Below are 72089 nucleotides of genomic sequence, written 5' to 3'. Positions count from 1 at the left end.
CAATTTTTAAAATTGAATTCTTTGAACTTTGGCATGGAATTTAAATTGGTTATGGCTTTGTTTTTATAGAAAATTTATTAATACTGAAAAAGGGAGTATAAACATATAAAGGAAAACCAAATGACCATAAGTATGTTTGGACACCATGGATCACAAGAAGCCATCTTGTTTGCAAAAATCCTTTTTCTGGTTTTCAGACTATTGCTCCCACACTAAATTCTAATCATGGAAGTCTTTTCAGAGAAGAAACTGCACAGCACTTGACCACATGCTTGATGCATGAAGCTAATGAATGCCAGTTTCCTGAGATATGTCTTCTATCTTGAATTTGTACAAAGCTTTGGCATAATGAACACAGATTAGACTAGTAATTATTCTGAAATTATAGTTCTTGGGTTTGAAAAATAAAAATACTATTGAGACAGGCTGCAAAGTCTTTTTTTAAAATCCATTGACACAGTCTTTCTCTTTCCTCAAAATGAGCTTCAGAAACTGTTCATTGCCTACCAATCTGTTACGTGTCTTGAAGTATTTTAATAAGGAAAGTAAACTAAAACATATAGGTCTATATTATTTCTACCAAGTAAACATTAAGTAGCCTTTGTTTTTTAGGGCTACCCTATTTTGACCTTCTGCAAATTTCATACAAGTTCAGCTTATCCAAAAATTAGCTGTAAGAAAAATATCTGATTCTTCTATAGAAGAGAAATAAGAATTACTATACTAGCAGTTGCCACTGGTTTTTGCTAATTAAAAGAAAAAAATTACAAGGGAACATACAGTTTTTGACCTTCATTAGACTCCCTTTTCGCAACAATTTAAAAGTTTTCAAAATTTTCCTTCCTTGGTATTTAGAAAACAAAACAAAACAAAACAAAACAACAAAAAAAATTATAAAAACCCCACCTCTTTAAAGCAAACAAGGGAGGATAGATAATACTATGGAGGAAGGGCTATAGTCACATACAATGATTAACAAATGGGCTTTAAAGGACACAGGGCTATGATTTCACAGAAAATTGAAAAGTGCAAAAGATTATGAATCTATAAAAATTCCATTTTATTTTTTCCCTATATTGTCCCCAGTCAATACTGGTTTCTGCTGTTGCAGAAATTAAAGTAATTTTTTATTTTTGCAATGTTATAAATATACCATATACTTAGGAACCAAATTTGCAGAGTAGTTCCTTTAGATTTCCTTATGGAGGAAAAAAATCCAACAACAAACTAACAACCACCCCCTCTTCCAAAATCCCCACCCTCTTGTTTTCATAAATAGGCTAAAGGTAGTGAAAAAGTCTTACTTCTTGGCATCTTTATTTCTTTTAAGAATATCAGAGTGATAATGCAACAATCACCAGAATTTACTTATCAAGCTTCTTGAGACCTCCTGCTATGTAAAGCAATCCTTTAAAATAGAGTAACATCTCAGCAACCCTATATTGAAATCCCTCTTTCAATGCATTTTTATTCCTATAAACACACTGCATCCTAAAACTGAAACCATAACACAAGTCTAGAGCAGTCCTGAAAGACAGGACAAGATTATTGTCAGCTCACACCAATAATTAACTGCGTGCCAAAATGTTCCCTAGCCCTGACATCCACTGATGCGGAACTGTCCAAGTCTGTTACATTCTCCTCCTTTCTGAAACATCATGGCCACAGCCAGGCTGGCAATTGGAAATGGTCCCTCATCTGTGTGAATACCCATTCTTAAACCTGGGAAATGACTGGGAGATTGAAAGCTGCTCTGCCAAAACCATGAGAGGGAGCACAGCTTAAGAGAAGAGCTGAATTCCAGTGCCTAGGAAAATTCTGTTACCACATAATTTACTAGTACTTTATAATTGTAACGTGCAATGACTAGCAAGTCCTTGAGAAATACTTAGACACAGGCAAGAGAGTGGTAATATTTAGGCTTTTACACATACAGACTGATGATGGACATTCATATTAAGAAATGCTTCCTGTAAGGCATCAAAACCAACTGTCTCAGGGTAGTTATAACACCATATTTAACAAACACAGCTCTTTTGTGCTAAACACCCGTGACAGGGTGATTTCCTTCTCTGTACGTGAAACTTTAACAATATGGGAGAAAAAAGGATGCACTCATTTTGCATAACATCAGTTAACCAAGATAGATTATTATATTTGTCTTTTAAGCCTAATTAGAAAATGAGATTGCTTTCACCATGGTCAGTGAAAATTTCATCAGGACTGGTGCTCATACTCAAGAAGAGAAGTGCTGTGGCATCAGCAGCTGAAGTCCATCTGAAATTTTGCTGCCTGCCAAAATGGGAATCAGTTTGGATACTTCATTTGTACCAGCACTAGCCTCTGCTTGGTGGAGCAGCAGCCACAGTGTGAAATGATGTTGTGAAAAAAATAACATAAAATATTAACCACCACTAGATAATTAATCTGACATAGTTGATTGCACGTTCTGGAGCCATTAAATTCTGGCACAGGAAGGATGTCAAGATCATGACTTTTATATCTTAAAGATACTTATAAAATCTCCTCTGATCTTATTTTCACTTCGGTCTTCTCTAAATGTCATATTTTCAAAACTCCATTTTAGCTAAATAATATAAGCAATTTTAAACAAATTATATAATTTTATTGACATTTGACCAATTAAAGTACATTTGTAATCAATGTTGAGAAAAGAGCTTTAAGTAAAATATCTCCAACTAATACTTTTTTAATCCTTGATCTTAAAATATTTACTACATAAATGACAAGCAGGGTCAAAGCAAATTGCACTTTATAAACTCAAGTTTAAGACATCAAACAAGAATTCATAAACCCAATATAAATGAAAATGCTTAACTTCAGTTTGCTCCATCCCTGCTCTACCCTATGGAGATAAGAAGGGAAGACTGCAATTTTAATTGGTCCAATAAAGTCAGCTTGTGTTATGGTAAAGGAACATAAAAGCAAGATCAAAGCCAGCCTGCCTAACGGGCCTGTCAATACCAACACTGAGGCAGCAGCAGCAGCCCCTGCAGCAGAGCAGTCAGCACCAGGAATGCAGGTTGCCATACGCAAGGCAATCTTTAGGCACTTCTGTTTATTGGTTTGCTAAGACCTTCCTCAGCTCAAGTTACATCAATGTTAAGCACTCTGTACAGACATAGGAAAAAGCAGAATCTATGGTAAGAGTAGAGAGAAAAACAAATATCTTTCCTTGTGTGTAAATGTTGAAATGGAGCTTCCAGCTTTCTTTGCCATAAATTCTTCCTTTCATTTTTTAATCAAGTTCTGAAGAATTTTATTACACTTAGTGCTATCTGCTGGTTCTGTCTTGTTTTACAATGATTTATAAGTGAAATTTAAAAACAAAGTAAGATGGCAATATATCCCTGGCAGGTAAGTAGGAAAAGGAGTGTATTTGAACACCACAAATGTTTCCTTCATTCTGAAATAAAGAGAAAGGTTTGTACATGATGTACCTCTTCATGTCTTTCAGTGACGTCACCTCCTTATTGCCTAAATCTTGTTTCTAACAAATTTGGCTCTGAACTTGGAAGTAGACCTGCCTGTAAACTGCAGAGGTACTCTGGATCAGCTCTGGAAATCTCCGTGCTGCAGGAGTCTCTGCATGCACATACCTAAAGAATTTGTAGAATCCCTGTACCCAAAGCATGGCAGCACCTCATGACACTGATACAGAAGTACTGCAGTTTTCATTTTACTGGTGGACAAAATATTTTCACAGAAGATACTTTCTCCTAGGTCAGGGAGGAGTTCTGCAATAGCAAAACTAAAGAAAAACTAAACTGGAAACATCTCAGATGAGCAATTTTGCTAATGAATTTATAAAAATGGCTGAACCTTGTGTGCACTCAGCACAGATTAGCTTCTTGGAACCTGTCTTCCATATGAAAAAACTAAGTCCAGCTTGAGATATGAGGAATGCAGCCAGGCTCCTAAGGCTTTGTCTCTATTGGTGAATAAAGCCAGGCCAGAAACCAGCCTCAAACACTAGACCCATTGTTGTCCTCATCAATGCATTATAGCCTTGCTCCTACATCTGTTTTGGACTACACAAAGCTGCTTCCTATATGATATATCTTCTCCCAAGAGAACTAGTCCTGAACATCTACACTGACCAGACCAATCCACAGCTGTCTTTGACTGAACATTTAGACAAAGCCTTAGTGACCAGTTCCAGCTTAATAAACAGCTTTCCATTCTGTAACATAATTAGGACACAATTTTGAGGATTGTCTCCTCCCTGTCCTAAAGACCCCAAATACAACAAATGTTTGATTTTATTATAAGCCCCTTCAGTATTAACAGAGTCTCCTTGAATACTTCTCACCCACAAATATATACAATTCTATGCTGCAAAATACATTTAGTTCTTTTCCCTGAAGAAAAATTTAACAGTCACATTCCAAAGCTCTTCTTATATGGTTTCAGCAAGCATGGCCCATGCTTGATTGCTCTTCAAGTGTCTGCTGTAAACAGTTGCAGCATGATTAGCAAGGAGCCCTTTCCACTCCCCAATCCAGAAGAGATGCTACAGGTCCTGCAAAGCTGCAGCCTACAGGTATACTATCCCCACATCCCATTTCCTTACAAACCAAAGCTGTGCTCTCAGTCTTGGTAGGAGCAAGAGCAAATTCTATTCAAAGGACAATCTGGGTAATTGGTAGGTTAGGACTTCAGCCTGCACCAAAGCATGCAATAGAAAAGAAGAGCGAATGCAGCCTTATAAAGCTCAAAATATAGAAAAGTCTGGTAAAGCAACCACAAGGAGAAGCAATAAGCTCTTAATTTGTGTGAGAAGCTAGGTCTTATTTGTAGCATACATATTATTGTCTGTTTCAGAGACAGTTTATGCAGTGCCCTCAGAGCTCCAGATTAGCTCCTTTTAGAATAAAAAAGACTGTGCTTGGTCTGACATCACTGCCTTTTTTTTTTAAATTATTTTAATGATTACAGTTGGAGCCAAGCCTCCATCATAACACAACAATGACATCAAATGAGAACAATAAGAAAAATCCAGAAGAGTGAGTAAAGCATACAAATATCTTTCTGGTTTGTTTTGAAGTGACACCATTATTCAATCACTGAAAATCTAAAAGGTGAAACTACCAAAAAGCTAGAACAACAGAACAGGCACAGTGTTCAGAATTACCAAATGCAGGTCAAAAAAAAAAAAAAAAAACCCAAAAAAAAAAACCCCCAAAAACTACCCCCCAAAAAAAAAAAAAAGTGGAGCAAAGGGAACTAACAACAGATGAATGTAAAGCAAAACCAAACCTCATGAATAAGTTGTTCCAGTGTGCAGAGTCCTAAGTGCTTGAGCCAGCTTCAGCTAAAGTACACAAACAGAGCAGTCATTGGAGTTCTTCAACAGTCAAGTCACTTGGAAAAACACAAGCAGTTATAAATCAAACAAGCCACGTACTTGTGGGCATATTTCACATAGAGAGTGCATTGAGATAGACCTGCAAGGACATGATTACAATAGCCAAGAAACTGAGCTTTTTTTTTTTTTTTTAATGTTTGGAAAGCACCTAGAACTTTTCAATTGCTACCCAAAAAAAAGTAGTTACAATAATAACAGCAAACGTGTAAAGACTGAAAATGAATGTCAAGATAAAAACAAGAGAAAAAAAAAGTAGGATTAGCAGATATGAGGCACTGGTCATGGCACATAAGTATGTAATGCTGGAACACACTCAAAATCAAATCAAATTTTTATTTCTACTAGGCTGTTACATTGGTACATAAATATGGAACGAACAGTGACAGGTTCATTTCCACTTCTGGGTTGTGAGTGTTGATAGCTGTATGGTTCTGATGGATAACTGCAGATATAGGATAAGAAAGCAGGGAAAAATAATTACTACAAGATATCACATGGTAGTGCCCAGAACAGTATATTAACCTGAAGGGAAAACTTGGCAGGACACATTCATTTAACTATGAAAACAAGGCAGATATCAGCAAACTCTGCTATTGTGGTACTGCTTAGAAAAAAAGGCTATACTATTATGATTAAATTCAAAACCAGAGGGACAAAGATGACAAATGAAAGAGCTACAGGTATTAAAAAGATAATATAATTATTCAAAGTTTTGTTAAACTATTGTCTCCATTGTCTATAAAGATATTGATTCTTCCCAGGCACAGGGAAGAATGAATGAAAACCCTCCAGGAATCTAAAAGTGAGAAAAGTGCTGTTCTGAATTACAAATGCCCTTCCTACCTACCCACCTGAGCTCTGCTTCTGACCACAGCCTAACCTAAAGGGCTGCAAATTAATACATGTAGAGGCAACTTTCATTCCAGGATGAAACAGAAGTCTTACCTACTTTGTTACAAAACATTATACTCCTATCACTTACAATTTTGCACAACAATGTGGCATTTACAACACTCACATCACAGATGGGAAATGTGTGTCTAACTCCTTGTTCAGACTAAGAGGATTTAAACCTTCATGTTTCCAAGGCACCTGCACCTGCACCTGCACACGCTCTATCTTGTCCTTAGTCATCCACTGAAATTAGGAGTTGAAATCCTGTCATATTTAATTTAGTAAAAGCATTTCAACTGAATTCTAGCAGCCAGGGCATCACCCAAATTGGCTGCACCTTAGAAGTCACAAAGAAAAAAAAATGGAAGCTTCAGCCAAAGCAATGCAACAAAGCTAATTTAATTCTTCAATTAAAACTAAAATCCTCTGATCTATATTATATCATGCAGGGAGATGCCACCAAACTGGAGTATGGAACCTTCAGTTTGTTCAGAATGTTTTCTTCCTAGGGCTGAACTGTGGAGGTTACGCATCAAGATTTTAGAAGAAATCATGCCAAAACTATCATTAAAGTGCCTTACTTAATAACCCTCATTCATGCCCATTCCTCCAGATCACAATGCTCTATCAAATCACCAACTTTGATCACTGAACTCCATTGCTTATTCCTATCAAAGCATGACATATATAGCATGGTAGGCAAAAAAATTCCCAGTACTTTTCTCCTTTGTCATTCATATTTTAATCTGTTTATGAAACAGTAACTGTGGTCTATGAGTCACAATAGCAACACAAAAATCCATGCCATCAACACTTCCAGATATGCCATTTCACAAAACCACTGCTTTAGAAATCTGAATAGGCAATACTTGGCAAATGCTTGGACAGCTAGGGGGAAAATTGGTGTGTTCTAGAAAGCGTTGTCTGTAATTCAAAGAAAGAAGCTTGGATATTTGTGTTTGAAAAAAGTGAGCCTTTGTTGCAATGTGATGTTTCCAGCAAGAATGGGTGCAATGTTTTAGAGTCCATTTTCTCTTCTCATTCTGGAGATTTCCACAAAAGTTGAAGACTTCAATCTGACTCCACCAGAAAAGGCTAGTTTCTGAATTACAGCCAGAAAACTCACAGGAGTTTGCCAAAAAAATAGAAAATTATCTTTATAGTCCAAATATAACAGAAACTATGAGGTAAGTTCTGATAAATCCTATTACATGATCTCAAGTGAACTCTGGGTAATATGTAGAGGTTATGCTTGTGCTTGTTTTTTGTAAGAAATTATTTGTAGTAAATATCGTTTATGTGAATGAGTTTCTTTACTATGACCAAAGCATACAATAGCAGTGATGTTACTACACTGTTCCTTTTACTCTTACCCTTCCAATCTTTTCTTTATCCATGAAAACAGCATACACTTTATTTCTGTTTCCCTTAACAAAACCCAGGCTTAACCCCAATTGTTGTCATGTGCCTTCATTTCAGTTGGTACTGATTTTGTTTTTCTTGGATCCAACAATATCTAGGCATACTGAAACATAGCTTATTTCATGTCAAAATATAATGTTCTACACATACTAGCTGATCGGGAGTTGCTTTCTCTAAACACTGAAAAGATTTCCTCTTGTTGTTTCAGGATACTTCTAAAATGTGTCTCTGAGCTTAGGGCTAGAGTTTGATTAATGCATGATTTCCTCTTTAAAATTAGAAACAGGAATCATGAGTGATGGTTAATAATTTTCATTTGCTCTTCTGCTCTGTTTTCCAAGCAGTCTAATTAAGGCCTGGTTCCCAAGCTTGATTAGGCTTCTTTTACATCTGACTGCAGTTTGCAGATAGTGCTTCCAGGCAGGAACTCATGCTTATTTGCAGTAAATGGAAACAATCTGGGAAGGAACAAGAAGATTGTTTTGGGTTGTTTTCTTTCCCCCTCCTTTAATTAGAGAAATTGTAACGTCTCTTGCCGGAATCAACAACATCATTTAACTATAAATGTCAGAAGTGGAGACACAGTAATGAGGACCCAAGTCACATTTGCTGAACGGCATGTTGCAGTCATGCCATTAGAAACAACTGTTTTGCACTTTTACCATGTCTGTGCGATTGCAGGGCACTCAGTCTGTGCTGTCTGAATTTCACATGTACCATGGAAGCTGTAAAAGGTCTGTACAAACATCCAAGTTAGTCATTAGTTCTCTGACCTGGTGCCTCCTGAGGGTACTGAGCACTGCTGCATCCTAACAGTGGGGAAGGTGTCTCTCCTGCTAACAGCTATCCCAACAGCAACTCCTAAAACAAGTTCCTGTGTTAGTTACTACCATGTGATACATGAGGCTATATGTAGTATACAAGTGTGTTTCAATTACTGCAGAGTCCTCAGGGACAGTTTCTCCTCCCTACTGCCACTGTAAAGTGACAGGATGTATCCATTTGCTGATTCCAGGGACTTGTCCTTTTTCTCCGCAGTGCCATGGTTCTCAGTCGGGTGATCCCTCCCATCAACCAGTCTTCTCAGAAAGTGGAGTCTCTTTGTTCCCTGCATTTCTCTGACTCCATCACGGTGTAATGCTCCCGGTACTTTTTAAAAGCTGTTTGCCATTAATGGTGTATGAAATATGTCAGGACCTCTACCATGATTTTAGTTACACGTACCTTATTCTGACACAGACATCATTTCTATATTCTTGTTAATCCTGTGTGAGGTTGTTTTATTGTGTTTTTAATGTAGCATTTTAAAACAGGTGCTATAAGTTGACTCAGTGAAAAAGAGTTAATATAAATACATTTTTTCCCCTAAAGGTACATGTTTAAAGGATAAATGCACTTTAAAATAGTTCTATTGGTCACTATGCATTAAAGGTATTATTAGCAATGGAAAAGCCCACAATTTGCAGATGTTAGATGTGTGATTCAGCATCTCTTACAACTAGTTACAGTTTTATGCTGTAAATCTAATGAGATTTTGACAGAAATTAAATTAAGCACTGTCAGTATTAAGTGGATCTAGATTATACAAACAGTGTCCATATATGTTACCTAAAGGGTTTGTTTGTACAGAAAGATCTAGACGATATTCTTTCTACTGATAGAAGCAGTCTGGGACAGATTCTGAGGCATCACATCACAGAGGCAGCTCAATTCATGCCAGCTTCTACAGTCTTCTACAACATGAAGTGTAGAGCCAACTAAAATGAGCTTTTAGAACCCTTATTTTAGATACATAGCTTCAGCTTCAAAATAATTTGACTGACCACTTTCCCTGTACTACCATATTACTATTATACATAGTTCTAATGAAAGACAGGGGAAAGCCTTAGGTTTTCCAGTTTTGCCCTGAGGCTGCTGGTAAGAGTAGTCTTGGACTACTCTCCAGTAGTCCTGGAAAGAGGAAAACCAAGACCCTGTTTCCCATGCAGTTTGTGCATTTGATTCAGCAGGACATGCCATAAGCCAGGACACAGGACAATACTGACTGAAGAAGCAAACTCTCCTTTCTTCTTTACAGGACACAGACTAAGCTACTTCTTGGTTTTCATCTCCCATTATCTGAACTGAACTCAGGGCTGATGAATGGTGAAGGTTTAAGTGTATCTAAGAGATTAAGCCTCTTCTTGACTTCAGTGAATAAATGAAGTATGAATTACTCAGTTGGGCACCTAGTTTTCTCTCCCAGGTGAAGATCATACTCAGGGATTGTTCCTTTCTCTAGGACAAAGAAGAACAGAATAGAATAGAATAGAATAGAATAGAATAGAATAGAACATCCTGAGGTGGAAGGGATCCACAACAATCATTGAAGTCCAGCTCCTGGCCCTGCACAGGACCACATGTTACTACATTTCTAAGAGCCTCTAAAGCTTACATACTGTTTGTGAGAGAGAAATAGGTGCCTGAAATCCACCAAAGTTGTATGTTCAACAGAATTCAGACATGCCACCAAATATCTCTAAATGCAGACTGGCTATGAAATATCACTATTACCCTAAACTCAATTTCCTTTTTCTTTTTTTTTATATTTTTTTGTTTAACTTCTCTTTTAACAAATAAATACATACTGTTTAAATTTATTTCTATTAAAAGTACAATAAAATATGTTTTTATAGATATAAAAACCATAGAGCTATTTCACTGTACTTTTGCATAAAAGAACAAATTTTATTACGTCTTCATATTTATCAACTTATTTTGGTTAAAGAACAACATGACTACCATGACAGGGCTATATTTTAGAGAGGAGAACAAATGAAATAGGAAATTAAGTTCTTCTTGTACTGGAAGGGGAAATTAAATGAAAAAGCAGTTGTTAAACATTTTGGATGACTTGCTGAAAGATTAATAAATTATGTTATTGTGTTCAGAACTTACATTTGCCATCTTAATTTCTAAGTGGTTTTCCAGTTAAAACTTTGGGGTGTGTTTGGAGAAAGTAATCCATCTGACTTTTGAATGACTCAAACACTAAGCAGCAAAGGTATTACAGGCTTTGTCAGTACACATCACACACTTCAGTCTTCTCTCCAGCAGACACAAATTCAAGATTATATTTTATGCTTTGTTATTAATCTACTTCATTCTCTTTACCTCACTAAGCCATAAGTCGGAAATGCTTGTTATATATGAAAGAAGACTATGTTCCTAGTTATTTTTGGTCCTTTGATATGCAAGGACTTATTCATTTAAACTAAGTATTGTATCATAGACCTTGGAACATCAGTTAGGATTGGTACTGGGGTGAGGCTGGTAATTTTGCTTCTTATTAAAGTTACCCAACACTTCTCATTATAAAGCCTGTTTTCAGCTGCATATCTCTTTGCCAAACCTTAAATGTTTGGGCTGAAATTTTCCATGCCAGGTGTCTGCCTGAGGCAGAAATATTTCAGGAAGTTTCATCCAAAATGGTACAGCTGTTTCTGAGAATAAGGTTAAAGAAAATTTGTTCTTTAGTAATGTTGAAAAAATACTGGCAACCTTTTCCTGGAGAAGTCCAAGTGTTTTTATGCAGAAAGTAAATTTTGAAGTTTGGGGTGACAGGAAAATGGAGAGGGGGAAGCTGACTTTCTGTCGGTGATGTATGTCTGCACAGAAACTTTTGCATTTAAATATTTCAAGAGTCAGCCTTTTTAACATATTTAGCAGGAAGCTGTAGGCTCAGTGTCTTGGACTCTAATCTCTGCTGAAGTACCTTTACTTGTTTCTCATTCACACTTTCTATGACTCAAAGCAGCCAAAAGGAAACATTACAGAAAGAGACTTATGAAGCACTTAGGCTACGTGAAGCAGAGCTTAAACTCAGGCATTATGGTTCCATGACCACAATGGAGGGAGTCCTCACTGGGTATGACACAGTTCCTCATTACACTTTCTGCTCATCCAAATGTACTTTTCTGAGGGAAGAAAACTAGAACCGAGGGAAGAAATCTAGAGTGGCAGGGGACAGCGTGAGTCTCCCTGGTGACTGTTTCTTCCATCCATGCAAGATGTGGACACAGGAAGGGGCACTGAAAAAATTTTGTTGCTGGTAACTTGGACATGGAAAGCAGGAGCAGCTGGGGCTGTCTGTGGACACCCAGGTACACACTGCCAGGCCACAGGGTGAGGAAAACAGACCTGCCATGGAGCCTGAGAGGGGATGTGGAGGTATGGAAAGAATATGAAGACTGGAAGCCATGCAAAAAGCAAGGTAAGGAGAACTACAGGAGATATGTGGCAACATTGGGAGGCATAGGGTGAGGGGAAAAAAAAAAAAAAAAAGGAAAGGAAACAGAATAGGATAAAAGCAGGGAAAGAAGCTTGCTGAAGGAAAGGAGTTAGCGGGAGAGCAGGAAGACTCCTCCTGAACATGGACAACAGAAGAGGTGGGTGATGGAGATTGAGTATAGAGACAGGCCTGGAGCAATGGCAGTCTTGGACTAGATGTCAAAAGCAGGAAAGAGAGTGGCACACAGGCGTGGCAAAGGGCACCAAACTCAGAAGGATGGGATAGAAAGAGCTGCAACTGCTCAGCAGTATTGTTTTTTTCTGAAGGAAATCCAGGTCCTGCCTGCAGATGGACTGATGGCTACTGCATGTGACAGTAAAATTCAAAGAGACAGGATATAAACTAAAGTACATACACAACCAATCTACTTAATTATTACTAATTACATTCCCTGAGAGTTTTGGTCTCAATGCCATTCTTCCATACCACTCCCAGTTTAGGGCTAGCACAAGCCACATATTGCTCTCAGTTGTTGCAATATATGAAGGCAACCTCCACAGAGGTAAAAGAATATTTGGTTATATGGGCACAAATTGTGCCATGCACACACCCAGAACCAGAGGATGGGCCTTGGTTCGCATTATTTACTAATATAGACATTGCCTAAAGCTATAACTGTACTGCTGAATGAAAAAGGGCCAGGGAATGACTCAAGTACTGAACTGCTGATTGCTCATGCAGATTAAGAGTTAGCTCACTTACAGCCTCTTTTTGGACCACTAAGCCCAGGAAATGTCTACTTCAGAGTGGTCTTTGGTAGCATGAATTTGAGCAACTTTGTGTCACTTTGTCTAGGGCACAAATCAGCAAGCTCTTTTACTCAGTGCTTCTCAAAATGAGTCCACTGTCAAAAAATAAAATGAAATTTAAAAAAAAAGGGGGAGAGATAGAGATGAGCACAACTGAAGTTTGCATGACTGTCAGGATGTACCAAGTAAAAATAATTACTGTGTTACAGATCCAATATTATGGTCCTGTTTTGACTAAAGAATTTGGTTTAATAAGGGAAAGGCTTATGAAAATAAGTAAAAACAAAGGCAATCCTAAGTGTACATTTTACCAGACAAAACTCAGACTCTATTTTTGCTAGAAATAGAGGAAATCACTGCATGTATCAACAGGTATTGTGCAGTGAGAAAGTATCCTTTCAGCCCTTGACAGCAAACCACAGGTGACATATTGTCCCAGGTTTTGTAAATTGTGACCTTAAATTATAGCTAAGGATATCAACACCTGCTTAGCTGCTCTTGTATTAAATCCAGGTAAAAGCTGTCAGAACTTCATTGCAGTGTAGGCAGGCCTATGCAGGAACCTAGGAGTGGCCTGTGCAGGCTTTTATGATATATTAAATCAGTGTGGAAAACGTTCAGCCCACACTCCACTTTTTGCCCACTGATATGAAGTATGTTTGGCAGATCAAAGCTAATATTAGGGATGAATACCGATGGATTTTTTAGTAGATTGGATCTCACAGACCTGGCGAAAAAATATATACCGTGTTCCTGAAAGCACAGGTACAGAAAAAAATGCCAGAGGGCATAGAGGAAATGATACATGTCAATACAAATAACTATCACTCTGGGTGAAATTCCAGTCCATGAACTTCATTAATTTGGTGGTAGCTTGCCAGACTGCAAATCCCACCAACAGAAATGTAATAAGCAGTAAAACACAGAATTCAGTCACCCTCTGCTGAGCTTCTCTTCTTCTTTGTTTCCACTATTTCTTTAAGCCACAGTTAACCTATATAACTTTATCCTCATCCTGAACTGTTATCATTAAGTCTCACCTTATACCATAAGGATCATGGACAAAATGCACAACTTTTTGAAGATTTCAGCAATGTTACAAAAAGAAAAAAAAAATGCTACATTTAATACAGCTACCAGCCAAGATCAATCATTCAAATATGTAAGTATGAAGCTATACACATTGTGATTCATGAAAGCCACACCAAACCTAGAATAACCTCTGAAACATATGTGTATCTATTTAAAATTTGGTGCAAGATAAGGTTCCCCACTGATCATCTCAGGGGGATGATACATACTGACAGGTGGTAGAGTAAAAGGAAGGTCATGGAGGTTGAGAAAATAAATACATAAATGTTGTTTAGATGATATGTAAAGAGTCAGCTGGTTGCTCACTTGGTTTCCATGGCTTGCAGTAGCAAGACAAGCAGGCTAAAAACCACAGCACTAAATACACACATATATCACAGTAATAATAGAAGTGTTTGAAAGTTTACTTTGCCATAGCCTTAAAATAGATTATTTAAAATAGATTAAATCTATAACTTACCAAATATTTCCAGTAACCAGGTTCTGGCTGCTAAGACTTTCAAAGGAAAAATATGAATATTCTCAAGAAAAAACAACACAATGAAAGTTTCATGAAATACGAACTTTTAAAAATCAGGCCCTTTGCCAAAGAGAAAAAGGACCTTGTGGTTCATCAGGTTTGTTTTCTTGCTGTTGCAGACATCCATATCATAGGATACCCTTCATGAAGTTATGAAGTTGCATTTCAAGAATGTTGGGCTGTTTGTTTATTCATTCACCTCTGCAGCTTCAGTATTCTAGCAGTTAAAAAACTTCTGATTTGCACATATTTCTGGTTATTTTACATGCATCTAGTTTTCATATTAACATTGGCCCTCATCATAGCTTTTTGCCTTTCTGGTATTAAGCCTTTAACACATTTAGAGACAGTAATGAAATCCTAATCCCAATCTCCATTTCAGTGAGTTAAATACCATGTCTATTCAGTTTCCTATCAGAAACTGCATTTCCCCACCTCTCTTGCCTTTCCTGTCTCCTTGTTTCAGCTTAACACATTTCTAAACATATGGATGCTCAAAACTGTAAGTAATGTGAAGGAGATACCACAAAAACCCCATCTGAGTCTGTATCTCTGATATAGTCTATGTATCATATGCCTTTTCCAGTGCTGGATCACATTGCTGTGATTAATTAGCACATCCTGCCTTCCCTCTCGGGGAGACATCTTGCCGGTGATAACAGGAATTATTAGAATCCTTTTCCTTCAGGTTTGTCAGTCTGTCAGCTCTGCCTGTATCATTTAACTGTGTTGCCCATGGCTCATTTTTTAACATACACACTTTATCAACAAAGCACAAATTAAAAGATTAAATAAAACCGCTCTCAAGCGTGATATTCCTTGTACTTCTTGAGGTATCTTTGTAAATATTTTTTTTCCCTTTTCAGCACTACAGGTTTAATTTCCTTAACTGATCCCTCCCTAAATTCTTAACTTTACTGCTTAATCTCTGACAGTTTAACCACATCCTCCCTAACTTAGTCCACATATTACTGTTCTTATTCCTCTTCCCTGTTTCTTTTCATGCACATTCCTGTTCTCTTGCATTCCTTTATCCATAGACATGTACCTAAATTAGGTGTTGATTTTCTGCAATTCTATTTCAGCCTTTTTTCATAATTTTGCAATATCCAGTTATCGATTCAAATATTTTACCCCAAGTTATTAATACTGAACAGTCACAGAATCACAGAACATCCTGAACTGAAAGAGACCCACAAGGATCCTCAAAGTCCAGCTCCTGAACCTGCACCAGACAGCCCCAGGAATCACACCACGTTTTTGACAGTATTCTTCAAACACTTCTTGCACTCTGTCAGCTTGGGACTGTGACCATTTCCCTGAGAAGCCTGTTCCAGAGCTCAACCATTCTCTGGGTGAAGAATACTGATATCCAACCTAAACCTCCCCCGACACAAATTTGTGCCCTTCCCATGGGTCCTGTCACTGGTCATGAGGAAGAAGGGATAGGTGCCTCCCCTCATCACCATGAGATTCCCCCCACAGCCCCCTCTCCTCCAGGTTGAGCAAACCATGTGCCCTCAGCTCCTCTTCATACAGCTTCTCCTTCACCATCCTAATGGATCTTCTTTCAATGATGTCTTAAAAGTTAATATCCTTGTCCATGTTATTCTTTGTGAGATGACCACCCTCATCAAGAAACTGGCCAATGTAATCACTGGACCTTCTTTTGCTATAACATTTTTTTTAAAGCTATTTTTATTGTCCCCCACAATACTGGCCAGCTTCAACTTTAATTGAGCTCTGGCCACATGAATTTTCTCTGCACAGATGCGAACAAAAACTAGCCTTTTTTTTCCTTGGTCATCATTACTGTGATATTACAATAGGAAAGTAACAGGAATGTGAAAAGTTTGTCATTTTCTGAGCTAGATACAGAGCTGGAGATCGTGAAAATAATGAAAAATGTATAATTTCACCCTATTCCATACTTGACTGCAGAAACTAGAATGCCTTAGCTATGCTGTCTCTAAACTATTCGGTATCATCTAGACCTTTGTTTTGGGTTTGGGTTGTTTGTTTTTTTTTCTTTTCTAATTTGGGGATTTATTTATTTACATATTTATTTATTGTTGGCTGTTTGGCTTTTGGCAATGTCTAGCTGGCAAATATTGTCATTCTATTGGCATTTCACCTGCTTAGATTTCATTTGTGCAACAACACAGAGAGCTATGCTACTCTGGAGAGGTAACCACCATTTTTTCTAAGGGCTACAGAAACACTCAACCATACTACATTTCAGTGGTAAACACAGCTGTAATCACTCTATTCTTTATCTAAGAAACAGGAATGTAGAACGAAATATAAAGTTATTAATACAGGATTAATTGTAAAAAATGGTACAAAGCAATGCAACTTAATAATAAAGCAAAACAACCCCTAAAGAATACATTTAATCATTTCTATATCTTCCAGTTTATGTGTGATCAGACTTATTTTCAAACTGGGCAAAAACATTCTTTGAGTTCAATCCCATATGCCAAATTTCAGTCCAGAATGATTTTTTTACAACTGAGTTATAAATCCCTGAAAATAGGGGAGAATAATGGAAATACTGACTACAATATCATAAATAAAAGCCTTCCTCTGAAGGATTTCCAAGATTTCCAGTTCATAATAAGTTTAATGTTTCAATTGAGACTTACACCAAACTTCAAATAATGACACACTACAAATTTGTACTCTAAGCAGTCCAAATAAAGTAAATTTATTCATGATGTATTACTGGTAACTGTTTATGTCCCAGAAGTGAAAAACACCAAGCTCAAAGGCAGCATGATAGCCTATATCCTGTAAAACCACACATTTATTTCCAAACCTTCACTACAGCCGGAACTCAACCAATGCCATACTCTTACCAGTAAAAATGTCTCTATTGTAAAATAAACAGTATATTTTTTGTATCACTGGGGATTTTTTGTGTGTGCATTTTGCATTTAATTTTTCTCCCATAAGATAATTTTGTATAAATGTATTCTTTTCTTCCCTTAGCTTTAACCCACAGAAACAGCTGTTCGATTTGTGTTTTCCTGTGTTTAAAGGACTGTACATACTCAACAAATACAGTCATCATGTGGGAGAATTTGTGTACTTGTTTCTGTTCTGGAACTGCTCTTTTCTCTCAGATTAAGTAGGGTACATGATCTACTCACTAGTCATAGTTTTCTGAAATTTTTAATTTTCATCCACTATTGCAAGGCAGGCCTTAATAATTAACATGCAGATGCCTCTAGTTGTATTGATTTTCTGTAGAATAGGGGTTAAATTTCTCTCTTTTTTTGTAACATCTAAACCAATATTGTAGTGATGCTACACTGTTAGTCATCTACAATTTGGTACTATTCACATTATGCCCTGCTACTCTTACAAGTATCATACTATATGTGGTCCAACTAAAGTAAAAGTAATATGAAGTATTTGCAGCTTTGGACTTGAAAACAAGAACTCTGAACTATTCTGCATTTGGCAAGACAGTGCTTAAATTTGTCTGTTGTAACAATAAGGCTGCTTTAAGGTGTCAGTAGAAAAAAGGCAGACTACAGCCCAGTTCCCCATACTGAATAGAAGTATTAAAGTTGGAAAAGCTCTCTAAGACCATCAAATCCCACTGTAAACCAGCACCACCATGCTCACCTCTAAGCTATTCACCAAATACCACAGCTACACATTTTTTTAACACTTCCACCACTTTTCTGAGTATGCAGTTCAAATGCCTAACCACCTTTCATTGAAAAAGCTTTTTCTAATATCCAGTCTAAACTTCCCCTGACACAGCTTGAGGCCATTTCCTCTTGTCTTGTCACTTCTTTCTCCTTCTTCAAACACTCACCATGGAAAGAAAGCTAGTTAATTCTGAACATCTGTCCTTTACTACTGACAGGACAGGAAACCCAGAGCAACAAGATTCTAATCATGAGCACTTCAACTAAATATCTAAAAAAGGTGGAGTGACCTTGAGCTCACTGAGCTCAAGTGGGTGATTAGAGAGGCACTAGAGCAGCTTCCGAGGAGTGTCCCAACATTAAGAAGGTATTTCAACTCAGTGGTTAGTCAAACCGTGCTGGAATGCCAGCTGCCCCATTAACTTCTCATTACTCTATCTTTTTCTATTTCCATTTCAAGTCCTCAAAAACATTCATACTGTCATGACTGTATGTCATTGTGAGAAAGCTGACTATCCTTATGCTGAAAGGTGTTTCACAAACAGCATATTTGGAAACCAAATTAAGTGGTCTGAATAGAAATCCAATGTACTTGGAGTCAGCTGGAGATTCCTTTTTTCCATGTCTTCTTTCAGCATTTCAAAATTAAATGCAACCACTTTTCCCTTGAGATGTACAATGATTCTTTATTGTTATTCATTGCCTTTTTTCAGGACCTTCAAGTAGTTTAAAAACATCAGCATTTTCTAACATTCTTGAGGTATGCAGGTAGGATTTTCAGAACTCTGGCAGATATTTTTCATGTTTATCGCTAGAGGAGATGACCAAATCAAAAACCCTATGTTTTTGACTTGGTCATCTGTCTTAGGCCATCACCAATATTGCAGAACAACAGAACAGGATATCTGTGCCTCAACTGTCACATTTGCAGCTCGGTTTATTAAGGAGCACATACCTTCATTGCAATTTAATCTAGTACTCTGTACAGCAAACCATAGGACTGACACACGGCTCATATCCTATCCTTCCTTACCTCCTGTTGGGGAAACAATTCTTTGAAAAGAGATAGCAAAGGCATCTGGGTGTTGAAATGTTTTAAACTACAACGGCTAAATCTGCCAGTACGTAATCTCTCAGTGCCTACATTGAGTGTGGTGGGGTTTGGATTAGCCCCTAAATAAGGAAACTACAGTACATTTATTTCATCTGTCTGAGGTCACACAGAAGCTGAAGTAAAACAAAGGAAGAATTGCCAGAATAAGAAATAGCAAAGGTAGTAGTTAAGCAACCATTTGCTTTCCAGCTATATGAAGAAAGCATTTCTGAAGCAGTGTAATATTCTTACTGACATGGTTAAACTTTTTTTTTTTTTAATACACACAAAGGTAAACTTTGCCCCTTAGTTAGTAGAATCACTAACAATGTCATTGAGTTAACCACACATATATATCCCTTTTTTTCAGACACAGAGAAGTTATGTGCAGCAAGGAAAGGGTAAAAATCACAGCTGTTTTTGACCAAAGCTTAAACTTCTAACTGAAAGCTGAAACACTGAAACCTACCCTTTCACAAAGATTTATCTTCTGCAACAAAAGCAAAATTCCCCACTATGCCCTTCCCCAGTCATTAATAGAGTAAACATACTTTATTTTATTTCTGCTAAAATATTTGCATTCAAAATATACTCATTTTATTCTAAATTAAGTCATATGCTGATGGTGATTAAAAAATGTTCTTCCTCCAGGACTGAAATAGATGAAAGCAAATGTTCATGTATATAAATGACTGTAGAATTGCTTTTTCTCCAGCTGATCATTTCTTCCTATGTAGATCTGATGTTCTGCTTCTGAGAATATAACTTATTAACAACACTAAAGGGAAAAAAAAAAAGATATCTTTCAGCAAGAGCCTCCTCTTTGCCAAACATCTCAGGGTTTGTCTCCAAGGACTTTAAAAGAAAGGAAAGAATGAAGAACGGAAACCATAAAGCATGCATTACTTCTATCATCTAATTGCTGAATGAATAGCACAGTTGTTTAGTCTGATTGCACTAAGCTAGTTATCCACTGCAAGCCTCATTGACAAAAAGGGAATCTACACAAATTATAGGGAAATTCAAGCACTAAAGGAATGTTTTGGTTCAGAGGTTTGCAGTGACTATTGGCTTTGGTTCCTGGCATAGTTTGCCTTTGCCATATGAACTCTGTTGGGTTGGGTCAGCCCAAAGCTTTCCAAAAAGCCTGAGAAGAGGACAGACTTCCTTGTCATCTGTATCCCATAAATAAATTAAAGTGATGTTCTCCAGTTAGAGTTTGTTTCTTGGCAGGCTAATCTGCAATCAGAGAAAGAAAAGCTCTTCATTTGTGGACTCTAACTAAAGGAAGGAAGTTTTTGGATGTGTATTCACCAGAGACCAAAATATTAAAAAGTGGAAGAGGAAAAACATATGTTGCAGTCCCCCAGAAAATAAGTGGATAAAAAATTTGCATTAGAAACATGCCCTCAGTTGACGATGTTCTAAAACAAAGTATTCCTTTAAAAGAAGCAAGCAAAATAGTTTTACCACTACCACATTATTACAGCTTAAGAACAGGTTTTTCAGGCACTTTTTTTTCCAAATTTATACCCTCTGTACAGAAATAGCAAAAAAATGAAGCAAGCTTAATATGCCAGGTTCCAGTGGGCTTGCATTCCCCCTCTTAGCATATTGCAAAATGTATGTACGCAGAATGACAGGGATATGGATCACACTTCCCTGCTATTTTTATGACATCACAACCAAGAAGTAATTACAGCACATATGAGCAGTGATATGAGCATATTCAGCACACTTTTCTGAATACTCTATTTCAGTCAGGAAAGACATTGCAGTTCTGCAGTTCACAGCAGCTACACTTCTCCTCTTGCAGCCTACTGCAAAAGTCCATCAGACTCTCTTTCCATGTAACTACCAGCACTCAGGCTCCTCTCTCACATTCTCAGACTATGTCTTTCAAATTGTCTTGTGCTTCTTGTGTAACTGAGGTGAAGTGAACTTTCTATAGCTGTTAATTCTTTATTAGTTAAATAGCTAATGAAATAGCTATTAATAGCTATGAAACATTATACTCACCAAAATAAACAAATCTCCTTTTTTTTTCTTTTTTTTTTCTTTGCACTGAATGATTACAAAATAAAATTAAAGTAGGAACATGGTAAGAGGATGCAGATAGAGACAGCATTTTTTCTAAATGGACTTCTGGGATTCTCTGATATTTGTAGAAAGCATTAACACTCTGCTCCCAGGTCACACACCTGGCTCTGGAGACACCCTGTACCTGGAACAGCTGGTGTAGGATCCCATTCTCTATTGTCCAAACTAGTGACACCTGTGTTATGGACACTACAAAGTGACAGGTGAGACAGGGACTTCACTAAATGAGTCACACAAAACAAGTATCGAAATGCTTAATGATTATCATCTAGTAATGCCAAAAAATCTTCTTCTATCATGACTTCCTGGGTCTGGAAAATGAGTATAAGCTTTGCCAATGAAAGACTTGTTTAGCTGCAGCTCCAGAATAGCCACAGCAGCCACATCAACAAGGCATTTTAAATACCAGCAAGCTTTGAGAGCTGTTTCTCTTGACATCTCTATCAACCACTGTAACATACCTCTAGGGATAAGTATTATTTGAATATTAGCTGAATCGTATTTGGAAATGTTTTATCATCTCAAATTTGGAGCCTCTTTAAACTACATTATAAAATGCATTAAAGAAAACTGAGAATTAAATTAAATCAAATTTAGATCCTATTAAATTCAAGTTAATGGAAAATGCACTACTGGCTTTACACAGATTCCAACAAGACCGCAGATGTCTCATTTTCTTTCCAAACTCTATTGTTAAAATTTAGTTTCTCTTTATTCCCGCAAACCAGAAATAACAATCAAAGTAAAATGATTATAACCAGGAACTGACTTTATGAACACAATGAATATCCAGCTACAGAATTTTACTTTCGTATGTTTCCATTCGCTGGTTTTTGCAGGTATATTCATGTCAGTTCTCCTCTCTATATCCAGTTGAGACAACTCTAATTTAAATATTTATATTCACCAGAATCTTTCTATGTAAATTGTTTGTCTTTGAAATTACCTTGTTCATTCAAAGAGAATTTCAATAGATAGGAAAGCATGGCTGTGAAGGGTCAGGTATGGAAATTGAAAGCAATTAGTTGTAGGTTCTGCCTTTCCAGACCACCAAGCGCATATTCTGCACTTAACGAGGAAGAATTAATAATTAATCTTAAGTTTTTGGCAAGATACAATCTAGGCAAGAACTTAATGCATTTGAACCACTGCTCCCCATCTTGGAACAGGAAATTGGATTTCTGTTTCTCTCTGGCTGACACTGTGGAGTCAATAATATTTCTCAGAGAACTCAAACAAGTGCTGGTGATGATGTTTTCAAGAGAAGGGTCTGATGCAGACACTCATGATTAGGATATATCTCCTGTACTGCATGACATCATTTCCTCATGTGTATATTCTAACAGTTGCCTGACTTCATCCCTCAGCAGTTTGAGATTAGCAGCTTCTTTACTATGCCCTGGCTCATAATCCCAAAGGTTTGGGGCTGAAAGAAAGCATGTTTTCTGAAGGATTTTCTGTGCCTCTTACAGAAGCTCTGAATAACATTTTGTACTGTCTTCATGAAAGGCTGCTTTGGGATATATTTCTCAGTCTCAAAATCACTGGACCCTGCTAAAACCATTTTGCTTAAAATATTCTACCAAATACTGAACCACAGTGTTTGACTGAAGGTTAGTTTTACCTTCCCATGGTGAAAGTAAGAAACACAATACTTTGCATCCACAGTGGCAGTAGAATTACTAGTGCCTTATCCCTGGCAACCTGCCTCCCAAAAGACAAGAGAGACAGAAAACTGCATGTCTATGGAAGGAGTGAGAGGTAGAGTTCTGGGGAATTCCATCATCTCTTTTGTTCTGCTGATAGGTCCTCTGGGATGGCTCCATCTCCTGAATCTCCTTCCTCCTCAACCTCCTGTTTATATGAATGTGCTACACAGGAATTAAGAAGGGAAAAAAAAATCACATTATGATTAGCAATGAAAGGTTTCTAGGTTTCCACATAGTGGCAGGGATCACCATTGCCTCAGCGCTTCATTTTCTGTGCCAGTCTGACTCTGCTGTAGTGCTCAGCTTCAGGTTTTTCCTAACTAAGTTCTCATTCGCATTTTAATGGTGAATAAAATCCTTCTCAGAGTAACCAAAATAGACCAGTAGCACAACCATGACAGCAGAAGAAACACCACTTCAGTCTCTATTACGTCACATAATGAAAAAACCCCATTTTTTACATAGACTAAACGTCACACAAAAACTCACTTTGGTAGAGTACTAGGAATATCCCTTTCACGTGATTTTACACACAAATATCCTTTCCAGTAAACCCTTTTGCTGTTCAAATCCATCTGAAAAGCCTGAGTTATTACTGTATAGTATAACATGTTTTGCAATACACCATATTTTGTAGAATACCATATTTCTCACATTTTTTTGTATAAAAAGGAACAATTACACAGTATGTACAGTATTATATACAATTTTTGCAGAACAAGGTTTCTAATTGCTATCTGAGCTACAGAAAGGAATAAACCACTGACAGTTTTGGTAGTTAGTTAAGTGCTAGTCAAATTTATGAACTCTGAGATACAGAATTAAAAATCAATACATTAAACTTGATCCTTTCCAAATCTTCGGAGAGCTTTTCCTTCTAGTTCTGTGTGAAAATTAAAGAGAAGATCTTATTAAGTTAAACATATCTTTTACCTAATTATATTAATTCATATATGTTATTAAGATACCTTGTCTTTTTGTTGAGGCCTATGACCAAAAAACCCCAAAAGCATCACTTGAAACAACCAAAGAGGTGGGAATTTCCTCACAGCAGTTAAAGACCTAATTTTGACAGTCCATTCCTAAAGAGCAATGTGACTTGGGCATGCAAACTAATCTCTGTCATCTCCATTTTTTGACATGTTTAGTGTTATCCACTTCCAGACTCCTTTGAGACTTACAAACAAGAAAAGGTGTAGCATGTATGTTAATTATAATTATTTATCTAATTTAAATAAAATCACAAAATGAAAAATTCAAGTCTTTTGGTTTTTCTAGTTAGTGCTTGTATTTCAACCTGAAATTATCCATGGGCACATTTGTCCAAGATGCTACCTCCTATTTTGCACATGAAAATGACTCCATGATGATAGATCAGCTATCTTTCCTGTCCTAAATATGAAGAATTGCATTTATCCAACTGATTCACCTCTCAGTTTTAAGTTTGGGAGTAACAAAGCCAATATAAACTTAGTTCACAGTTCAGTAATTAATCGTTTGGAAACAATTCATTGTAAATAGTTTCATATTTATAGCTACTATGAAACAATGAAGATAACATCTGAGAAGGCTCCAAGTAAAGCAGGAAGACGCTGCAAAGGATGTGCCATTGTCATTATTAATAAAGCTTCTGTCTGACTGCAGGACAAGGTGAGAGATTAGTATCAGCTGTGTCCCTGGAGGGACGAGACAATGCAGGGCTGTAGTGAGAAGAGTAACACACCCTTCTGAGACAATGTACGTGAAGGATGAACCGTCTCCATGGTTCATTCAGTTCCATTTGCACAAATGTCATGGCAAAAAATACCTTCACTATTTGTTTATAAAAAACCTTGCACAGCAGGTCTATAATTTTGTATGGATTCCCAGAACAGATCTTTTAGCCAAAATGTATTTATTCAGTTTCAGAAAAAATCCTTCTTTTCCTTGTACATTAACACCACAAGCTTGCATTGTGACTTTGTTAATGAAGGTAAAAATGCTCTTTTATGCAGACATACTGCACAATAAATTCTGAGTAACTTGCAGTCCCTTCAGAAAACATCCACAACTGCATTAAAGAATGTTCTTATAGGACAAAACAACAATAAATAAACCAAAAATAGCAAGGCTGATGAGTATCTTTTCCTGATTTTCCAAAAATGGGAAGATTTAGTGAATCTAAACCGGATAACAAAACCATTACTATTTCTGAGAATAAACTGCAGTCTAGCCCCAATATGTAGAAGCGGAAATTGCTATTGCTGTGAGTATACATTTTTTTACTCTTTGTATAAACAAGCCTTAAAGAGAGACAGGATGTGAGCACACCCATCCTCTGGTGAGTGCACTAAATCATCATGCAATTTTTTTGTTCTAGATCAATAAATCTCAAATTCTCTAGACAAATAAATACAATAGGGAGGCTAGGAATGAGCTCTTAGGGGTGGCAGTTTCTTAATCCAACACAGTACAGCCAAACCAGAAAAACTCACTGTTTTTTCAGTTGTTTCTCCAAGGTCACCCATGCTCTGTCTACTGTGTCAAAACAAGAAGAGATCTCTGGTTTTATTGGCACTAACTTGCGCCCAGATTGCTAGAGTGCCATCCTTTCTATAGCACATGTATCTTGGAAAGGTTTGCATAGTTAGGAAAAGAGCCAAAGAACTAGTGCAGACAATCACGGGTTAATTTAAGATAGGATTGTTGAGGAATAACTGCTCTGAATAAGTAATAATAATGATTACAAACAAAAAAGGAATTAATCATTTGATGTGTGCTTTGTCTATAAATACCAATCCAATAAAGCCATGTTTCAAAGGCTAAAACAAGATAGATTTATCATTCAGTCTTTACAACCCTCTCACAAAAGCCTATAATTTGCTGAAATATAAATATTTACACATAAATATATAGATACACGTATTGACTTGCAACAAAGCATTCAGTTCTTCAACTTTGTGTTTGGCAATCCTTTGTTTGGCTGAAAAGAAATAATGTTTGTTCTTCTGAGAGTGCATGCAAAAGATAAGGTATGGTACAAAAACTGACAACATCCATATGAGAAAAAGATTTGAAAGGACAATATTTTAAAAAGAGCATATGGAAATATGCTGTTTGTACACACTATAATGTGTATCACAGTGTACATCTTTTGAGTTTTTCCATTGCAAGGTACCTTTTCTTCCCATTTGACATATCTAACTTCTAATTTAGAGAAAACATAGTTATCAACATCTTGCATGACATTCAAACAAGAATTACTATATTAAAATTGTTGATTAGTGTAGCAGGGGCTGTCTCATATGACAGAATACAAAAAATACTAGTATCTTGTCTTACTCTGCTCTCCTATTCTTGTGTCTCCTTCTCCTTAAATTATCAGTTATTATCATTAATCATCTTGCCTTCACTATGTTTCCAAAGTCCCCGTTCCTGTGGTTCATCCTTCCTACTGCACATTCATTCTTCCTGCCTCCAAATTAATTTCCCCCTCTTCTTTCGCACTTCTCCAAGCCATCCCAAACTCCCTCCTCCCTACACACCATCACAGCCCAGTCAGCTCTTTAATCCCTTCTTTCCCAACCTTCAGCCTTTAATTGACCTTCCTATAGGAACTGTTGCCAGACACCACTTCCCCTTCCCTCTCCTCCTCTGCCTCTTTTGCTGGTCAATCCGGGTGGGAGAGGAGGAGCAGGAGATGACAACGGGAGACAGCCTGTCTCCCTGCCAGGTGGCCGTGGCCATGTGGAGACACGGGGCTGTGTGGTAGTGGTGGTGTGGGCTGAAAATCTGCTGAACACATGAGAAGCTGGGAATGCTTGAGAAAGGAGGAGATCCAGAAGGGGACCAAATGTAGACATCATCAGTGCACACCATTTGGCAAACCCATAGATGCTAAAAATTGAAAAGCAGGGGGAGGAAGCTAAGTTCATTCTAAGTCATCTTGTGCAAAATATGTGTCAATCACTGCCTTATTCTAAATCACTACCTGATCCTAACAGTAGCATTTTGGAGCTTTGCACTTAGGTCTCCATACTCCAAGAGAACCCAGGCCTATGAAATAAGCATATTCTTACAATAATATATATACTTTTACTTTAATACATTGTGGTTAGCTCTTTAAATTTCTAAAAAGGTTTTTACCTACCTGTCACTGAAAATTACACTGTGTCCTTTTCCTCTAACTGGCCTAACAGGCCTGAGAGGACTGAAAGTCGGTTTTCAGGTTTATTTATTATGCTTTTTGATGAGAGGTGGTTTGAAATGAAATAACTTCTGACAAGCTCTTTCCTTTTCATTTGTTCTTATTTGGTGAGGGTGAGGGAGGCGGGGGGCGGGGGGGGGTGTGTGAAATCTGCATCATTAGATTTTGTTTTGACAGTAAAAACTCTTTCCCCAAATGAGAAAGAAGGATGATGGAAATTAAGATTAGTCTCACATGTGTGGACAGACCATACAGTTATCAAAAATTACTCCATATGCAGAAGTAACATATCAATGACCTAATTTGTTAACTGGCACCAAGTCAAACCTCGGAGCCACCCAAGGTAGGAAAAAATATAACCAGCTTGCTGATTCTTAGCCAACCTTGCTTTGTTTTTCTTTCATTCAGAGGAAAGTCCTTTCAAAAGCACTTCATTTCTCTGCTACATGTATTCATATTCTCTTTTGATATTCATTCAGTTGCATAGCAAAGAATTTTATGCTCAGCCATAGCAAAACGTGTATAGACAAGCTCAGCAGGACTTTTCATGTTGTGCTGTCAACACTGCACAATGCCAGCCCTTTTTAAAATATAAACTTCATGCAGAAAAAAGTTCAGACTTTCAGATCAATTGATAGCTCATGATATCAACTGAATTAGAGCCTTTGCATTACATTATAAGGTTGATGGCTTGCAGAAACACGCAGAAACACACTGATTCTGGGGTTGGAGGTATCATGAATACAAATGTGTGAAATATATGAATTTCTATCAATTATTAATCCTAGAGCTATGATTTTGAGATTTTCTTATATATTTTAATTAAATACTCCTGAACATCTCACATACTTCTCCTTAGGTAGGTAATTGTTTGACACAGATGATTAATTTAGTAAAATATAGATACAAAAAAAATTCTCGAGTGTGAAATCCTGAAGGATGATTTGCTGCATAGCACCTTTGTCAAACAAAGGGTTTACTTCTCAACATACCTTAAATATTTTCTGAAAGCAAAATACTCAAAACGAAAATAATACATAATTTTACCAAAGCGTAACTCTTTTACACAAAAGAATAGATCACTCCTCCCACTTACACTAAAGCTAGAGATTTGCCATGACGTTCAAAAGAGCTTTGGTGGATTGTTGGTGAATATATTTGTGATTGCTGTGTGCTTGCTACTGAAGCGCATTTGCAGCTCCAAAATATTCCTCATAATATTTACTGTGCAGCATGTGCTCACAAGTGTTAGTAAGAACACTTTTACTGCTATCACAGGTACAAATTAATTCCTGATTACCATCTAAGTACAAAAATGAAAAGGAACTATGCACATTAGATAACATAACATAACATTTGAAAAGTTCAGTAGAAAATACAAAGAATGGTAAACTGCAAAAAAAAGCAGCTGAACCTTAGACTAAGAATGACTGTAAGAGACAGGTTAAGTCCTACAGCCATAGGATACCAAAAAGAAACAGATGCAGCTCAAAGACCAGTTTGAAGGGACTGAGTAGCCTTATCCTCTCCGTAGTGGACAGATTTTCCTTCCTTTCTGAAGGAAAATATGTGTAATTTCAAACCAAGAAGTTCTGAAATTCTGAAGAAAGGCATTTTCCTAAAACATTGTAAGGGTGGTTATATCTGTGAATACTTTCCACTGTATATCCCACTGCCATGCATGACTACACAAACAGGAAATTGCTGAGTGCTACCATGTGTACTTCTCCTTTCCCTAAAGAACTATGGAAACCATCCCGTCCATTACATAGACTCCATATCAATATTTATGTTTCTCACATTAATACATAGTTTTCTTATGCCAATGCATCATTTTAAGGTCACTGATTGCAAAAGCTTACTAGGCCACTTTCCAGACCTTCACAAACCATAATCATCAAAGATGTGTTTCTTATCTTTCTTTAAAAGGAAATAAAATAATCTTAAATTTTGAGATGTATGATCTCCCTCTATATCAAATTTATTTGATTAAAAATAACTGGATGCTGTAAAATTCCTACCTCTTAAGTTGAAAATCTTAATTATTGCATTTTATGTTGCTAATAGACATTAGTATAAGGCAAGATATTCAAACATATTTTACACTTTTTTTTCTGTACATGCTTGTGCTGGCTAAGCCCTGCTAGTGGAAAATCATACAGACATGAAAAAGATGTATGAAAAGGAACTCAACTCTGTTCTTTTTGGTCTTTTTTTTTTGTGTTGAGTTCAGATAAAAATTTCAAGCAATGACAAAAACAAACAAAATCAAAGCATAGGTAATACTAAAACCCCCACAAACCCAACAAAACAAAACAAGAACAGAAAACACAAACCACAAACCACAGACAATAATTTCTATAAAACAGATAAAAGAGAAGATCACAGACATTTGGAACTTTGGATTTGCCAAATGGAGGAAATAGGGCAGATGGAGATTTGGACAGGCTAGATTTTGAAGCTGACGTTTGATGAGGTGAAGTCACTGAGAAACATAGTTATCATGAAAAGTCTCATAATATCACATGCTAACCCAAACCCAATAGCTTTACTGATAAATAAAACAGGGCCAGAGACCAAAACAAAATGTGACTGGTTTTGGAGGCAGTCCCTGGAACAAATTAGACCCAGAACTCCGCCACATATTGACTCAGAAACAGTTGTTTGGAGAGATCCTCCCAGAGCCTGGGACTGAGCCAATAGTTAAGCAGTGCCTACAATTAAGAATCCAAAACTCTACTTATTTTCCCTCCCTTCTTTTATTTAGTATACAATGACAATTTGTAGCATCTACCTAAATATTGCTAATGGTGGGAAGTGGTTATAATATCATATCATCCCTAGGATAGATACAATGGAGTAGAATGAAGGATTTCTTTGAGATTTGAAGGCCTAGAGGACAGTGCTATGTTATAGACAGTTTCAGCTGTCATTTCTGTTGGTTGCTGTTGACACAGCAAATGATGCAGTATGGCTATGCACTTAAAGTCGCTTTCCTGGAGCCTTCTAGCCAAACCTTGTGCATGTTAGTTTCCCATTTCATCTGGACAAGCACCACATTTGTCTACTTCAGTTTTGAAAAAGTTCCACCAGCCACATTAGCAAGGTATTGGAGGATATTTATAGAAGCATAATTAGATAGTCTCTCATTTCCTTCCTTCTCTCCTGCTTCTCTGATTGCCCATGCCAACAAAGTAAAGAAAGCATTTTCACAATGATTTTAGATTGCAAACAGACAGGACTAAAGACCTTTCCCTAATGCTCTCCATATATAGTCCCTAAACCAAAACCTTCTTATTCCTGTTCAGTTCAAGACCTTTTCATAACTAGGTCTTAATCCTTCCTTGCTGGCTTGATGCCCTGGGGTAGGGATCTAGAAGTTCATGTAGGATGTCGGGCTTTTGTTAGATGGAACAGCTTTCCTAAATTGAAGATTTAAAGTGGAGGCTCTGCCATGTCACTGAGAGATCCATCTTGTGCAACACAAAGGCACTAGTTTTGAAACAATGCCATAGGAATAGCATCTTGTGCCAGACACTACATTTATTCAGGGTTACTTGAGCAGAAGTAATGAGAAGCATTAAAGCAAAGTTTACATAATGAAATGCAATATCAAACACTCTATGTACATTAGTGAGGAGAGTAGAGATTGAGTTGTTTTGAACAAAACTTAGTCTGCTTCTTGAGAATAGAAAATTACTAGCAGAATGCAAATTACTCTCTCCCCAATTTTAATGTTATTTTTGACCTAATATAAATATGTTTGATTATGGCTCATTTTGACAAAATGACAAAAATCTCTTCTAAAATGTTTGCTATATTCTTTTCAGTAACTCTTACTCAGCAACCTGATCTTAGAGAGGCCTGTAAAATATACATAGCCATTCCATATGATGAGGAAGAAAAAAAAGATGAAATAAAAATGCATATCATCCACAGAGCAGAGTATAAACAGAAGTCAACAATACAAGATAGCAAAATTAGATAGCATTTTTAGAAAATTATATTCTGATTAACACCCTATACAGAGAACAAGGCTGAACACCTTTGTCTCCTTAGGGAACATGCTTTGCATGGAAATGGGCTCAGATCTCCCTTAAACAAAGTGCTTTTAAACTACGTCATGACTTCTGGTGAGGAATTCATGCCTGAAGGGAGTCAATGCCAGCAAATTCACATCAAAGAATCTGGAGGGCAAAAAGCAGAATTCACAGCCTCTGTGACCTATATGCACTTTCTAAGGAAGACCCCATAACCCACCTATGTAAAGAGCTACCCCAGGAATCACAAACCTGCTTCCCACAAAGCTTGCTTGAACCAGGGAGAAGTTCCTTATATTTCTACCATTCTCTGCTACACGTGGCAGTAGTATGGCCATATGGAGAATATTGCCTAAGCAAGGTAATTTATACATGGATACAAAAAGGATGACAGACAATTCAGAGAGAGCATTACCTGGACCTGTTGCAGAGGGAGGGAGGCAGCAGCTCCTCCCTCTCACCTGAACAGCTTCAGGAGTATAAAGCAGTTAAAGTATGTCTCAGGGCATGACATAGAGAAGGAACCTGCTGGCTCTGGAATAATAGTGCCTGGGGATTTTTCCTTACTTTTTCATTTACTGACCCAAGAAAACTTCCTGTTTCTTCACAGGTGCATGGGGAACCATGCTCATTGCAGAGGGTTGGGCTAAATGACCTTTAAAGGCCCCTTTCAACTCAAGACATCTTATGATTCTGTAACTATGACATTGCATGGGGTGTTCTGTCCTCAAACTAAATGGCTGTACCTCTTCCACAAGACCATATTTCTGTCCAGAAAAAAATATTTGAAAGCAAAGTATTATGATGACTTTTGTATGGATTATATACACATAGCTAAAGGATCTTTATCTTTTCCTTTACTTCCTTGTTATAGCCTTTACTACCCACAGCTATAACAAATCTCCCAGCATTTGGCAGCAAAATCTGCCCAAGCTAAGAGAAAGCTGTGACCAGCCTTCCAGATAGCTGCAGCAGGAAGATGAGTCTCCACTGTGCTGCATCCTCAGGAAAATACAGGTCTAGTTTTAGTTTTCCCCCCAATTTCGCCCTCTCATATTTTCAGTCATATGTTTGTATGTAGCTAAGATCACCTCAGGCAAAGGGTGGCACAGCAAATCAAGGCAGAAAACTGGGCAGTGTCAACAATCAGCTATAGGATGGGTGCAACTAGTGTAGAAAGGGTTGCAAAAGGCTGAGACATTGCAAACCAGCCTGAAGAACAGGAAGAAACAGCTGCTCAAAACTATGTCCATGACCTTTCCATGGACAAACCCAGTGGGGAATAAATGTATTCTATGAATGATAAGGGAACAGCCAAATGAAGTGCAAATGGGAAAGACAGACTGAAACAGGGACTGGACAAAGACCAAGAGAAGAAATCACCAGAAAAAAAAAAAAGAAAAAAAAAAAAAGGGCAATTAAGACCTCACATATAGAAGAGGAGAAAAGCAAAGCTTTGTGCCTAAGAAAACCCACAGGAAAAGCAGATGGGAAATATGTGTGGAAACAGTGCTAACACCTGCAGCAGGTGTGTTATTTTTTCAATATGAAGAAAAGAGTTCCAACCACATATAACTGCAGCACAAGCATTGAAAGAGACCTGTCAAAAAGACAGAAAGGATAAGCAGTCCCAACTGATTAATTTGCATACAAGGAAAGTATTTCAAAATATTACATAAGCAAAACATGATAGAAAGCCAGGATGAAAAAGACTGTCATAACAAAGGTGTTGCTAGATTTATTGAGTAATGCTCCAGAAGTTCTAATCATCATATTCCCTAAAGAAACAAATGACACCAATAAAGTGCACTTATATAAAATACAAGAAACTGTTGTTTCAGACAGTAAGGAAAAGAAAATCATATCTGCATAGTAAGGAGCTGTGCAGATAAGAAACTTGCAGAAGACTTCCTCATGTGAAGCACGGGTGAAGAAAGTAAAATGCTGGAAGCCAACCAAGGAAAGATCCAATGGGGTAGGTTGGAGGGGTTTGAGTGCGCAGATCACTGGAATGCCTCCTGCTGCCGCAGCCAACTGTTTGGATTACACTGTCTCCCCTTATGCAGACAGGTTGCCAGCCTCTTGGGCTCAGAACTGGCAGAGCCTGTTAGGCAGGCTGCAAACCTTCAGGAGAAGGAGGGAAAGGGAAAGCTTTCACTTAATTTGGATAATCCGGCTTGTACTTCCAACATACAAATTAGGCAAGAAACTAAAATTGTTCTGAAGCAAAAGATGAAGGATAACACGAATATAATGCCTGACTCAAATGTGTGGGGAAACAAGCAACAACTGGAAGGTGCTGTACTAAATAAAGGAGATTACGATCTGGAAAGACTAACTGAAATTTAGTGGGATAATTCCCTTGTGTTGAAAAGACAGGATGCAGTATGCATGGGAAAGGCAGAGTAGAGAAAATCACCAGGTGTAAAATATGTTATATAATGCTTTCAAAGCATATATTTTATCATTTTGACAGTGACAACAGTAAATGGTAAAATTCTCAGGTAAACATACAAGAAATTTTAAAAAATCCAACAACAAAAACAACCAAAAAACCAAACCAAACCAAACCAAACCAAACCAAAAAAAACACCAAACCAACCCCCCAAAAAACCCCCCAAAAGCTCCTACAGCAATAATTTCATGCATAGCCCTTAGGCTAGTACTCTGGAACAGGGAAGGCGCAAACCTCTGATGGCATTTTAGTTGATCTAGTCTCTAGATAGTGCATACAGATGCAAAACTGTCAAACACATATAGTGAATTCCAAAAACTAAAGATGAAGAGTTGGGTCAAAGTCTCAGCTGTTGGGCAGTGGGGCACTGAAACTATGAAATCAAAGTACTTGAATCCAATATAGGAAGAAAATAATTCAGCAAGAAAAGGGAATCAACTCCACTTTCAGAAACATTTTAGGGAACATAAAATACTGAATATGGGAAATGAATAAATGTTTATCTTTAAAAAGAAAATTAAAAAGTGAGAAAAACATTGGGTACTTTTGGGAAAACTGCAAAAGAAATAAACTCATCTGTGGGGGAAAAAAGGAGATACAAGGCAAAGCAATGGTCAGAGTGTCTTCAAAAGGGCTATTCAGAGTTCAAAGTACATATACAGGAAGGAGTGGTAGGAAAGGCATCCAAGGACTCTTAAATCTGAATAGGCCAAAAAGGGAAAAGGAGAATAAAAGGACTTATATAGCTACCAAAGGGGAAAATAAGTACAAAGATCAAAAGAGACTCTACCAATGAAAGGAAAATGAAAGAAAATGAAATTTAAAGTGGAAAAATATAAAGAAGATACCAACATGAACCGTGTATCTTTTTTAGCATGAAAAGAAATATTACAAGCAATTTAGAGCCAACCCCTCCAAAGTCATCCTCAACTGTTTGGAACGGGTCCAGAAAAGGACCATGTTGAGACTCATTATGTACTTTTGAAGTATTCAAGAATCAAGAGTAATCAAGAGACCTATCTTTGGCACAGAATGTAGGAAATTTAGGGTGTGGTTCACAGGTTCTATCTTGGTACAATATGTTGGTACCAATATCTCTGAGCCAGTCCCTCTAGGTTTTCCACAATAGACAAACAGGAAATTACCTGTCCTGATTTTAGCTGGCCTAGAGTTTTGCTTTTTGTTTTTTTGATTTTTTTTTTCCACAGTAGCTGGTACAGGGCTGTGATTTGGATTTGTGCTGTAAATAATGTTAATAATACATATATGTTCTCATCATTGCTGATCAGGGCTTACACAGACTCAAGACCTGTTCTGCTACTAACACCACCCCACCAGCATGTAGTCTGGGGGTGCACAAGCAGATTTCAGGGGACACAGCCGAGACAAGTGACCCCAAATGATCACAGGGATATCCTATAGCATATGTTGTCATGCCCAGCATAAAAAACTAGGGTAATGAGAAAGAAAAGGAATATGTTCAGAGTGATGGCTTTCGCCTTCCCAAGTGTGCTGGTTTTGGTTGGAGCAGAATTAATTTTCTCCAGAATGGCTGTATGGGGCTATGCTTTGAATCTGTGCTGAACACAGGGTTAATAACATAGAGATGTTTTCGTTATTGCTGAGCAGGGCTTATACAGAGCCAAGGCCTTTTCTGCTTTTCATATTGCTAGACTGGTGAGGGAGGTGGGCGTGCATGGGAGGTTGGGAGGAGACACAGCTGGGACAGGTGACCCCAAATGACCAAAGGAATATTCCATCCAGACCATATGGCATCACGCTCAGTATATAAAGTGAGGGGGTAAGAAGAAGGAAAGGGGGATGTTTGGACTGATGGTGTTTACTTTCCCAAGTCACTGTTATGTGTGATAGAGCCCTGCTCTCCTGGAGAAGACTAAACACCTGTTGATGGGAAACAGTGAATGAATTCCTTGTTTTGCTTTGCTTGCATGCATGGCTTTTGCTTTGCCTGTTAAACTGTTTTTATCCCAATCAACAAGTTTTCTATCTCTTACCCTTCTGATTCTCTTGCTTACCCAGTGATGGGTGAGTGACAGAGCAGCTGTCTGGTAATAATTTTCTGGCTGAGGTTAAACCACAACACCAAGTCACTGTTACACATGAGGGAGTCCTGTTCTCCTGGAGATGGTTGAACACCTGCCTGCCCATGGGAAGTGATGAATGAACTCTTTGTTTTGCTTTGCTTGTGTGTGAAACTTTCACTTTTCCTATCTGACTATCTTTATCTCAGCACATGAGTTTTCCCTTTTACCCTTCCAAATCTGTGCCCCATGCCACTGCAATGCTGTGTGAGTGAGAGGCTCTGTGAGGCATCGATTCCAGCTGGGGTTAAACTCTGCATAGTAAGGTTGGCTTCTGGAATAACATCAGAGACATCATGTCCTGAGATACCTACTTTTCTCCTGGGGGTATAAAAAGCAGCCTAATTTAGATTTAGAGATCTAATTTGGGCATGCTTCAAGTCATATGAGACAAATGTCACCCTTGCTTTCTAAATATTACAAAATCTAGAAGGATGAATTAATGCATGCATGTGATAGATTAAGCTGATTCCAAAATAAAAGAAAATTTTAAAAATCAGATGACAATATTTTAGATTTGATTTTATGAATGGTAAAAATAGCATATCCTCTTTAAGGACAATATTAACAAAGATGAATGTAAGGTCCACCATTAGGAAAACATAAAATACTGAGTTTTAATACCCTCTGAAATGTAAGTGAAATAAATACCTTACCAAAAATGCCTAATGTTGACTGGTTATGACAACAGAAAAAAATAGCAATATTGGTAGAAAAAGTTAATATTGGCAAAGTAAGAAAATGAAAGACCTTGGAGGTATTGTCATTATCTAATCTCTTCAATCAGAGGCGATGAAATGGGAAAACATAATTCTAATTGGTCTCAGAAGTTTTGGATTGTATGTGTCACAGTGATGTGAACTATTGAAATGGTACATTTGAGAAGTATTGTATAGCAGGAAAAAATGATTTAACACCTTTAATGGCACCACCATAGGGACACGAGGGAGCCATCAATATAAAAGAAAATGTGATGAAATTTTACTGAAGATATAACTGCTGCCAATGCACCATCACCATGGTGGGCCCTGTCATCTCCAAAATGGAGTAAACCTGTTGGCTAGAAGCTCCAGGAAGAAATGGGCAGGAGACCTGTGTCTCAGGCTGACTGAGGCTGTATTCTACGTGTGTGTGTGTGTGTGTGTGCCATGCTTTTTTCTGATGCCACACCAAACTGCTTTATCTTCCCAGTAATCATTCTAATAAATAAGTTCTAATAAAAAGGATAACATAATCAATTTACCAGCAGATGTAACAGAAATTTTGGTAACACCAAACTTTTGGAAACCCAGTCTAAATTTACAAATTTTAATCTCATGCATTTTGCTCAATTTGAAATGAACTTATTAGAACACTGTATTACTCAGCATTATAACTGTTTAAAAAAAAAATTAAGCTTTATAAAACTCTGTTTCTTAAGGAAAATACTATTTTGTTAGATAATTTATAATATAAACCATACAGTATTCACCTTGCAACTCAGGTAACACCTTCATGATGAGCACTATTCACTAGTAACCAGTAATATAAAATTAACCATTTCACTATGGACTCAGAAAAAGGATGAAAGTCCTATGTTTATGTTTATGTCCTATCCTATGTGCCTATGTTTATAAAATACTACTGTGGCAATTATATATTTCATTAGCAATGTGAATCCATGAAAAACATGGAGAAAAATTAAAATTAATTACCATTATGAGAAAGTAGATAGTTGTGCTTTTATACTTTTATAGCTGTGCTTTCCATTACAAATAGAACACTCTTTTCCTAATACACAGAAAATGCCCTTTTATTTCTTTGCTCCTTATTTTTGTAGTTACAGCAACTCTAAAAGAATGTTTAAGGCAGTAACTATCTCAGAGTTACAGCACTGTGGATGAGAGGAAAGACCTCCTACAGACAGGAAATAGTGAATGGTAGTGTCTTCCCACTCAAATACATATACTGAATTTCTTTAAGTCAGGCAAGACCTTAACCCCTACAGCTGTGACACCGACAACTGCCACCATTTGCAAACAATTCATAATCAGCAGCATGAAATAACACCTAGGAAATGTCAAGCAAGAAGAAAATCAAAGAACATAATCTATGCTGCACATTAAATGTGTCAGAGGACCCAGAGTAAAAAAAGATGCATGTAATCATATGATTACAAGTTGTAGTACAAAGGGAGTGTTAAGGTTGTCAAAAAAGAAAGTTCCTTTGCTTTAGCAGGCTTAATTTTTGTTCCTTGCAGTTTTCACCACTGGGGCTCCTTTGCTGGGCTTTGTTAGTTTGGGTATTTTTGGTTGGGTTTGAGGGGGAAGGAGAGGTTACAGGGGACTCTTTTTTTTCCTTTTGTTTGTTTTGGGTTTTTTTGGGGTTTTTGTTTGGTTTTGGGTTTGTTTGTTTGTTTGTTTTTTGTTTTTTGGGGTTTTTTTTAATGTGGATTTTTGGACCAGTGTAACTGTTCCTCTTCTTGGAGGTCTGCAGCACATTACTTCACTGGCAGTGACCCTGCAGAACAATGAGCTCTGCAGTAAAGTTATTCTTGGAGACCAGGCGACAGGATGTTCTCATGTAGGCAGTATGCAATTATACATTGTTATCTGGGGACAGCTGATCCAGCAGCCAGCACTCTGCAACACAAGTCAATATTGTTTCTCATACAGAAAGGATAAACCTCCCTGCAGAACAGAGGTTAAATCCAGCAAAACTATCCAAAGGAATAATCAGTTTCTCCATCTGCAGGTGTAAAGAAGAGGTTAATGACCCCAGCTGCATTATTATTCCCTCTAATATTATCCTAGATTACATTAATTGCTCCAGTATGTATCTCCGGTACGGAAATGACTTAAAGAAATACCTTTTGTCTTTTCTGTCTTACACATACATATTGCATACATACAGCTATCCAATGTGTTTATATGAAATGCCAGTTTATCATCAGTGCTCTCCCAATCCAAGGCTACAAAGAAACTTAGAGACAGGAGTTGAATTACAGCTATTTACATCTGAACTAATAAAGAGAGCTCTGTGATGAAGCTATCACAGTACTTAAAGATATCTACCTCCAAATTAGTCATCCTGGTTTCTTTTATAGCTACTGGAGAGCACTTGCACAATGTGTCTCATCTTGACCTGTACCAGCCATTTGTAATACTCTAAAAGTGTGTGCTTCTGTCCATTAACCATATTCCATTAACAATAACCATACATTTCTGAAGATAAATTCCACCTTGCCAGCATAGTTACAGATAAGTTTAAGTGTCTGGGAGATTATTTATGCTATTGAAATTGGAGAAAAAATGGAAAAAAGACAGGAAGATAGAAAATTCTTTGCAGTATGCAGAATTCTAAACATTCATTTAACCCATTAGCCCTTCTCTGATTCCTTCATAATCACTAACCTTAGGCTTGTTCTTGGAAAGGAAAAAGTGCTGTTGCAGTCCATCTGCCTTAGCACAGCAGCGACTTCCTTCTTATGTGGGCAAGCATTTAAATCTTGGTTTTGGGCATACCATTGCTTAAATCCAGTACCTGGGTAAGTGTTTGTACAACAGTTCTCACAGATGTAGCTGGGGAGGCAATTTTCAGCAGGATTGGAGTCATCCATCCATTCTACCCATGATAAACCCATTATTTTTTCCAGTGTGCACATCCAATGCATAATATTTGAGCTGTTCAGACTCCCAACACTGATTCACCTTCATGCTACCCACCTTCCTGACTACTGTGGGATGGGTCATATCACAGATGTTTTCTCAAGAAAAACAATTCTTATCTGATGTTGTAGTTGTCCTGAGGACTAGAACTGGCCCATGGGCCACAATATCCCTTAAGTAATCAGTTGGATGGTTTTGTTCTGTGAAGTGGGTGCTACTAATGAGCACACAAAAATAATGCTAAATTAAGTAGCATAACAAAATAATGTATTGTCTATAAAATCCATTTTCATGACCCTTTGGGCTCAATGAATGCAAAACATTTTATTTGAGATTATGCCTGAGCAGCCACAGCAAACTGCAGAATGACTCCAAAATCCATCTACCAACAGAGGAAGATTTGCCTTCTGAATGTGCACATATAAAGGTAATTTTTTGGTTTTGGTCTAATTTTGTGAGATGTAACACTATCTGACTTTGAAACCAGTGTATGATCACGTTTCCTCCAAAATTTGGCACAAACCTTTGAGACAGACTGATATTTGATCCAGCAGAATGGTACCTGTGGCAGTTGTACAACTGATCAGGCTGCTAAATAAAATTATGGGAATAATAATTTGGGGAGTTATGTTTGCAATGTAGTCATTGAAATGGAATTACCATATACAAGGGGCTGACCCTGGCTGGATGCCAGGCACCCACTAAAGCAGCTCTATCACTCCCACCCACAACTGGACAGGGGAGAGAAAATATAATCATGGGTCATATTGTTAAAGCTAGACAGAAATGGGGAAGGAGCTGTTTCCTATCAGAAAATCTTTTGTGGGATTGTAACATTTCTGATCAAATTATTCACAAGGAATTCTCTCAGCTTTAAACAAAATCTACTTGCATTTAAGTGAAAGAAATAAACATCAGCTGCTTCTTCCTCAGAGAGACCAACAGTCTCCCAGTATATGGGAAAGTAAAGTACAAACACCCACTCACTTCACTTATCTCGAACCACTACTGTGAATAGTTGTCACATCCCAACTCAATATATCAGAAGCTGAACTACAGTCATCTCTGAGACTGTGCAATAGGCTTTATCAACAGAGAACTCTCACATAGTTTTTCCCTTTGCATTTTGCATTAAGAACAGGGCCCTCAATCACATTTCTATAAACCTGTGGTTACTAAAGGATATTGTGTATTTTTGTCCATTATTTGACTTAAATTCAGACAAACTTTTTACCACCCCTGTTCCAATTTCTTCATTAGCCTGCATCCTCCAAATTAAATAGAAGCTCATACTATGTGGTTTTGCTTTATGTTATATAATCTACCAGTCTCAATTTGAGTTCAGACTGCACTTTTCTTCATTTTACTATTCTTTGTTTAACTGCTTAACTTCAAAAAGGTCTTCCACGCAAGATCTCTTCCCTTGTCTTCCTCTGCTTAACTGATGTGCAGTTTTTCCAATCAGTCCTTCTAGGTCATAGATAATCCCCTGAGCAGACAGCAATGGGGAAGCTGCCAGACCAATACCAGGGCTCATTCAACATGAGCTACTGGAGCAGCATTTTGAAGAACCCCAGCACAATATGCTTGCCTACTGAAAATATTTTGCTTGGTATAAATTAATACATCTTCTTTTGAGTATAAAATCTTATTTATTTTTATTTATTCAGCAATAATCTTGTGTGAATTGTGAATATAAGTTTAAATGTCTTGTTCCACCGTGGAACAGGAAAAATATTTCTTTTTGTGCTGTAGTTACTTATCAGAAGCTGTTAAGGAAACGAAAGAGAGAAAGAGAAAGAGAAAGAGAAAGAGAAAGAGAAAGAGAAAGAGAAAGAGAAAGAGAAAGAGAAAGAGAAAGAGAAAGAGAGAATACATTTGTGGAGAGTGCTAAAATTTGTTAGGCCCTTCAGATCTAACGAAATATAAGCCTCAGGGAAAAGCTAGATATGCATATATTTCTTTAATTGGTCTCAAATGTGTTTTCTTTGAAATGTCTCTGTACTAAATAAAGATTCTGTTTCAAGAAATTTGTTTGGTCATAGTGTCAACCACTGTCATTGATTTTGGAGAGAGAAGAGTAAGACAAACTTTCAAAATTAGTCATAGTATTCTGGGACTGTAGCTGAGAACTCTGTTTGAAGCTGAGACTGTCCCAAATTTTTCCAAGAGTTATTTAATCTGTACTGTATGTGCACATTGATAGTTTGACCTTGGCCAACCCTGAGGTTGGCTTCAGCCATGCCTGTCTGCATAAGATGTGCTTTCCCCATCTGCTCTACACCAAAGCCTCTATATTATACCAAAGTAATCCCTACTGCATTTTTTTCCTCAAGCAAAGGTGTTAAAAATCTCCCCTCTGACAATACAGCTCTTCTTCCAGATATATCCTTCCTTTGCAGGAAGCAAAGTGGATTTAAAAAAGGCAGAAAATACGAACAATGGACTCTGCTTGATGGGGAAAAACTTCATCACTTCCCTCCAGCAAGGACAGGACAGAAGAATCACTATGGAGCCAATGTCTGCACATCTCTCTCACTTCTGCTCTGCTCCTGAAGGGGACCTTTGCACTTCTTCCTCAAGACATTCCTGACCAGTGATGGTTCAGTTGTTCAGCCAAAGGTTTGGCACTGTTTCTTAGCTAAAGTTAGAAAAAAAACATAGTTCTTGTTCGCTTACACTAATGCTTCTACTGCAAACAAAAGCATATCCAGATAAGAGAAGTAATAAATAAAATAATAGTGTGTTGGCATTATTTTTTGTCAGAATCATCAAAAAGCATCGAATAAAAGATTAGTTGGAAAATAATTTTTCTCTTCAATTTGGTAGTTAAAAAAGATAAATATAATTTCACAAATGGGTGATTTTAAAAGTCATAATAGCTAAAAAAATAAATTGTCTGTGATAAATTGCAGGTCACTAAACCAGTGCAAATAGTCATTTACTAAAGTAAAATATTACCATGCATTACCATTTGTTAAAGGGAAAGCAAAGCCTTACTTAATATTCATAGAATAATTAAATTAATAGGTTACCTATATTAACAACATAAGAACCTCCAAAACAGCCTGAATGAAAAACAGAAGTCATAGAATAGCAACACTTAGCCTAGGTATGACTCTCATGGAAGAAAAAAAAAAAACCAAAAAAACCTGAAAATAGGAATAATATAGTGCTATTGCTCTGTTCTCTATCACTGATACCCTAAGTATGTCTTTTTCCCTATTTGTCTGTAGTTTATGTAACAAGAAGCAGTGTATTCAGGCTAGACATAAGTATAAATGCAGAATCATGCAGCCTAGCTATGCTTTCTGTTTCTTTCTCAAACGCTTGTTTCTGAAAAACAGAATGAGGGGGAAAAGATCTTAAATGGCTTATTATTTATTACACTTAACAAAAGTAGTGCCACTAAATGTATAAGTTTCTTCGTGCTGAAATAGTGTCTATCTAGGAGAGGAAGGACTGGCTGCCCCAGTGCCAGCAGAGGGAGCATAGAGCATTGCTTTCTGTGGGCTTCAAACCTGCAAGGGGAGCTTTGTCCCTTCTTGTTCCAATTTTCCCCGTCAATTAAATGTTTTTAAAACTTGATGATCATACATTACATACTAAAAGCACCTTTTTATGCATCACAAATACAGCTGTGAGGTAGCACAGGTGTCAGATTGCTGTAGGATAATTAGCATCTGGAACACCAAGGTATACACAGGTAGGGAATTTCACCAAGATGAGACCTAAAATATCCCAGGGCATGGTGGCTATATTGTGTAACAAAAATGTATCTTCAAATCATCCTCACTGAGCGGCACAACACGTGCTGAGGCACAGCAACCGCTGCACAGAGGGGAGATGCTGTTCTACAAAGGGCATGTTTGTGCACATCTGCATGTCCAACACACCTGTGCCCAACCGGCTGCGGAAGGGGTGTGACCTGGGCGTTGTGAGAGTTAATTAGCTAATGAGCCTTATCTCCCTGTCGTTGCTCAGGTAAAACTTCCATGTGTCTGAAGCCAAGTAACTGCAGAACTTCTGAGGATGAAAGATGTGATGTCTGTGCTACTTGCGCAGTTGACACCAGCAGGGCCTATTCACCCCGAGTGCAGACAGAGGAAAAATGTGTGTTAAGCCCTTCTATGCATTAGAAAATCCATACAAAGGACTCCAGAAAACTTAAAGACAGAGTCAATTAAGGCCTTTTCTTTTCCTCATGATTCTCATTATTGGATTCTCACAAAATTGTATCCCACTTTACCATGCCTTCAAAGGGATTCTTGTTAAAGCAAACAGCAGCACTCAGCATCTTGCAGGTTTTATTCCCAAGTAAAAAGCTCATTGCAAAATGTAGCAGACAGACACATCCCTTGGCTCCCTGACTCTTCTTAAAAGAGTCTGGAACCATAAAGCTTCCAGAATCAGATTTTCATAAGTTGAAGCCTAAGGTTGTAGAGGATCTTCTCATGCATAGTTACAATTGCATATGTATAGCTGGCATTTGTACATACAAATGGAGCCTGTACACTAGTGCATGGCTCAAAGGAATCTAGACAGCTATACAAAAACACACATGGGTCTCAGTTTTTGTTTTATGAGGTGAATTAAATGAAGGGGGAAGAAGAAGGTGATGGGAAAAAGATGAAATTCAGACCTCATCAAAGTCAAGGGTAGTTTTCCTATAGACTTCAAAAGAGTCAAAACTTCATCTGTTACATTTATGTCCTGAACCCAGAGATATGCTCAGAAACAGGTTTCAACCTCAATTCATTTGGCAGCCCAACTTCTTCCTGGTTGAATGGTGGAAGCACTGACAAGAATCTCAAAAGAAAATTTTACTGTGATCTAAATCAGTAGTTCCCAATTTTTTCTGGCTGTCTGGGCAAATACCTGTTTTTAAGAGCCAGTGAGAGCCTTCTACCCCAGCATTTAACGACTCACATAGCCCAAACTACAGTGTTCATGGAGTTCTCCATTGGGCTGGCATGCAAACTAGCTCCATGTTTCCCAGAAACCATGAATTTGCTATGTAATTAATTCCCAAGCTGCTCTTGCTGCTACTCCTGGGAGTAGGTTACAAGCTGGACAAACTGAGTTTGCAGGCTGTATTTAGCCTATACTTTTCAGAATGGGTGTTTTTCCTCCAAGTTCACACTGTTTACACAGATCTGACTAAGGACGATTAACTGTCTTTCAACAGTGGCTTACACCTTTCTTGTGGGAACAGGAGTGGGGGGAATGTGGGAAAAGTTCCCTTCCTGTTGTCAAATTTAACCTTGGTCTATGCAACTCCAACATTGCTGACGCTGCCAGACTTACAAACTGAGTAAAATTCTGGCCACACTAAACTTGATGGCAAAACTCCCTTTGACTTTAATAGAGTCTAGATTTCACAACAAGTGTTAAGGGAGTGTGACTGCAAGACTGAGGCAAAGGCAAAGTAAAAGCAAGAACAGTTTCTTCACTGCAGTCCAGAGAAAATGCATGGTTCTCCAGGGCAATAAGGCAAGCAATAAAACTATAAATAAATATATAAATAAATTAAATGGATCCCTTCTTCTGACAGTTATTAGTTCTTGGTACTTTTTTCTCTCATCTTGTCATCTATAGACACCTGTCCAACTGCAATTTCTTCACACTTGACTGCCCAGTTAAGCTTCTCTGTCAGCCTTGCTGTCACTCCTCTTTCAGCACATGATGTCAGCTCTCCTGCAATCTTGATGTCACTTTTTCATATGACAGGACTCACAGACTTAGCTCATGGACCTGTTTGTACATCGGAAGAAAAATATTTGTCATACTTGCTTCCCATCCCCCATTTAAAAAGAGCTTAGCTAAGTAGGAAAAGCCCATCAGGAAAGTACTCTCATTGAGTTTTCTGCGAGCAGTGTTCCAAAACACTGGATTTTTCTTCTGCCTACCCAAAGAGATGAGAAGAATTGAGAAGTGAAGGATTCAGCTCTGCTAGGAAATAAGCATACATATGCTATAATGGCTTTTCAAGTGCTCTTTTATATGTAGGTCAGTGAACAGCAGAGGTTTTTGTCCTAGTTATTGTTTGGTTGTGGGATTCTTTTTCTCCACTGATCTAATGGTGGCTAAACAATCATTTTGCACTTCTGGGAAAAGGCAACAGCAAACTTATTAACTGGGCATTTTTATACTGCTCCCCAGCACAAGAGACACACCTCAAAGCCCCCCAAGGTGGCAGGTTCTAAAATGTCATTCATTTTAATAGCAAGATATTGCTATATTCACTATGTGAGCAGACTTTAGGTTGTTGGTATAATGTGACACATGAGAATGTGTAACTCTTGGTCACAGTAAAGGAAAGCAAGAAAACGGGTTTTTACAGCAAAAACTTTCCATCATGGGTTCCCTTTGCTGGACATGGATAACCTCTGACTTCCATATGGTGCTGAATTCTCAGAGGATGAAAGTGAGCAATGGTAAATCACCCCAGATGAGTATCTCCTCCTCAACATAATAAGCAGTTTATGTATCCGGCTGCAAAAGTGTTCTAGGAAGTTGCCAAACAGGAAGGAGATCCTTGCCTGGAGTAATTTGCAAGCTAAAGGCTGGATCCTACAAAAGCATCTGGTCTGAGGTTTTGAACAGCTTTTACTCCCATAAGATTTCAAAAGATAGTTAGGACGACTATGTCTTGCAGCATGCTGTAAGGTTTGGCTAAAATTGCCTGTAAACTAGTTTCAGGCACTTAGCTTTCAGGCACTTAGCAAGTCTGTGTTACCTTAGCCTTTAAACTACAGCAGAAATGGGCTGTGGATAGATGAACTGAAATTACACCCACAAGACGAAATTATATTAATGCACATACAAACATATCATATTGCAAGTGAAAGACAGGTAGTAACAATACTCAAAAATTTAAAAATATGCAAATCCTCCTTCCCATGGCCTGACCTACCAGTGCAATGCTGTTAAATGGATGGGTTAATGTCATGGGGTGAACTGTGCAGATCACAGACTTAAACCTGCTGCCACACACCCCCTTTCTCATGACCATTTTTTTCAATTAAATACCCTCTGACCACCCTTAAGCCAACAGTGATATTCTTTATATCTTGTTAATAGGTGTAATGATAAAGAAATAAGAACATATATCCTATGCTTTGTGAGTAAGGAGAATTTAATGCTGCTGCACATTAGTTATTTCTTCCTTTTTTTGCCTTGATTTTCACAGACCCCAAACCTTCACAAAAGTTTGATTTTCTCCTTACTTAATCCTCCAGCTTTTCTGTCAGTTTTTTTGGGTTTTTTTTTAAGAGTTACATTTCTGGCTAGAATACAATGTTTTAGTCACAATGCACAGACATTGCAGAACATTGCAAAGAATATTTGACCCCTGCTTTTTATTTCCTAAGTGTATCATCAGTTCCAAGCACTGAATATATTGGCAGAATTGGGCATTGCTAAATGGCAACACGAAGTCTAACAGATCTGGATTGTAGTTAGTTAGCACGCACTAACTACCTCTTGTGATGGCAGGAAATGACAGCTCCAAGGCTGAAATCAGATCCAGGCAGGTGGGCTTCTAAAGGGGGTTGGTGCAAACACTAATGTTGGCCCGTGTGGATCCAGCTGCAGCAACAGAGCCTGAGGTTGCAGAGGCCTTAGGAGAAAAACCTGTAGTTGTGTTTAAAAGTTAATGTATCCAGCACATTATTATGCACACCCATCGTATATGAAGCATTACACGTGCTAATGCATTCAATACTGCCTGCATCAGGTAGTTAAGGGCACTAAGTAAAGAACAGAGGTACAGACTTGCCTACAATGAGACACATCATTAATTCTCAGGTTCAGGGTTTTCATTCCCTAAATAAATCAATGGGCTAAGTCCACGACATCTTTTTGAACTCCAGGACACAGAGTTCCTGTGAAAGAGAAGAATCAGAGTGAACAGCTTTTCCTTGCAAACCACGCAGATCACTTCGCTTGCTGTACGGAAGACAAGGGATGAGTTACCCCAGTCATTGGAGCAGATGCAGAAACCAGTGGAAATGAGGAGATAAAAAGTCAAAGCCCAAGTATTGGCTAATAGAGAAAGAAGTGTTGTAATTGCTAAATCACCCAAACTGCTTTGCCAAACTTTGACATGCTTGATTTCCTGTGCTTAAATAATTTTTAGGCTTAAAAAAAAAAAAAAAAGGGGGGGGGGGGGGGGAGGGGAAGTGCAGAAAAATAACCAGCTGTTCCTTGTATAGTGCAGGAAACATGTATGATTTATTGCTTTAAGGTTATTTTTGAAGGGGCTGCCTGTGGCAGCCGGAGTGCCGGAGAAGTCACTGAGGCCTGTCCACTTGAAGGGCTCAAACTGTTTCCTGAACAGCCCTTCTTCACTCGTCACCTCCGACAGCTCCCATTGACAACGTGTGACTGGGGCCCCGGAGTGTTTTAAAGCCGCGGGGGGCCGGGGCGGACAATGGGGCTGTCAATTACCTTTTCCCCCGTTGTGAAAGGGGCCGGCGAACAATGTGCGGGCGGCGGGGGGCTGTGCCGCCGCTCCGAGCCCGCCGCCCTCGCCGCGCTAGGCCGCGGCCCCGCCGGACAGGGCGCCCGAGGAGCGGCCCGGCCGGCCCCGAGCCGCCGCCGCCCCCGGCTGCCCCACATCCCATCCCCATCCCTGTCCCCATCCCTGTCCCCGTCCCTGTCCCCATCCCCGCTCCCCATCCCGCGGCCGCGGGGGAACGCCCAGGCTGCGCTACCTAGATTGTGCCTTTAAAAACTTCCTGTGTGCCTTGATGGCTTGCTGAGAGGACTGTCCATCATACAGGCGCTTTGTCTGGCAGTCACTGCCATTTGAATTTGACTGACTGAGGAAGCCCGAGTTATTTGTAAAGAACAACAAGGCTTTTCATTCATAATTTCAGTGGGGGGACAGGGTGCTAATGACTGAGCTTGAATAACCAGGGAATGCGGTATTCAAGGCAGGAAGAAGCCCAACTGGCTGCCAAATGAGAGGAAGGGAGGGGAGGGAAGGGGGATGTAGGTGAAAGTGCTTGTGTGAAAAGGCAAACAATGAAATCGGGATCACACGCATGTATACAAATACAAATCAGGTTCTCAAAAGGTGAGACAGGCAAAGACAGAAGCAGGAAGGAGAGCAGAGGAAATTCCCGTTTCTATTTCATTGACTTGCCTTCGGAACCAGCCTCTGCAATGCTAAATCCGAGAGGGTCTCAGCAAAAGGCTCTTCCCTCCTGCCTCCCTCTCACCACAGAGAAAATGCTTTCCCTCTCCTAGTCCTTTTTACTGCAGAAAAAAATCCTTGGGTTTGAAGTTGGGCTGAATGAAGATTTTGCTTTTGCAGCTTAAGCTCCAGCTTCTACCAAACTTGAAAGTACAACTACTAGCCCGGGCTGTGGCCCAACATCTACCATCTCTACATATAATTTTACATATTGACTGTCCAATTTAGACGGAATGTGTCCTCACAGAAGTCAAATTTTACCTGATGCAAATGGTATTCAACTAAATAAAGGTTGTTGCCTTTATTTCTATTGTCTATATTGGGATTTCGAATAAGCATTAACAGAAATTTCCTTAGCTGAAACGGAATTTATAAAGCCATAATTTGTGTCCCTGTGGAGAAAACAAATCTACGGAGCTAAGAAAGAAAATGGAAATTGAACAGTACATACTTTCGAAAACACAGCTGCTTTGACACAACGTAAGCCATCAGAACTGGATATAATTTATGCCAATTTGAATTACGTTGTGAGTAAGCAACAATAAGAAAACTTAAAATATGTTAAACGGTTTAAACACTTAACCTCAAGAATGAAGGAAGTTTTCCAGTGGGGTTATTTTGCAAGCTTGTTCTGTCAGATGCAGTGGATTTATTGTCTATGTTTGCAACGCAATTTCCAATGCTTCCTTTAACTTTCATTAATTAGAACACCATCCTAGGAGCTGCACTGGACAGCTGGATTCCCTCCCTGTCCTGGAGCACATAAGACTTTCACTCAGGCTCCAGAAGGAGTCAGGGGCTTATTTAGGAGGAACAGCTCCAAGATTCAGCTTCTCTGTTAATTTCTGCCTTTGTATCTATGGGACTTATGAAAGTAATAGCCCTGCTTAAAATACAGGAAAAGATGATTACAAAACCACAAATGAGATAGGAGTAACTACACCAGATGCAGAGATGGAAGTTTAGAGGAACTCTTTAATCAAGAGGTGGGAGTGGATGCTCCTGCAGAGATAACCTTGTTTAGATAACCAAACATTTTGTCCTCTTCCCTCTCCAAGTAAGATAATTGTCTAACAGTACATACTTTTTTAAAGTGTTCCGATTCTATCAGATCCAGATGCTGAAATTTTGCTTGGGCAGAAAGACTCTGGAGGTCAGAAGGAAATGAACACCTTGGGCCTTCATGGGAAGCAGAATGTACACAGCAGAGAGACTGAACTGGGACCTGAGAGTCCTAGTCCTTGCTTTCTTCCTTGTTTTTTCTCACCTCTAAAATAGGCAGTGACATCTCCTGAAAACTAGTTTGAGATCTGTGGAGAAAACTGTGATAGAATATCTAGCAGTTTAATTATTGTCATTGATATTGCTATAATAATTAGGGGGGAAAAGACCGTACAGATCTGACAGCAGGATCAGGGTATTTTGCTATTTTCAGTATTTTTTTTAATTGTTGTAACCATATAAACAGTATTCTATTTTGATTGTGTTTTGATTTTCAGATAAGTGATAGAGAAACAGCAATTTTTATTTTCCTTTTGTTGCAAAATTCATTAATCTCCAGGAAAATATTCTGTCCTGTATACAACACCTCTACTTTCAGGATGTACTTGTATGCTTGTATTCAGATGAACACAAGTCTTTCACAAGTGAGGAAAATAAAAATAATCGCAGTAAATAGGATAAACATGATACTTTTAAAAAAACATTTGGTCAATCTGCTTCCTTTTGTTTCCAGCAAAATCTGTAAGTCTGACTTGTACCTATGCCTTGACTGACATTCAAGATTTATGTTACCAATTGCTAATCTCTAGGAATATTTTTTAAATCCAGCCTCCAATGCAGAAAAAATACCTTATGTTCTGGGAGGAGAGTGGCCATCACAGCATGGAGGTCCATGAAGGCTACTTCTGCAGAAGAGCAGGCTTTTTCCAACTGTTGCACTTCTGAGAAGAGCGGGCTTCTTCCAACTCCACTGCTCACAGCACCCAAGATATTAATTTACCTTTCTACTACATTGCAGTTTAGAGCTAGTTCAGGTATCTCTTCATCAGTGGTTTTCTAACTGTGATCTGTGAATTCGTATGGACCATTTCTAAATGGGAGGTCTTGTAATTTACAATTTTCTAAAAAAGTCTGTGCTTCCCTTATGTTTTTTTTTTTTTCTCTTTTAAAGCATAGGAAAAGTCTACACTCTGAAGAAATTTGAAAACTACTGCTGCAAACCACAGCAGAGATGTGATAAGTCTCTTCATAAAACCTTCTTTCAAATTTCCCATAACTTCTAACATTGACCTCTTCCATTTCTTCTGATTCACTTATATACCAGGTCAACACATAAATGTCTGCATCCTGCTATAAAATATTTTGGGAAATCCCATTCTAGTGCTTATTAACATTTTAATAGACAATTAGTTGATTTTGCATAAAATTCTAGTAGAGTCAAGCCCAATGTTATCTAGCCTCTAACTGAATGAATCTAGAAAGTGCAGTGTTTCAAACACTAACAGACAAGGCCTGTCTGTGCTGTCATTCTTGTGATTACTTCTACCAAAGAAATCAAAATTAGGAGAAATAGGAGGTATTAGGAGGAATACCATCCAAAAAAATACACCATATACACTGTAGAAAGCTTGCTATAATACCAGTTTAGCAAATAAATTTCACTTTGTCCCAATCCATGCCAAATTGTCCCACTTATGAAAATTTGGTCTCAAGGTATTTGAGAAGAGAAATTATAAAATGTATTCTCTAAGCTAGAAAGGTTTATAAAGTTGAATTCAAAAAACCAATGTTGATTTTATCAAGGACACAAATGTAACCAAATAACACTGAATGACACATCAAAGAGCATACTAGCTTTATTAGAACAATTTACATGCAAAAGCTCCACATTATATAACCAGTACTAAATGTATGTATCCTTCAGTATAATTTCAGAAGGTACAGGAAAGGGATTTGTTTATTCTTTAAGTTTACATAAGTATATTTGGTATTCAACAAGAAAATATCCTGTCCCTCTATATACTGGGGCAATCACCACATGGGATAAAGTTACACAGGATCTGGCCTATATCATCTTTAAGAAAGGTGTCTATCATCAGCTAGATCTGGAAATAGTAGTTTAACCAGAGAAGATCTGGGCATCACTAAAAGCAGGAGACTCTGTCTCTGAGCAGCTGCAGAGCTTGTGCATTCCCCACCAGAGTGGCAGGTATCAGGTCTTTCACATGTAACAGTGCTGATCCTTGTCCCACCAGACTGTGTTCCTAGAACTCAATGTTCATTTTCCCCCTTTCCTCAGGGAAGAGAATTCCAGGATTTCCTTCAGGTAAACTACAACAAAAATTGAAAAAGAAAAACTAACAGTACTGAGTCAAGGACCTATTTTTTTTTTATATGTACGTCCACCTGTTTACAGTAAAGTGTGTTTGACTTCTCTGTTTCTCTCTATGATTTATCTAAATGGCCTTATCTGCCCTGAGAACCTCAATGAAATATCAGTAGGCAAAAAAAAGCTTTACACTCTTAAAAAGCTCTGTAATTCCTTTATGTACTTTAGCTTATTCAGAGTCACAAACATGGAAGATAAGCAATTAAAGTTTAGGTTTTGATGGAAGTTCTGGGCATTAGAAGCAATGCACAGCCAAACTTAGTCCTTTTAGGATGTGAAGAATCAATATTCCCATATCATTGCATTAACTCCTGAGATAATGCATGAAATGTTCTCAAAGTCAGCAAAGTACTGCACTTTCATTCTCTTTCAGGAAGAATTCCTTATGAATGAGCTGCCCTCCCTTTTCAGAGTAAAGGGGGAAACCACTTGTTTTCCAGCCCTGGTCTGAAAATCTAATCAAGCAAAAACTTATGGGACAATTTCAGGATGAAGCAGAAAAGTTTCAGCTATTTCATATGGGTCTCTGTCATGTCATAGACTTTTCAAATGTATGTACCCCATTTTTCACCTGAAGCCACGGAAATTGCTACTATTCAAACATATAATGAACATACAACACCTATACACACATGTATGTTGGTGTGTACACAAATATATATATACGTATATATAAAAAACAGTTACATTTCTCTGCTGAGAATAAACTCAAGAAACTCGTCTTAAAAATAAGGCCTGCTTGGGTTAAAAGCAAAGAAAACAAAACCCAAAACCAAATCAGAAAACAAAAAGCACAACAAAATCATGCAGTGGTTAGAGCAAACCACTAGGGGAAACATAATCACATGCATTAAGCCACTCTCCACGACAAGAAATGTGAGTGATACATGTAATCCTCCAAAAGCTGGTTCCAAGGTACCCTCAGATTAAAACTCTGAGAAATCAGCATTGAAGTTCCAACATGGACACACACAAGCACATGCACAAAAACGAGCACACATTTTTTTGCAGATTTGTGCACTATTTATTGTTTACCTTTGTGTCAGTTGGTGTACAAATCTTTGCAAGTTTAAGGCTTCTCTTTCAAACTCATCAGTACCAGGATGCTGTATTCTTGGGGGGGGGGGATGGTTCTGGTTTTATTTTTGGCGGGGGTTTTTTTCTTTTTTTTTTTTTTTTAGCTATAACACATTGAAGCATCACCATTTTCCACACATGACTGGCTCTGCAAATAAAAATAGCTTCACTGGTTTTAGATCTGTCTTTGAGACTACTCTCTGTATTAAGTGCATACACCTGTAGTTGAGAACTGGTGTGGAAATTGATGATTGCACTACTGACCGAAGGATTTAAAAATGGTGTTATGAACTTCCCAGCTTAAAACACTATTTATGTACTCAATATAAACGATGATAAATAATTCAACAGACCTTTCCCATGTGTATAGGCTTGCACAAAAAGTTCTTAACCTATTTTTGACTTTGCTATGTGGGAGGAAGTGAATTTTGTCTTTCTACAGTGAGGGGAATATTGTGTTTTCTGCTTCCCGGATATTTTAACCCATACTTACCTCTCACAACTGAACACCGTGGATTGCCTTGCTGACACAGAGCGCGCAGCCTACACACAGGGCACATCTCCGAGGATGCTCATGTCGCTGCCCGGCGCATCCTCAGGGAGACGCCAGGCCGCTGGGTTCCCCCTCCCGCGGGGAAGCTCAGGGCAGGCCCGCGGCTCGCTCCGGCGCTGCCCGGCGCCGGGGCTGGTGCCCCCGCGGAGCCGCCCTGACCCGCTGCCCCCCGCCCCGGCGCCGCGCTCCCTCTGGCGGGGAGAGCGGCCGCGCCGCCGCCGCCGCTGCCCGGAGCCCCGAGGGTAACCCAGCCACGCCGGGCTGCGGCTCCAGCCCGGGGGCAGCCCCCGCCCCGGCGGGACAGCGGCACAGGGTACGGAGGGGACGGACGGCCGGGCTAAGGAGCGATGGAACCCTCTTGAAAGGAAAGAAGCGAGCCCCGTTTAACTCCGGCTGACCTTACTGTCACCCAAGTATGGAAAATAGTTTGCAGGTTCAGAATATTACTGTGGAAGAACGGATACTTGAGCATGAAACCACGAAAACCCGAAGGCCATCCATGTGAGACACAGCCCTCGTTATTTACACGTTTTTATGAGGAATGACCGCCCCCTCCACGGAGCGGTGACCAGCAGGTGTAGGAGAGGAAGTGCTGCGAAATCGCCTCGAGTAGTGGAGGGCTGGTTGGGGCTTTGCACCGAGAGTTGTCCAAGCGAGCAGCGCAGCGATTGCTGCCTTACACACGGTGTGTATTTTAAGCAGTGCCACACGTGACACGGGAACATTCGGGCTCCGTGCGTGCCTGCCTGGGGACAGGGCTGCGCTACAGATACGTGCGGGCGCAAGATGCCCGCGTCCGAGCAGCCACAGTGGCCCCGTCAGTGCTTCCAGCTCGTACCAAAGGGACCGAGCTGTGGCCGTGTCAGGAAACGCCCAGAAGACAAACAGTCACGTTCGCGAGCTGCTCGCAGACCGTGTCCCCCGCACGAATGGCAACTGACTAAAATAAAGTTTGGGGCGGGGGAGGTTTGTAGGGCTTTTATAACTTATAAAAACAACAAAAAAACCCAACACACATCCAGGCCCCCCCGCACAGGCGAGGGGACCCTGATGGTGCCAGGGACGCGGCGCACCCCGCGGGCAGGGCCCGAGGCGCGGGGAGCTGCCGCCCGCTCCGCCCCGCTCCGCGCCCCGCGGGCCCCGCTCCGCGCTCCCGCCCGGCCACGGGGGCGCCCTCCGCGCCGCCTAATCGCATTAATCCGCGGGACAATGCCCCAAGTAATCACCCTTCCTGCTCCCTGCGCGGCCGGCGACCGGCGGCTGGAAAGGGCGAAGCGGGGGAGGGGAGGGGCAGAAAGTGTAAACTTTTATTCCACTCGGTTAAGAAAAACGGGTGGGAGGAAACGGGGAGCGCTCGGACACGGGTCTCCCGAACGGCCGCAGCGGCGGGGCGAGCGCGCCTTCCTCCCCGCGAGAAGCGAGTTCCCCTCGGTGTCCCTGCAAACCTATCGCCGCCTGCCTCTGAGTAAATACACGAGCACAAAAGCAACCCCGAGCGGCGTGAGACCGCGCACGGAGCAGCCTCCCGTGAGCACAGGCTGCGGCGAGGCCCCGGGAGCGCGGCTGCCGCTCGCCCCGCGCAGCGCGGGGAGCGCCGCGGACGGGCCGGGGCCGGGGCCGGGGCCGGGGCAGCCGGGCTGGCTCGGCGGCGGCAGCGCTGCCCTTTTGAATGCCTCCCGCAGCTCTGAGTGCTGGCAGGGCGCTGGGAGCGCCAGTGAATGTAGCCCCGCAGAGCCAATGAGCTGGGACCGGATGCGATATATCCTCTGGGACAACAACTGCTCTGTTCCTCCTCAGATCCACATGACGCCATTTACTGCTGCTTTTGCAGAGAGATCACCCTACCTCCTCCGGAAAGAAAAAGAGAGAGAGGGAGAGAGCGAGCGAGCAGAAAAACGCCGAGCCCCTACAGCTCAGATCTCAAATCTTCCTCCTCCTCCTCCTCCACCTCCTCCAAACACACAACAACAACCACCACCACAAATCCGCTGCGCTCCCAAAACACCCCCCCGATTGCAAACCACAGAACTGCCTGCAACACACACGCTCGCAGAGGGAGCGAGAAAGCTAAGAGGGAGAGAAGGGGAGAGGAGCCTGCAGCAAGCAGCTTCTCAGCAGAACGGCTACATTGCACAAGCTGCTTTTTTGGAGGAGCTCAGTGGAAGAAAGCTCTGGGATTTTATTTTAAATCCACTTTGTTTTGTTTTCTTTGGCTTTTCCCTTTCCTCTTGATCAATTTGCAACAACAACAACAAAAAAAAGTGACTTGGTATTGGCGATTCGGCCTCCTGTTCATTGAGGAAAAAAAAGGAAAGTGTGTGTGTGCAAGACTGAGTGATTTTTAGTAGCAAAGAAAACCCACCCGATCCGGAGAGGTGTTTTGATTATTATTATTATAGTACATACACGCACACACGTATTTATAATCGATCTGGGGAGAGGCACCTAACTTTGCTCTGGACTTTTTTTTTTTTTACGTGGTGATCATTCTTACTCTAATTTGCAAGTTGGACTAAAACAGAGTTTGGAAAAGAATTTTTTTTTGCTTTAGGGCTGGATTTATTTGCAAACCGCAGGAAGAAGAAAATACAAGAGAGAGAGGGGTTTGGTGCAGCGCCGCGATCACGGTGAGAGCCTTTTCCTTCTTTGCAAAACAAGCTTTTCAGAACCCCCCCCCCCCCCCCGCCTTTGGTTGCTCCAAGAAAACTCGTGGAAATGTTTGAGGCCGATCCCTTTTCCATTCGTACAGGTTCTCCCTCTCCCCCCCTTCCCTTCTCCTTCCTTTCTCAGAGAGGAGCTGGAGGTGGGATTTCGGAGCGGTTTCTCTCCGGGGAGGGGTGGGGGGAGCTCCGTGGGCTTTGCGGGCGTTCGTGCCCCGCCGGGGTGCCCCGGGGGTGCGGAAGGCTGCGCGGGGGGCGGAGGGCTGCGCGGGCGCCCCGGAATGCCCCGGGGGCTGCGAGCCGGGCGGGGGTGCGCTTGAAGGAGCCACAACTGCGGCGTGCCCTGGCTGCTGCGGGGGGCCGGGCACGGGAGGTCCTGCGCGCTCCTGCCCCGCTGGGCACGCGTGGGTTTCCGACAAGCCCCGGGGGAGGTGAAGGGAGGGCGCAGCGGGGCTGGCGAGCGTCGGGGCTGTTTGTCCCCCGGTCTTGGGGAAGAAGGAGCAACCCGCCTTTCAGTGCGTGATTTACGCCTGTCTGTAGTGGCGTCAGGAGATCCGTGCGATTCGGAAGTGAGTGCACGTCTGGTACAAATATATACGTGTGTGTGTGTGCGTGTGTGTAAGCTTAGATATTTCGCCTGTGATGAAATTAATTCGATCTGTAAGACGAGGAAAGTCATTCTCTAGGTTCTTCTATGCAGAGGGCATGTGTGGAGGGGAAGGAAAAGCCATAATTTTGATTTTTTTTTTCTTTTTTTGTGGGCTTACTTCGTGACAGCCCCCTTCCCCCATCAAAAAAAAAAAAAAAAAAGAAAAAAAAAGAAAAGAAAAGAAAAATAAGAAAAAAAGCGCTGCTGGTGTTTTCAGCAAGCTGTTTGTGTGTCACTTTGCCCCACCCCGATGGTAAAGTCCCTTTTGCCCTAATCCATAGTCTGATCACACACTCGGCCCTTAATGGGGGTTTCAAAGCACTTTGAAAGAAGAGGAGGTGGTTGGTGTGTGTGCGGTGGGAATGGGGGTGGGGGTGCCTTGCACAGACTCCGGCCACAAAACAGAAATTCACGGGCAGAGGACTTCTCTCCCTTAGGCTTCGCCCTTCCCCGGCCAGCTGTACACGGGATTTTTCCACAGCACTCAAGAAGCCCCTCGCTTTTTCAACCTCCCCAAATGTGCCGAACGCGAAACCCGTCCCCCTCGCTCACCCTTTTGCCAAGCCCAGATTGAAAGAAAAGAAAAGTTAGCAAAGCTGGCACTTGAGCTCGGTGAGAGTGGACTTTGGCTCTTAGAAGTGGGGAATCGTGTTATCACACACATGCACACACAAAAAGGCAAATCTGCTTCTCTTGCTCTTGGCGGATGCAAGGGGAGAAGTACTAGGTCAGAGGAGGGAGAGGTGTGCCCTCCCGTCAGGATTTTCAGGCAAGCGTAGGTTTGCAAATAAATGTGCTGGTTCTTTGCATCCCGTGCTGTTAGCGGATCTATGACGGGGAGAAAAAACGGGGAGCACCCGGCTCGGCCTGATGCCCCGCTGGAAATGCCTCCTGGGTCCCTCCGGGCTGGGGCGGAGCGGGGCGGGCTGAAGGTCAGGCAATTTGCAGAATATGCGTAAAATAAGAGGAGCTTTTCCAGCGGCTAGCTTTGTGAAGTTGAATGGGTGTTTAGGGCAAGGCGAGAGGGGGTAATCTGCCTTTTGCCCAGCTGTCCCGGAGGTGTTGTCTGAACCGTCTGCAGGGCGCCTGGCACTTCCCGGGAGGGGAAGCTCCTTTAGCATCTCCTGGGGGAGGGCAGGGGGGAAGAGTTAAAAGGAAACATGGGTTTGACTTTCTGATAAGGCGGCTGAAGCAGCCCCCTCCCACCTCCCAGCCCAGAGGATGTCTCCTGGTTATCTCCAGGTTGTCTGCACTCTCCGGCGGGCGAGGGGCTGTCGCCTCCCACCTGCTGTGCGCCCCCCGCCCGAGACGGAGCTGGAGGCGGGGAGGGAAGCGGAGACCGGAGGCTGCTTTTCCAGCTCCCACCTTGGCGTCTGAGGGGGGCTCCGCCACCGATCCCGGGGTCGTCTGAAGCGCCTTCAGGTCAGGGTCAGCTTTGCTTTTGCAGTGGGTTGTCATTTCTGGAGAAGCAGGGGCTGATCCGGCGTACCCTCTAGGCTGGCTGGGGCTGCTGGAAACCTGGACGCGGAGGAGAGATAGGGCTGCCAATTCCTCTTAAGAATGGGGAAAGCATTTTATTTTCTATTATTTTTTGTCTCCAGATAGTTTCAGAAGAGGTGAACATCTACTTAGGCTGTTGTTTGAAACTTTTGGTATGGCAGAGGTTTTAATTTGGGGAAAAAAAAAAAAAAAAAGCATAAGTAATGCTTCAAGCCAAGTTTGCAAGACTTTTTGGGGGCGGGAGGTGTAGGGAGTACTGTAACACATCCTGTGTCCAAAACCAGAATTTGACAATATTTAAAATAAGTGGTCACTCTTAAAAGTTAGACATTTGTCTATATGTATTTTTTTTTTAAAGAAAAAACACTTGAAGGAGGGGAGCCAGGAGTTAAAAGGTTAAATGTTTTGCATTGATGTTAGAATAAAGACAGTGTCTTGAGATACTCTTTGTTAAACTGTTTGGCTATATTTTACTATACTGCAGTACAGTGTTATTGTTGGTAACTGATGTGTACAGAGTAACACTATGGTGCTCTTTCTAGTTATAATTGAAGACATTGTGTGGTCCTTGTAAGAAGTTTGGTTCCTGCTTGGGTTTTAATTGTAGAATATTGTTCTGGATTTTTGTATAGGTAATTGGATTTTGGAGCCACTTTAAGATATGATAAAGGCAAAACAAATATTAACTAATTTAGAGGGCAGTACTTGAAACTTGTGCATATTTAAGTGTGGAAGTTATTTACAAGTTCTCATCTTCTGTGTCTTTTACTGGCTTTTCATTTAAATTCTAAAGTCTACTTTTCTACTTTGTAGTTAACGATCCTTTCAAGTAATATTCACAATCAAGTAGACTTCTTGGATGCTGGCATTATTTGATTATGTTATGTATGCCTCTATCCCACAAACCACTCTTGATAATATTTACAATTTGAAATGTAGTCTATGGAGTTTTTTACACATTAAAAAAAAAAACAAAACCAAATAACCAAACAACTGTGGTAACATTGCTTTTGTAGTTTTGAGCCTTAAAATAACAATCACAGTGGTGTGACACACACTAAAATACTGGAGAGAGATATTTTTACTTGTGCTGTTGAAGTTTTTGGTAGCACTAACTCATTTAATGTCTAACCTCAAACATTTTATTGCTATTTAGTGTTTTTCTTGGGACCATTGGTATTAAACTAAAATTTCCTATTTACATCATGTAAAGTTTAATGTGTAAAGAGACTAGCCTACCAAAATATTATCCAGTTTTAAACAAAATTGGAGAATTATATGTCTGTCATCAGCAGGTCACATTACACTTGCTAAATACTTGCAGGATAGTTTGGTTTTTTTGGGGTTTTTTTTTTTTGGTATAAGGTTTTCAGTAGCCTGATGTGAAAAGAAGTGTCACTTCAAGCGGCTGAAATGTAATCACTTAAAAGGCCATGGTCTAACCAGATGATGGCCTGAGAAGCCTCAGTTAGCAGGAGCAATACCTAGACTTTCCAGTGCCACAAGTTAAGTTGCATGTTCTAGGAAAGAATCCTAGGGATTCTTAAAGGTTCTTGAGCTCTCCACAGCAGTAGGCAGAACAGGCCAAGGGAATTTGGTTACTCAGCTGACCGGTGCCAGTGCTTATCCCAGATGTGACTCCTTTTTTTAATGGCTGATGCATTACTTGATTGTCTGCAGTGCTGTGGGGTCCTGCAGGTTTGAAAAGCTGCTGGAGAGAGCATGAGACGTGTTTCAATAGTGAATCCTCTCTTTTTTGCTCCAGGATTTCAGATGTGTTCTAAGCCTGGCGGGGTGAGCAAGCTTCCGGGCACTGATGGAGACTCAGCACGGCAGTGGGTCGCAGCCCTTACTACAGGCTCGGCGTGACAGTGGGAGACCGCACGGGGAGCCCGACCTACGGGATGTCCTGATGCAGCAGGTTCATGTCCTGTCGTTGGACCAGATCAGAGCCATCCGAAACACAAATGAATACACAGAGGGACCTACAGTGGCTCCACGGCCAGGGGTCAAGTCTTCTCCTCGGGTAACAGCCCAGCCCAAAAATGAAAGGCCCCATGGCTTGCCTGAGCATCGTCATATCAGTCGCATCCAGCACACGCAAACACACGCATCTCCTCGAGCGCCTCTGTCCCGGTCCATCAGCACAGTCAGCACAGGCTCACGGAGCAGTACGAGGACAAGTACAAGCAGTAATTCGTCAGAACAAAGACTTCTGGGATCATCTTCGGGGCCAGTTGCTGATGGGATAGTCCGAATGCAGCCCAAGTCTGAGCTCAAGCCGAGTGAGCTGAAGCCACTGAGCAAAGAAGACTTGGGAGCACACAGCTACAGGTGTGAGGACTGTGGAAAGTGTAAGTGTAAGGAGTGCACTTATCCAAGGACCCTCCCCTCATGTTGGATCTGTGACAAGCAGTGTCTTTGCTCAGCCCAGAACGTGGTTGATTATGGGACTTGTGTTTGCTGTGTGAAGGGCCTCTTCTATCACTGCTCTAACGATGACGAGGACAACTGTGCTGACAACCCCTGCTCCTGCAGTCAGTCACATTGCTGCACTAGGTGGTCCGCCATGGGTGTAGTGTCCCTCTTTCTGCCTTGCTTGTGGTGTTATCTACCAGCCAAGGGTTGCCTTAAGTTGTGCCAGGGCTGTTACGACCGGGTAAATCGGCCTGGGTGCCGCTGCAAACACTCCAACACCGTTTGCTGCAAAGTTCCCAGCGTACCCCCCAGGAACTTTGAAAAGCCGACATAGCATCACTAGCCAGAAATACTAAAGTAACAAGGATTATTATTTTAACGTACATATGCAACCAACTAAGCAGCTATGGTCTTGGCACTGTAGTAGAAGGGTTGGGGATGTACTTTGCTGTTTGCAGTGAAATGCTTTTCTGTGTGTGTGCCATCTTAACTGATACGCTTGTTAGAATCCAGCTAGTGGCATACAGGGGGAAAAAAAGGGATGCAGTACATTGTGACCCACATATTGCATAAGCTAAAGCAACACAGACACTCCTAGGCAACTCTATTGTTTGTGAATAGTACTTGCAAAATTTGTAAATTAGCAAATGACTCCTTTTTTTTCATTGTTTTCTGCCAGAGATAATGTGCTATATTTTTGTATATACAATAATATTTTCAACTGTGAAAAGTAAGTGCTGTCATAAGACATGGCACAGTCACAAAATATTATACTAATATGTTGTACATTCGGAAGAATGTGAATCAATCAGTATGTTTTTAGATTGTATTTTGTCTTACGGAAACCTTCTATTACAAGACTTTGATTTCCCTTTGGACTTCATGTATATTGTACAGTTACAGTAAAATTCAGCCTTTATTTTCTAATTTTTTCAACATATTGTTTAGTGTAAAGAATATTTATTTGAAGTTTTATTATTTTATAAAAAGAAATATTTATTTTAAGAGGCATCTTACAAATGTCACCCCTTTTTATGAGGACGTCATAGTTGCTGCAAATAAGGGGTGAATGATGCATATGTTCACTATAAAATAGAAAATATATTAACGTTTGAAATTAAACTGGGCTACTTGTCATTTTTTCCCATTTATTGTTCTGAGTTGGGAGAATTGATACTTCTAATTCAAACTTCACAGTGACCCTAATGTGAAACTGAAAAGAGATTTCTAAGTGTATTCTTTTGCCCTTGTTTACTTCTTCACCTGAAAACAGTGCAAGATTTTTGCTCCTTTCCTTTGTACAAATGTCCCATATGCTGTTTCTACAACATAGGAAAATGCATTAATTCATTCCAGACTAGGACTAATAGGCACTGAAAGCTTGACCTATACTATAAGTGATGAGCTTTTGTGCTTCAAATAGGAAATAAGTAATCATTCACAAAAAATGTTAGGCTTGCATGGCTTTACTCAGTGAGAGAGAGGAGGAAAAAAATGCAATTAATGCCGTCAATGCAAAAAGCTTGCAGGATTATTTGTTAAAGTTAGAAGAGTATGCCACAGGGAGTGATAGATCTGAATGCAGTCCAGCCTTATGTCAAACATTTGCTTCACTTGTAAGAAGAAAGTTGCTTGATTTGTCATTTGTGGCAGTTACCTTCCACTGAGGTCAAAATCCTTTCCCTGCCAAGTTTCCCACCGGAAGCCTAGAGAATGATTTACCTTTCTTTATTAACAAACTATCATTTCCTGTTCTGAGCATGTCTCTCCAAGTTTAGAGGTCTTAATGTTCAATTTTATTTATACATTTCTTAAGCTGGCATTTAATAATAGTTATAAGTATTTTTAAGCTGACGCTTAAAAAAGTCTCCCAGCCTTTTCTGAAGCCCCTCCAAGATAAACAAGTTATTACTAATAAATTAAGAACTCACTAAAAGTTGAAAACCAGAGCAATGAGTAAATGTTCTGTGTTTTTGTCCCTTAGTTTTCATCTCAGGTCTGGTGTTTGGATGATTTTACATAGGTCTGTAGTACTCAGAAATCTTACACTGTGTGTTTGTGCATATTGGTTATCAATCATCAAGTGAAATTAAAAAGTGCTTGTTCTCTTTCTCTTTTTTTTTTTTCCTTACCTCTCAGGTGAAAAATGTAAGCTGGTTTACTTTCTGCACCAGCTGGCTGGATACTTTGGTATACAAAGATGAACAGTATATATTTAGGTCTCAGACTGGAATTTGCCAGAAAGAGGGTAGCTCATGTTACATGAGTAATTTGTCCATATTTAAAGCACATCAGTATACTGTAGCTGAGTAGTGGACTGTATATGTGAGTTTGTGCTTGGCTGCTGATAAACAGAGATTTATATTATTTAATTGTGGGGTTTTTTAGCAATTTTGTTCTTGAAGGGGTTAATAACCACAATGTGTTTCCATTCACTGAATGTAGTTCTTGAACTAGGTTAAGTGCTTATGCTTAAATTGTCCTGGGCTAGTCTTGCTGATGAAAACAAACATTAGGAGAATCTTTAGGCTCTGTCTTGGAAACCCCAAGTTCCACTGATTCAGTAGACAATAAATACAGTGTTTTCATTGATGAATGTGACAAAACTGAAGGCAAGCCCAGTTTTTCAATGCTTTATGTTTTAGTTGAAGGTAACTCTACAGAAAGCTGAAGTGGGTGCTCAGCTGGGGTGGCTGAGCAGCACAGCAGTCAAAGTGGGTGCAACTCAGAAGTCCTACTAGCTTAAGTCCAATACTAAAATTGTGGATGCGTTTTCTTTTTGCAGTATAGTAAGTTCTCTGTCTGCTTACTTAGGCTATAAGGGAAAACCATCTTCTTGTTGGCAGTGAAGTTTAAAACTGGTTTAAACACTGAGCAATGGTTGTGACCTTTCACTTGGTTCTTAATGAAGATAAAATAGTGGCTCCCACCCACCCCAGGTAAGCCCATTACCAGAAATTGGGTAGGATGTATGACTCTTGGGAGCAGGGATGTAGGGAAGTGTGGCCTGTTGGGCTAACTATGGCACTGGGGTCTAGGCTTCAGCTAGTATGGATTGATGTTTGTGCCCACTGGACTCTTAAAAGCTGGCTTGTGTATATTAGTTAACATCCTAATATTACACTTAATTAGATAAGGTTTAGTATTCTAAATAAAACCAAAATCTTGCCTCAAGCAGATTAGATTGTTTTAATAAGAATTAAGAGGGCTTTTCAAGTGGATTGAGATAATGTTATTAAAGCATGCCTACTTTGTCCTTTGAGATAGGAAAGTGGAGGTCCAAGTAAGGAAAATTTTCCATACACTGGTTTTGAGGATAACCATGAAAGTCATGCTTGATGTACATCATATAGGACTTTAATTTTAGACTGCTAGGAAGTCGTGAGAGAGAGCAAAACCCTTCTTATTTCTCAATTTATTGCATTGCTGCTTCAGAGTTTTGATCTGTTAACTTATAGATTCCATAAGGTTTGTTTAAGGTATAGTGATCTGCAGGATTGGACTGACAGTTGACCCTAGTAACAATGGAAACAAATAGCTTTTTCTCAAATTATTTTTCTGTATGATGTAAGATACAAATAAATACATCAAATTTAGAGAAATTTAGAAAGTCCTCTGTTAATATCCTCGGGATCTTATTTTCTTACTTTGTTCTTTAATGGTTTGAATCTTGATTATAATTTCTTTTTTGAGATGGAGATCATAGCAGTAAAAAAAATGAAAAAAAAAGGAAGAGTTGTGGATTCAAGTGGAGAATAAATAGTGCTTTGGATGGAAATAAAATGTGTTCCTAAAGGATTTCAGATCATATTCAGGTGAGTATTTACATTCAACAGATTTACCAAATCAGTCTTCAAAAGCCAGAAGTGGAGTAGTTAAGTTTTGATGATTAACATAATAGATTTTTTACATTTTCTTACTAAACTCTCAGCATTTAAATATACAGTATTACCTGTATTACCGTTTTCACTTTTGTTAAAATGCAAAATAATTAATTTTTGTAATGAATGAAATCTTAAGTCTTTTTCTCCGGTGGCAGGAAGAAAGCAGAATAAATTTCTGTTCTACAGTGACACATTTAAATATTTTTAGGAATTAATGGTTGGGAAAGATGGATTTGAACAGTCTGTATTGTCTCAGATGTTCCTAGATGGGTGCAGGTACAGTAAGTAATAATGATTTCATCTGCTGAGACTTAATTTCTCAATCAGTCTCTGGAGCAGAGTGCCAGAAAGAAATTGGCTGAATGTGAGAGCACGCTCGATTGAGTAGTGTCTGTAAGAATAGTATTGAATAGATGTCTTGCTGAAAATGTCAGCATTTGTCTTGTTGGGTCACCTTAAATAAATCAGTTACAGATTGGGATTGCAGATAGGCAGCACACCAGATGTGGGATTGCAGGTGACTAAGTGCACCAAATCCTTACCAATGAAAATACTTTGGTGTTTTCCTCTTTATGCAATCTGATTTTAAACTGGAATCTTAGAAGTAAAAAATAGCATCTCATTGAAGTCAGGGCAGTTTGACTCAAAAAACACATGCATATAAAGTGCAGGTATGTATAGTACTTTTGAATTCAAAAATACTTCATGCTTCAATCGGTGGAGACTCCTAAGTGTTATTTCTCTTCATATTCTTTCTGGTCCCTGTCCCTTTCCTTGACCTTTCCTAGTAATAATACATAATACATTATTGCCACATAGAACAGAAGGGGAAAGAGGAGGATGACACATGCTATTCTTATTAGTATTCTGTACCTGAAAGTTTAGGACAAGGTCAAAAAACTGATTACCTTGCTGCATGTAATTTTTCCTGCATTTTCAGAAATACAAAAGGTTTTTTCCATTCATGTGACATTGAATCTGCGATTTCAGAAAAATCTTATTTTCACTGTTTTTGTATGAATTTTATTACTCAAGAAGGTTTTATATGTCTTTGTTTTAACCCACTGGCACTGTGTTTTAGAAGAAAGAGGCAGAGGTGTTACTACCATAAAAGCATGAACTGCTGCTGTTCCTCTGCCACAGGGATTGTTCAGTAGAGAGCCAATGTAGTTGCTTTTGGACATGAGTAGCACTGAAACATGGTGGGAGTTCAGAGTTTTCAGCCTTGGGAGAAGGCAACAGAGGCTGTGCTACATATCTGAAGTTTTTCTTTACGTGTGGTGTAAGAAATTTTCTTCTTTTCTCGGACTTCACTGTGCATGCTGATTACAGAAGCTTAGGGCTAAATGTTCAAATTGCTAGACTAAAATGAGTCGGTTCCCATTTCAGTAGAAATTACCAATAATCAGAAGCTTTGACAATGTAGTCTGCTATTATGTAGGATTATTTATGGATATTTTAATACTTGGGGGTTTAAGTTACATTTTAAAATAGTCTTGCCAAGGGAGATAATCTGTTTCTAAAAAGTAAAGAACTGTATAATCAGAGGAGCTCTGCTTTCCTGAAAGACTGCTGTATAATTACCAAATCACTTGGTGTGCCTGAGATATGTTAGTAGAGATAGCACTTGGTGCTGTTTAGGAGTTGCAGGCACAAGTTTCATTTGGAGAGTCTGAGCCAGTACACAAGTGCGTATGTGGAAGAATCACCAACTTCCAGACATAGAGAGCCCCTTGAACAAAGGGAGTTTTTAACTTCTTTTCTTTTTTTACCATCACTTTATTTTGATCCAGAAGTGGTGTATATGAATGAGTCATAAATCATGTTGTTGTTCCCCTGTTAACTGATGAACAAATGTGTTGATGCTCTCATAGTGTGCTTCAAAAAACCACACCAGGATGGAAAATCTTTAAATGACCAAACTTACCACTGTCATCTTCAGAAATGAATGCAGATATCAGGGCTGTAGCAAGCTGTGTTTCAAAATTAGTTGCACTGTAAGTGAATTGCACTAATTGGTTATGCAAAAACTGTTACTATAATTAGACACAGTTCCGCTTTAGGTCTCAAAATCAACTCAGACCTTTGTCAGCTTCCTCGGTAGTGCAGTTTAATTAATTACTGATTTACTTAAAGTGTTGTTTCTTGTAAGACACGTATAAAAGTTGGTGTATCACAAACTGTCAAATGCATGAAGTGAACAGTTTTTCTTCCCTCTCATTTGTCTTTCATAAAGCATTGCAAAGAGGCGAAAACTGTGAAATAGTTTTATTTGCTTTGGGTCATTTTATTTATGAATTTTGTTTAATTATCGAAGACAGAGTGCTAATTTGATGGATTGCTCTTTTGTGATTCCTGCCCCTCTCTCCCCAACCCCTCACAGTCACCCCAGATATATGGCAGTATGAAATATGCAAGTAGAGTAGTTAAAGGACCAAGATTTCACTTTGTAAACTTAACTCAACTGCAGCTGCATTAAATAGTAAGGTGAAGCAGGAGCATCAATGCCTTCTTGCAGAACTCACTGAATGAGTGGTACCTTTCACCAGTAGGTTTACTCTCTTCTATCTCTGCTGCTCTGCAGATAGAGATTATGCAGTTGTTTATCATGTATATGTTTTTATGCCTCAGTGTATTTTCTTTTTTTGGAGAAATATTGTGTTCATTCTTTAAAACTAGTGCACGAGGATCACATAATACATTATTTAAAAACAAACAAATAAACAAACAAACCAAAACAAACCAAAAAAAACAAACAACCACACACACAAAAAACCCCCCAAAAAACCAAAACAAAAAAAAGACCAAAAAAACCCAAAAAAACCCCAAAAAACAAAACCAAACTAGCCATTTGTGAAGGTTATCTTAACTGCCCACTGCCTACTACTCTCAATGCTGTTCCCAATTGGGGATGAAGGCTCTCCTCAAATCCCTTCATCCCAAGTGGAAGAAAAAGCCTGTGTGAGTTATTCTGAAATAAGTGTAGTTGGGAGGAGGCATGGGTTATGATATAAAAGATGAACTTTCCTTCAGGTCTGTTCTCTCCTGCACACACACAACTGCAGTACAAAGTCTGAAAGTGTGCAACATTGTTTCTGGCCACCTCTGTACTCTAAATGAGACAGTAGGTGGAAATGTTCCTGGACAATGGGTTGCAATTGCCCACTCTACTGAAGCGTTAAGACTTTGCCTGATGTGAGTTAAGCATGTGCGAAAAAGTACTCTTCCAAGTTATTCCCTACCACATTTCAGAAGCCATTCCCAAAAGTCAGCTTGCCAGCAGCTCCTTCTTTCAGAGGTTAAAGGAGTTGCCCAGCATGGACACTGTCCTTTTGGGGCCAGCTGGAACACAGTGCCCAGGAACATTCTTGGGCAGATTCATTCGCAGTCCAGGAGGAAAGAGATCCCTCCCACAAATGTCGTCTCAAGGGAAATTCACTCACAAAGACAGAAACTCTCATGAGTTCAGATGACACAATCTAATCCTCAAGTAGAAACTTAATTGCACACAAGCAACCTATGTCATTTTTTTATCTCAAAGGAGTAAAGCAATTGGCAAGTAACTTTTTAGAATTTTGCAAAGCTTGCTTCAGTGTAGTTACATAAAATTATACATTGATGCTTTGTATCTAACCTGAATTAGGGGTTTTTTTTGTTTGTTTGTTTGGGGGAATGGCTTCTTTTTTTCTTAATTGTTTCTTAAGTATGTACTGACAAGTCATAAAAACAGACTTTGTCCTATATATTCTTTCACTAAAAAGTATGATTTAGTATGCCACAGCACTTGATTTTTCAGAATGAATTGAGATGGTGTTTCTTGCTTTTGGATTACATATATCTCTGAAGAAAACAGTAACAAAAGATAGTTTCCTTTCATGGTAGTCATAACAACTTCATCTTTTCTCAAGATATGGAAAGTGTTCTCTCGTTATTGCTTTCAGCCCTGTGCTCACTTAGCTCCCAGGTTACAGAATGGGTGGCTTATGGAACCTTGCAGTTGCTGAGTGATTGTGCAGACTTTCATAGAGAAAAACTGGTGTGTAAAGTATTGCACTTGAGTTTAGCCTCTCAGAGGACAGATCTTATTAAAATATTTCAAGTGTGTTCAAGATATATTTCTATATACATGCAGTCTGAGGGATGTGGTTGGAGAGAAAAGAAATGTCACAATTCACCCCTTAAGGTCTCTGCTTTAGAAAAAGGAATTAATGTCAACTATTTTTAGGTGGGTTTTTTTTAATTTGATAAATTAAGCTAAGTAAAATATTAGATGGAAAGATACCTTGTTCAGTTTATTAAATGTGTCCAAGATTTGTGCTGTTTACGTTTCACATAGTTTTTATCCAAAGACCTCACTTCAGTTGCACGATTGGTGGGTGAAATGCTTGGCCTCACTAGAGGCAATGACAAAATTCTCCTTGACCTCCTTGAAACTTTGTATAGACAAGAGGTGAATTCCTGAATATGTACTGATTGAACATACACTTGAATGGATATCCTGGGAAAATCCCAGCTGCCTAGGGGAATAAAAAAGTTTATAATTGCATGACACACACTTTTGAATTAAGAAGTAGCTATCTTAGTTTAGGATTTTTAACCTTCGTTCTGATCCTACTTAACTTACTCTACTACTAAGATAATTTATTCCTACCACTGCTGTAGGATATATGTAGTTGCTTCCTTTAGGCATCAACCTTTTATATTTTGCTGAGATTTTCTTTTGGGGGTTAATTCCATTAAGGGTGCTGTAGACTCCTGTAAGGCTTTTTGCTGACAGATTTGTTCTGATAAAAGCTTGTGCGTAGACTTTCTCCCTTTATTTCAGCTTACTGTTATTAAACCATTCTTGTATACTGAAGCTGCAACAGTTGTAATTCAGTTTAGCTCAGCTCTTGCAGAAAAGTCTAGGGAGAGTATTTATTTGGTTTAGCTAACAGTCTGGTTAATTGGAATAGGCTATTCATACTAATAGTAACTGCACAGTGTTTTGTAACTGTTACTAAATCAGCTCTAAGCAGTACCTGAAGTTACATGAGTGAAAACATGCTTCAAGTAGAGCACAGTGAGCTGCTGTCAGACAGAATGCTGTGTCTACTAGCATTGCTTTCATCTGAGATGCCCATAAAGATGGGCAAAATATTGTTAGTTACATAACTACATTGCACATTTTATCACCTGTAGATATAGATATGTAGAGATAGATAGATAAATAGATCTATATAATAGAACACATATAATAGAGGGGAATGAGGAATTGCCCCTTCCTATGAGGAATTACCATATTTCAACAGTTACCAATATTCCCCTTCTAGAGTACCAGCTTTTGCTGTAACATTTTCCCATGGTTTTTAAACAATACCATGAAAGGTGCTCCTTTCTCCCGCCCCTGAGAGAGAGCATCTGCAGAGTGGAGTGCACCTACCCTGTACTCTGTATATTGAATCTCCCAGGCATGGCATGATGGTCCAGTAAACAGAACAGCTTTTTTCTTCTTTGTACTTTCAGTGACAAACGAGTGATGAAAATACAGGTTTTCTTATTGCTAATCATACAAATATGGCAACTTTCAAAGCCTTCATCAATTCCCGAAGCAGCTGATAGGCAGCTCTTGTGCAGATGCAGATATGCAGAACTACTACTTTGGGAGGAGATATCGTCACAGGATGAGTGATAAAGAGAAGGTTGAGTGCACAGATATCATATGGTATAGAAACCAACCATGAGTAGCAGTGGCCAGGAAACAATGACTGATGGGTTTACTGTTGGTGGGACTTAACTGAGAGATTAGAGTCCCACAGTAATATAAGCAATAAGTACATGAAAAGAACATTAATTTCTAAATTTAGGGACTTAAACCCTAATTGTCCCTGTTGTTCACATGTGATTTAGACATCTCATGTTGAGGGCATGAAAGGTATTGTTTTCTTCAAGAAAACCATTGTTTTCTTCAATGGTTTTTTGTTGGTTTTGATTTGGTCTTTTTTTTTTCTTTTTTTCCCCTGGTGAATATATGAATATAGGATATAGGATATAGAATACAGTATTCATGGCAATGAGAGAAAAAAAAAAACACCCAAAAATCCAAACCTGCCATCCTTGGTTACAATTTCAGAGATGTACAAGGTTTACTGGGATAAGGAAATGCCACAGACCAAAAGAATGTTGAAGTTTTGTGCTGTTTTGGTATTTACTTAGTTGGCAGGGTCGGTACGTTGTCGTGGTTTTAGTGATTTTTATCCACTGTTTGTTTTAGTCTTTCTTTGCTAACAGTCCTTGTCTTCTTCAGGCCTCATAGGATCTGCCAGTCTTATGATCATAGATCATGCATTTGCCTTAATGAGAAAACATTGGTTATGAAATATGAAAATAAAACCCTGTCTAAAACTATGTAATGGCATTGCATGACAGTGGCTGCTGGCATTGTGTGGAGTTTGTGATTTTTAGGTTTTGGTTTTTAATAGTTTAACTGGGGTCCAGATTCACAAGTTGGGTAAATCAATCCAGCACGACTACTTACAGCAATGTCCTGCTGATTTCCGCGAGAAGAGTGTTTGGCCAATAACTTACTACCAAAAAAACCCCATGGTGCACAGTAGAATAATAATCTTAAGATTTTATCAGCTTTTGTTTCTTTTTGCATCATTGTTGAACAATAGTTTTCACTATAACTCAAGACAGTTCAGATTCCTTATTTATAATACGTTAAGAGCTGGGTTTTTATTACATTCAAGATGCTTGTACAAAAGGAAGGCTTTCAAATCAGTCACTTAACTTTAGGATCCTGGGATCACTTTAGTGTTCCCAGACTTGTGAAAAAAGCATAACTGCAAAAGGTAGAAAAATTATAATTTCCATTTACATGCAACAGTTTTAAGTTTTTAAAAAATACTTAAAGCATGCTTTGTGTGGTGGGCATTTATGCTGGATCTATTTATTATGGAGTGAATAATATTTTTCAGGAATGATTCATCTGGGCTATTTTAGAGACTGCCTTGAATTCTGGTCATTTCTATAGATACTGCAATTCATAGTCATTAGTAAGCTAGTGGTTTGATCTAACCTCAGCTACCTGTTCCTGGCTGTGAATGGAAGAATTTATTTTTAGTGTGAAACCACAATATGAATATTTTCCACTCTGAAAGTATAAAAAACCCTTTAAGTAGAAATTTTACTCCTTCACTGTGATGTGCTGTGGCTCTGATGTCAGACATACTGGGTTCTTCTTGCAGAAAATCCTTCAAAATGCCTTATTCTCTATGGAAGTTGACAAGAATTTCCTCCACTTAACCCCTTCAGTGCCCCCAGGCATTCAGCTCACATCAAACAAAAGGGAGCTCCTCTACCTCCTAGATAGGGATAGTGGGA

At 39.3% G+C, this 72089-nt stretch overlaps 1 protein-coding gene across 4 annotated transcripts; it reads left to right on the top strand.

Moving 5' to 3' along the window:
• Positions 1–55467: 55467 nt before the first annotated feature.
• On the top strand, positions 55468–61962 carry SPRY2 (sprouty RTK signaling antagonist 2). 4 transcript variants are annotated; one of them, XM_039714648.1, is made up of 2 exons: positions 55468–56240; positions 60188–61962. In XM_039714648.1, the coding sequence occupies exon 2, from the start codon at positions 60239–60241 to the stop codon at positions 61172–61174; it is 936 nt and encodes a 311-aa protein (XP_039570582.1). In that variant the 5' UTR covers positions 55468–56240; positions 60188–60238; the 3' UTR covers positions 61175–61962. The 4 variants fall into 4 exon arrangements, with proteins under 4 accessions (XP_039570582.1, XP_039570586.1, XP_039570585.1 ...); XM_039714652.1 differs by lacking the exon at positions 55468–56240 and adding an exon at positions 56394–56416; XM_039714651.1 differs by lacking the exon at positions 55468–56240 and adding an exon at positions 56513–56842.
• The last annotated feature ends 10127 nt before the right edge of the window (positions 61963–72089 follow it).

Source organism: Passer montanus, unplaced genomic scaffold, assembly GCF_014805655.1.
Source record: "Passer montanus isolate IOZ18808 unplaced genomic scaffold, ASM1480565v1 scaffold30, whole genome shotgun sequence".
NCBI classification, from domain to species: Eukaryota; Metazoa; Chordata; class Aves; order Passeriformes; family Passeridae; genus Passer; species Passer montanus.
Note: the sequence above shows the minus strand (reverse complement) of the source record. Positions and strands in the feature narration are given on the sequence as shown.

Excerpts from the sequence above, each read along its gene's own strand:
- SPRY2 (XM_039714648.1), top strand. The coding sequence starts at position 60,239 with ATGGAGACTCAGCACGGCAGTGGGTCGCAGCCCTTACTACAGGCTCGG.